Genomic DNA, 61,927 nt, shown 5'->3' with positions numbered 1-61,927 from the left:
TGACCCCATTCCGGGTCTTCATGACCACATTCCAAGTCATTTTTGACCCGGAATTGGATGTGACCCCAACGGACCCGGTTTCGGGTCAGTTCTGAGTTCTGAGTTCTGACCAGGATTTTTTAGAGTGCATATAAAAAACAAAATGCTTAAAAGCTCAGATGAAATTGTAAAATAATTCTTGTTCTATATAAAGCTCGCAATTTCACCCAAAGTTGTACACTGTTCGGTTTCTTTCATGTCTGCCATGTGAAACAACTATTCTTTGACTTTAAAAAAAAAATCGTTTGACTTTGGACGGTTTAGATCCATCGTATCCCCTGCTTCCAGGAATCTGACCATCATGACGAGAATAATATTGTCCAGCACGTATACTGTATAAGATAACCTTCGGAATGCTCCATTGTGCCCTGGTAAGGCCTCAGAACTGATCATGAAATATTCATTGTTCGTTCCTCTCCATTATATCCTATTACACAGCTGCCATCCAACGAGATTGCCTTAGATTACATCTGTGTCAATACGTGTGTGAACGGATGAAACCATTTTCAAGACTATACGAACTTAGAGGTCTCATGAAAATTCATGAAAGTATCAACACTGCATGCAGGAGAAGGTTGTCTATAACTTCAAAGTATGTTGGTGATCACTCTACAACATTGTCTATCAATATCCAATATCTATTTTACTCTCTGTTCCTGTATATCACATTTAAGAGGAGCTAACGAGCGAGCGAGCAAGGAGAAACACACAACAAAAATTTTTTTTAAAACTTTTAGTTTTCACAATCATAATGAAGAGATTTGCTCGAAACTTGTATTACTCTGGTAAACACTTGGAGTAGAAAGTTGATAGCAGACAACTATTTCGACCACCAAATTCATTGGTGTGGTGCGAATCTTATAGCTCCGTGATTATTATTCATCGGTGTGTATCATCTAGTGACACGACATTATATTCTGCTCCTGCGACAAATTATTATTATTGCTCCAGTCCTATATTTTCTCCGAGGACTTCCAACGAGTGTTAGGATTAGGGTTGTGACAGGGTTTCAGGTTTAGTTTGACGTGAGGATTATAGGATAAGGTTTGTTGGTAGAATTAAATTTTATGGTTGGATTAGAGTGCAGAGATTTCATGGGAGCAATAAATTGTTGCAGGAGCAAAAATAATGTCATGGAACCATTATATCTATACAATAATGTACAAGTATAAGATCTTATGACAAGTTATCATAGAGTACATCATGCGGTTTGTCTGGGAAGTGACTAGTAAGTAAAGCATGATTGCATATAACATTGTTAAACATTAAAATGTTTGAATCTTGATTGGTTGCTCCCGAGCTGAAGAAACAAAAGGAATCTTTTCTGAAGTTTGATACCAACGTGCAATGCCAATAGATATCAAATTGAATATAATCGGGCAGGTTCACGACATCGTGTGTTTTATCCTCGTTGGGTCTATAATTTTGAAAATAATGCTAATGAAAAAAAAAGAAGAAGAAGAAGAAGAAGAAGAAGAAAGATTGACAGGAGACAGTTCAGTCAGCTTTTCCTTCTAAATTTTTGGAAACAAACAAAACATAATCAAGTGACATGGTTAACAATACACTTGCAAGACCGGTGTTGGGGTAATCAAGCACAGACACAGACCCGAAATAATTACCATCGCATTTCTGTAAAAGTGGATATCTTCGCGCAACTATTCGCGCTCGGCCCGGTAAGAAGAGTTTCGCGTGTTTTTAATTCCGCGGAATCAAGACAGTAAGTACGGGAACATGTGGCAAGCAAAAATATTCGCGTGCTTTTATTTTAGTGCTAGTTTCTGGTTGCGCGAAATGAGCGAAAATTTCAACACCGCGAAAATTTCCACTTTTACAGAGTAATGCAATGACGCCATCTCGTGGGGAGAGTGTGCACATGAACATTATCTGTTAACAACACATTCACAGGGCCTGAAATCTGGATTTCATTGGGCACAAGTTTAAAAGAAATATCTACGTTGCGTAATTTCAAGAGGCAATTTAAGAATAAACTATCACAAAGATATATCTGTTTGAAATTATCAATCCTCCTGCTTGATATCCTTTCCTCTCTCCATCTCTTCTTTCCCCTCTCATCTCAACTTATCTCATCAACCCCTCTATTTCATATCATCTCCTCTTATAATCTCTCTCTCACTGTGGAGCTTCAGTTTTAGTTATTGTTGTGGTTCTTCATGCCATTCCGGTATACATTCTGTTAATTGTTACATGTATCTCGTAATGATGATATTTTATTTCGTTTTTATTCTATTTATTTATTTATCTATTATTATATATATATATATATATATATATTTTTTTTTTTTTTTGGGGGGGGGGGGGGGTAAATAATGTAAACTATGCTTTTATTCATACCCCCCCCCCCCCAACTTTGGTTCTTACGACTCAAAGTTTTGCAAGTGATGTTATTAGTACATGTACAGTGGATTCCCGTTATAACGAAGTGCTCGGGACCAGCAGATTTCTTTCGTTATATCAAAATTTCGTTAAAACCGAATAAAGAAACAATACAAAAACAGAGAGCCAATAACATCGCGACTTGGATTTTTATTTTGTTGTAACCGGAATTTCATTACAACCGTGTTCGTTATAACGGGAGTGCACTGTATTATTGTTTCAATTATTTTTGTACATAACAGACAAAATATTATTGTATAATAATCATTGTACAACATCTTTGTTCCATGGTTTTGCGAACACAAAGTGGAAATACATTGTAAATTTAAATCAATCAATCAATGACTTCTCCACATCAGCCTGACATGTTGTACACACTGAGTAATGATTTGTCTTGGTATTTATCATTCAAATCACATTATGCTAATTAGTGGCGACAAAACATAACTTTTCAGGCATAAACTGGGATGAAAAAAAGTATGTGTTTTTTTCTCGCTCTGTTTTTATTTCAGCTGATCATGCCATAACTTAAAATGTTACAAATAATATTCTGTAGAAATACAAAAGATATACATGTTTTACCTTTTAAAAAGTCCATGAAAAGTGCACTTTCACCACTTTACAACATTACAAATGTTTTTCATCTTCAAGAAAGTTTTTCCATCATGGCATACAATGTAGCATGAGTCATGTACAAAACTAGTGTGATAAAAGTTCAGTGTTCCAAGATAAAGCACAATGTGCATAACAATATCATGATAATGTAAAATATGACCTGCTTTCCGATCCTGTAACATGAGTAAAACACATTTTGTAGTACTTGTACAATTTTTGCCCTTTTCTCATGAAGCAAACTACCATAGAATATCTGTAAGAGTTCATGCAGCAAAGTTCATACATAAAACATTGATGATAATGTAAAATACAAACACATCATCCCAAATAACATAGCATGGTTGACACATAGGCCCGAATTCACGAAGGTGGTACAAATGAAACCATGGTTTAAACCATGGAGCGCCAAGTGTCGCACGAAATATTTCGCTACGAAATTGGTCATTTCGTCGACAAAATGACCGTTTCGTTAACGAAATTATCATTATGTGGACGAAATGTTCATTTAGTTACAAAATGTTGTAATTTCCTTACAAAATAATCATTTCATCAACAAAATGACTGATTTCGTAACGAAATATTCCTTGCGACACTTGGCGCTCCATGGTTTTTGTCCATGGTTTAAACCATGGTTTCATTTGTACCACCTGCGTGAATTCGGGCCAATGTGTCCTATTACTGATAAATCAGATCAGTTGAACAAACATGTACCTCTCTTCGAATACAGTGTCTGAAATTGATTGTGACCTATAAACGTATTTCAGTCTTTTCATTAGTATTGATATTCTTTATTGTCAGGTAGATTCAATATGGTCATATAAAGGCAACTGATGACAGATTCTTCTCTTATTCTAGAATATTTATTAAACTAAAAAAACAAAACAAACACGTATATGTAGACATGCAAATATGTCACTTCTGTTACATTAACAACAAATAATGAGTTGGCTTATGCACTAATAAACACAGAATAAATTATCTAATATACAGTGCACTCCCTTTATAACAAATATGGTTATAACAAAAATTGGGTTACACTGAAACAAAAAAGCAGGCCCCAACATTATAAGCTCTATATTTTTTATCGTTTATTTGTTTGATTACGATGCAATTTCAATATAACAAAAGAAAATTACCTGTCCTATAAAGGGCTTTGTTTTATTGAGAGGCGACTGTAATTGCCCATGATGACTCCAAAACAGGCAATCCCCAATATGAAGACAGTCCTTCAGACAAACAGCTTTCTTTCTTCATATCAAAATTTTGTTACAGCCGACCAGTTGGTGTCTATATAAGGATATTTAGATGACAATTTTTGGACATGAATATTCACTTCATCTTCACAAGATATACAATACCACTGTGTTCATTATATCAGAAGTGCACTGTATTGTGGACTGTCATTCAGGTGTAGTATGCCTGGGTACTGTGAGACAATGGCAACACAATTAACCCCTTGAGGACGAGTCCCAAGTATACTCATGCAATTGTCTATGGGAAATGTGTGTTGTAGCAAAATCAGCCCGTCCTCAACAGGTTAAGATGTAGTACTGTATAGTGTATTAAACTTTATCTCCTCATGTCTCCAAAGAGAGAGCATACTGCACAAACAAAGATAACAATCTATGTCAGATACTAACTGAAATATATTTGACTGCCCTTCATTGAATCTTGATACATTTTTTTTTTTAATTTACACATATACATACATTGTACATACACAAACATGCATCTGTGTGGGTGTGTATGAATATATTGTACATACTAGTATAATAAATTATATACACATACACATAACCATATTCACAGCTACATATAAACTCCTCAAAAAAAGTTCTGCAATCAAGTTTGAGGGGTAATATATCTCTTGTTGCTTCATCATCATACATGAATGTGGTATCATTAGAAAGCTTGATTCTTCCTCTTTACAATGATGTGCCATCAGCTGTGATTATGTAATCATCGAATGTGCAGTACTATTGAATATAGGGCAGAGTCTGCATTGAAATGTTGCAAAAAGCATTGTTTTCAACACTGAAGTGTCTTGTAATGATGCAATGTGTTTTGAAAAGTACCCAGATGACAGTGCATGCCTTGCATGAATGTGCACCAGAGCTGCAGTTTACTGAGTGGTCGTTCGTGAGATTTTTAAAGATGCCACACTTATCGAATCTCCTAAAGGCCTAGGCAATTGGACAACTCCAAGCAGGTGTACCCCAAAAGGATGTTGCGGCCCGGTTTGGGGCGAGCGCAAGCACCATATAAAGACTGCAGGTGAAATTTCTTGAAACTGGGGAAGTTAAAGACAGATCGAGGAGTGGGCATCCCAAAAAGACAAAGGAACTGAAGGCTATCTGCGAGAAATCTCCGAGACAGATTTGCAAGGCAATTCAGCAGAAGATTGTCTAAATTAGACAATCAGGAACTGGCTCTAAGCAACCAACTTGCATGCTCGCAAAGCTGCAAGAAAACCTGTGTGCTGGTGTTGTGAACAGTTGAGATGGAACCAGGAGATGTGGCAATCTGTTCTCTTTTCCGATGAGTCAAGATTCTGTCTCAGGAAGCTGGACAGGAGGATCAAGGTCTAGCGACATCCTGGCGAATGGTTTGCAGATTGTTGCGTCGACAGATTGACAGCGTTTGGAGGGGGAAGTGTAATGGTATGGGGCGGCATCTAAGCAGTGGGCAAAACGCCGCTTATCATCATCAATGGCAACATGACGGCCCAGCGATACAGAGATGAAGTCATTCAGCCAGTGGCACTTCCGTATTTGCACCGTAACCTTGGACCGAATGACATCTTCCAAGATGACAACGCTCGTCTGCATAGAGCATGGATCATCAACGAGTACCTGCGGGATGAGGGCATTGAGAGGATGGAATGGCCAGCGACCGCCCTGACCTTAATCCTATCGAACACTTGTGGGATCAGCTCGGCCTGTCTGTCAGGCAGAGAGTGACTGATCGCACGACAGTGGCAGACCTGCTGCTGATCCTCGTTGAAGAGTGGAACGCCATCCTACAGCTTCGTGTGACAAGAATGGTGAACAGCATGAGAAGGAGGTGTCAGGCCGTAGTTGCTGTCCTTGGGTCATCTACCCGCTACTGACCTAATGAGATGCAACCGTTTCTCAATAAATGGAGAGGAGACAGACACAGAAAAGATTGTCTGTGTCTTCATTCTTTTGTCACTGAAATTTGGATGAATTCACTTTTTTTTTTACCTTGCTGCATATTCAGAGCTGTGCATTCCATGATTGCATAAGAATCACAAGTGACACATCATTGTAAAGAGGAATAATCAAGCTTTCTAATGATACCACATTCATGTATGATGATGAAGCAACAAGAGATATATTACCCCTCAAACTTGAATTGCAGAACTTTTTTTGACGAATTCAAATGCACAGTTTTGCACATACACACACACACATACACACAGTCAAGATTATATCTTGTAATATACATGCAACGGACACCAGTCAAGAAATTTGTATGCAACCAATGTAATATGTGCACACAACATTCACAGGCACACAGTGAAAATTCATTCCTGCATTGCTTATACCATGGAAAGCTGGTTTGGCAGAAAAAGGCAAAATATCATGTAGAGTTGGGTAATCGAGTGCGTGAACATGAGAGTCAGATAATGCACATACCGAACACAAGCCAAGGTTTAAAAAACATAAATGAAATAAAAAACGCATATAATCCATAAAAATGGAACCCTGATACAGCCTTGGAGACCGCTAATTTTTCAGTCTATACAATATTAATGGCATAGAATTTTCATTTTTTGCTGAAAACATCTGTCCTTCACATCTTCCTACATCATCTAAATTTTCAAGACTTTCTCACTTAAAAAAAAAGGACATATGGAACATAGTTCATAAAGTCCCCTTATCAGAAGTTCTGCTACTATGCCTGACCTCACAATCATAATGATTTCCTGTAATCTGGTAAATTTGGTTGAAAGCGGAGTCAAAAGGGGCCTGATCCAAGTTTCCATCCTATCAGAATGTTCATCAGAGGCAAAATGACAAACATGTGTGGAAAGCAATCATTAAATTATGTCCATGACTACACACAACAAGCATAGTCTAAGTAGGGCTTAGAGACACAGAACAATGAAAACAAAAGGGGTGGGTTAAAAGTCAAAGGCAGGGAGCCAAAAACGTAAGGAAGCTGGGGTTTAAAGCAAAAGGGTGAACAGACAAAAGGCAGAGGTGGGCCAGTGATGATCCCACAGGATCATAGGGGGCAACCTGTGAAGAATAAAGATGAACAGGAAGGCAACATCAAACTAGATAAGGAACAACAGAAGGATAAAGAACAGGCAGGAAAATAATGAATAGCAACAGCCTGAGCAAAGAGGGGGGGGGGGGGTTGGGGAGCGCTGAACAAGCAGCGAGCCCTAAGCTTACTCACCACTATTGGATAAGCAGTTTTCAGCAGCTTTTTTTTTTTTTCTATAACGGTTGAAAGTACATGTATCACATCATTTGGATTAGCATATTTTGGTATCTATACATGATTATGTGCAATGAGAGTAACTTAATACAGCTACTAGTTTACTAACAATAGATAAGAAAGATACTCTTCACATCTTAGAAGTGCCATCTTAGCATTTCATATTGCTGGAGTTCCATAATCTATGAGGCTGGAATGGTTAGTGTGAGTTGTGCCCAAACTTGGGGGTGTGGTATAGAACCATGCTTCTCAACTGTTTTCAATCCGAGACCCACTTTGGCTCTTACACATTTTTGAGGCCCAGTAAGATTGAATACGATTTTTCAAAAAAAAGAAAAAATCTTTTTTGGCAGACATTGCAGCCTGCCTATGAGAGCTTGTAGGTCGCAGCCAACTGGTTGAGAAGTGGGGGTATAGAACATTGGGTGAATGGGCATGTAGTTGATCTTGAACTTTCGCTCAGCAACAAGTCAAACTTCAGAATTTGTACACCTGCAACCACTGGTCACCGCCATCCTAGAATTGCAGAGACAACTGTTCACAGATCTCGTCACATGAGATCTCGTCAGCGCGGTTCTCATCTTTGCAGATGGGCGAGACGCCTCCTCCTTAGCTCCTCATTTGAGGGGCCGCTCCCACCGTTCTGGGGATAAGGGGGAGCAGGGTAGCCCTGCTCTCTGCTTAGGTCAGGATACAGTCTTTCTGCAGGATCGTCATTGTCATCCATGGGAGGGGCAGACGGCTGAGGCTGGTTGCCATGGTGATGATCTGCATCAGCTTGATAAATGTATGAAAGAAGAGAAGAAGACATACATTTACAAGCTTACTGTAAAACGAGAAATGTTCGCGTGAATTAAAATTTCACTAATTTCGCAAGAGCCAAGATTCATGAAATGAAAATGCATGCGAAAATTCTTGTCTACACTGTATGCTTTGAATGCGAGGGGCAGTTCGCGAAGACGGCCGCCGGCTCCAATTCGTGAAAATTCCATGCCATGAAAATATCTTATTTTACCGTAATACTTCAAAGAAGAAGTGAATTCGTATACAGGTGACTCCCAATAAAGTGAAGTCCTCTGGACTGTCAGCTTTCTTTCATTATATCATAATTAAATGTCATTATAGCCAAACAATAAAGTACATGTGTATAATGATATGTGGACAATAATATTCGGACCTGAATGTTTACTTGGGTGTAACAAGAGTTTTTTAATGACCATGTTTGTTCTAATGGGAGTGTACTGCACTGCAAAGGAACCCAAGTGCACCATGAAGACTACACACAATGAATGGATGAAACACTCCTCAAGAACAACTTACAGGCAACATCATGTGGAACAGTGTGGCTGTCCAGTTGTGAAAGATTGAAGCATACAATTGATTTGAGCAAATATGGACAACAGTAAGGGGATATAAGCAGACTTGGTGGTCACAGTCAATGACATTAGTGCAAGCATGTACACCTACAAATTGCGATATTTGTAGATTATACTTGTAAGTAAATACCTAAAAATTAAGATTGCTCATTACTTAAACACAACAACCAGATTAAAAGCAATTTAGGATAAGAGATAGCAAACAAACTAAAATACTGCAAACGGCATACATTTAGCAGGTCTAAGTTTTTGCTAATCAGGACTCATCAACAATTTTTGCGAGTGGTTGAACTAGCAATTGTGGAGTACAGTAAGGAAGTTGGGATCAGAGTTAATTATTTTCAAGTGTTGCTGAATTCGCGAACATAAAAAAACCTGTGAAATACACGGCGTACACAGTAATTCAGAGAGGGTAATGAACAGAACTTACCATCAGACCTGCTTCTCCTCAGCGCAGCTTGCAGCTGGTCTTCCTCGCTCATCCCACCCGTGTAATCGTCAGCCTGATAGCTAGGGAGAGTGGGCGGGGCACCGTTCCAGGAACCACTCCCCGAAGCCATCCATGACTGCCGTGAGGATGACGCCGAAGGGTTCGGTGGGGCTGGCCTTGCGTGATTGGCAGACCCACTCCCTCGCCCCGTGGTGTAACCACGTCCCCAGTTGCTGCCGGTGGGGCCACTCGCGTGCTGGGCTTCCTGGCGGTAGCCTGTTGCGCTGGTCCTGGACTGAATGTTTGCCCTGCTTGTGGGTGGCATACCAGTAAATGCTGTGAAAATACATCAGGACAAGCACAGAAGAGAGACCAATTATTTGAAGCCATAGCCCTGACCACGATAATAGTCACAACAACAAGTTTTTAAAATCATTCAACCAGCTTTGCATTTCTTATCAGGGTTTTTGAAGGAAAAATAATTGCAAATAAGATATGACTGTGACCACAAGTCATAAAATCAAACATACCAGTGGCGATATACACCTCCTGGATTTTTCATATACCCTCTTACAAAAGCATCTGTCAGCAACTAAATACTGTAAAAGCTGTTAATTTTATTTACACATATCTTCAAAAATGTGGAGGTCACAGTGAAATGCTGTTTTTGTGATTTCGTAAATGCACTCAAGCCTGCCCATTCAATCTGCTGGTGCATCAGGTAGCAAATATTTTTGTGTTGTTAAAGTTCATGGCCCAACAGTGATTTGTGAAATTTGTGAAAATCAAATCCTCATGGAAAAACAAAAACAAAAACAACAGTTTTTACAGTATCAACATACGGCCATGTCTCCACAATGTTACTATGCATTTCATTTTGTGGTAAAAGATACCAACAACACACCACCATGACTGTGATATGTGACCTCTCATGACACGTGCCCACAAGGTTCCATAACTTGGACATGATCAAACTTTTTGAGTTGTGGACTGCACTGCTTATATAACTCTCATCAATTGCCATAGGATAGACGACTCACCAGATGACCCAAGATGCCACACAGCATGCATGATGGGTTTTAGGGGTCCCTTAACGTAGGCCAGCCCAACGAGGATTCCCGCCAGGTGCCCAGTGAAGGAGGCCCGGGGAACGATGAGCTGAATGAGGACCAGCTCCACCCAGCAGGCCCAGCGGGAGGGTACGCTGAAGAGCCCCATGATCCTTTGGTTGTGGACTGGGGTGTAGTATGTAGTCAGCACTTTCAGTGCAAACAGAACACCTGTTGATTAGAGGTTCACAGATGGAACTTTATTAGTTGCATTTGTATCTGAGATTCAGTAACATTTATTTTATCAGCCCATAGACATTGTAACTTTATAGCAATTACAATTTCTAGCTCTAGGTGTTTTTCCATGTGAAGACATGAAAACATATACTACACATCTTTAAGTACTCAAAACAGACTTTATGATGCCTTACAATACAATTTTTTTTATGAGGTCGTCAAATTCAACATATTTTCTGTTTTCTAGCATAATGAAAGATTGATCTACCTCTTTCTGAAAGAAGGGAGAATAATATCACCATTGATATTTGTCATTAACAAGGCAAGGGACTGTGTACTCTTCATGTTCTGTTGCAATGACTTACTTGCAATGCTACTAGGGTCAAGAGGTAGTACTTATGGAGTCATTGATTGATTGATTCAAACCGTTATTTTCATTTTCTTGAGCAAAAAGCAATAGGAGGAGTTGAGAGTTGATGCCATCATCACTTCAATTTGCATCATTTGGTTGTAGCCAATGTCACTTCTTGGTAAAAATATGTGAAACTTACAAATTCGAGAATATTCTAATATCACATCAAATTTTTTTGCTACTATTTTGTTTCAATCTGACCTTGAACATGGTATGGAGCTGCACTTTAAACTACATAAAACTAGAAATGTCGCTATGGCGACTGGCATGCCTTCGCCATAATGCATGGTTCTCCTAAAAAGTCTATAGTACAATGTCTTGACAATGTGGGATGAGTTTCATATAATTGGCAAAATATTAAAATGACAGGTTTGTCACAAATGTGTTGAATGTTCACTTTCCTTGAACTAGGTTTAATCGGATGGATGGCTATACTGCCTAAGAGTGCAGGTACTTGGGGATTTGAGGATTTATACTTCCTTTTGACCATTTTGTATGAGTCTACTGTATGCATTGAGTAACTTTCAAGGTATGAAGAAAAAGTGTAATTTCACTATCAAATAGTAAAATGTTTGCATTTTAACCTGGCCTTTGACCCTGGACCTTTGACCCTACGACCCTAAAAAGAGAATCACTGTCAGGTAGAACATGCATAGATCTGTACTAAGTTTCATGATGATACCTTGAGTCACTTTCGAGATATGGAGGAAGAAATGAAATTTAGCACTTTCACGTAATCTTTGGACAAGAAACTTCCCAGAGAAGCTCTGTTGGGTTATTCATGTACAATTGTATATATCAAGTTTCAAGAAAAATCCAGCAAGTACTGCATAAATGAGGGAAAAAGTGAAATTATGAGGAGTTAACCTTGACCTTTGACCCATGACCCCCACATTCCCTAGATAATCACTGCTAGTTAGTACATGCATAGGTATTAAGTTCCATGAAGATACCTTGAACCATTTCCAAGATATGGAGAAAAGAGCGGAATTTCAACATTTTCACTTGACCTCTGACCTTTAACCTTTGACCTCATGATGCAAAACTCTCTCTGGAGAATCTTTATTTGGTATTATATGTAAACACCAAGTTTCAAGAAAAAACCTCTAGACATTGCATAGATATGGGGGAAATAGTGAAATTTTGAGCATTTGACCCTAACCTTTTGACCTTTGACCTTAAGCATGTACACCCCAAAGTTAAAGGTGCATGGTCCCGGTGTTTCAGTCAAATGCGTACGCGGGCGCACGGCGCAAGTTTCCTATAGAGACCTACGCATCGACTCCTCTTTAGCGCTTACGCTTTGGCCCACTTCCCCGAGTCCGAAGAAGTCCGTTTCACTGTAGTCAGTGGTCCGATCACAGTTCGGCTCATGATTCAGCTGAGGGGGATGACAGCTTTAGCAAACTTCTTTTGTGATGTCATAATAAAAAGCACACATGCACGCACCCTGGCATTACTACAGACTGCGCGATGCGCAGAGAAGACAACGAAGGCAACGTTACTTAGCAACACCTACGCACTTTACTCTTGATGACAGCTCAACTTCGGTAATCTTCGTATCAATGCTGACGGTGATCGGCAGTATCATCAGCAGCGCCCTCTACACTACCTGGACTATGCACCTTTAACAGGTACAACTTTGTACACTCATGCATACACATACCAAGTCTCATTAGGATACCTTAAATGTTTTTTTAGTTACGCTGTCCACAAAATTCATTACGGACGGATGGAAGGATGGACAACCAGAAAACATAATGCCTCCAGCGACACTTCGTGGCGGAGGCATAAAAAAGAATATCTGCGAAAGAAATGACAGACTGCTGCGACACTAATGCCAATCCTCGATCCAACTCTTCACCTGAAAAGCCAGCAGCACAACTTGTGATGTACGAAGGGTCCTCCAGCAGTTCGGCAACCCCGATGTTGAGTCCAACCAAGAGGGCGTTGGTGAGTGCCGAGAAGACCAAGATGAGGTAGGCAAAGTAGGGCGTGCCCATTTGCCTCTCTAGGGAGATCCCCTTCCAGATGAAAGAGACCATGTTGTAATAGAGGTGCCACTCGTCGAGGTGGAACCAGGCTGCCAGGAAGAGGCGTGGCCAGTCACCTTTGTACCACACCGACACCGTGCTGATGCAGACATTCTGGATCGATGGTGACCTGATGACCCTCTGTTGGTTGCCAGATTTGAGTGAAAAGTTTAGATTTAAAAAGAACAACATAAAAAAGACACTACTAGCATGACAACATATCTTAGTATCACCTCTTTACATATAAAGTACAAACTTACAATGTATTACAGTATAATGCAGCTACCATTGCAACACTGACCTGTGACCTGGTCACATTGTTCATCACTTACAGTACTGTATAGTATGCACAAAGCAAACAAGCAAACATACGGTCTCCGTCAACTGCTGCCTATTTGTACAAGGCACTCTATGATGCCTCTACTATATCTAAAGGCACAGCAAAATGGTGAATACACATCAAAATTACATGTAGTTAGTGGGGTAGGTGGCTGGCAGATGGAGTCAAAATTGCAAATATCCTTCCCAGTAATGAAAAAGGAGTTTCAATCACAGTGCAAACATCATTGACATGTTCAATACTCTGTACTCGGCCATGTTATACACCCTGGGTAGCTCTATGGAGTTAAGTTGAAATCTAGCGGCGATTGCAGCAAATCGTCACTTCATGTGAATATTCATTGCTCTGTGCATATATACCCCTCCTTCCTACTCCCTCTAAAAAAAGACAAGAGTCCAGGGGGGTGTTTCATCAACGTTTGTCAGCGCTGACAATTTCAGCAAAATCCTTGGCTTTGATTGGATGAGATGTTCTGGTCACTGACTGTTACTATGGTGATTGTAAGTGCTGACAACTTTTTAGCGCTGACAAACGTTGATGAAACACCCCCCTGATTCTCTCTGAAGACAGAGATTGTGTCTGCAGAATGAAAGAAAGAAAACAAAACCTGCCTTGATGTACGGGTTCAGAACACGTAAGTAGATGAGAATGTTGGCTGCCAGAGTGACCAGCGTGGCGGGAGGGATCCTGCTAAATCCGACGCGGTAAAGTTGGTGGAAGAGGAGGAGAAGGCCGAGGCCTTCTCGCCGATGCATTGCTCGTCGTCGGGGTCGGAACATCTCGGATGACCTAAATAAGAGGAGAAACCAAATGATATTCAGTTTACATGCAGAGTGAAGCATGAAAATACAGAGCAAGAAATATGACACACAAAAGCAGATAAAACGGGACGCAATATGCTAGACAAAATGGAAAAGAAAAAGTGTAATGACACACAAAAAAAAACAACCTAAACTTCTCTTTGACTAGTAGAAGTATCTCAGGAAAACACACAAGACAAAAGTAGCGCCTAGCGGCAATACTCGTGCATCATACACATGTTGTACAACTTGTACTTAAGCCGGTGTACCAAAAAAGTATAGCAATTCAGATTTATTACTCACCAGATATTAAAAATGCACAAACAAATTTAAATGTTCTTCCCAATTCATGTCTCCTTCTCAGAGCTACCAAGCCTCACGCATTCTGCGTGAGACTCAAGCATTTAGGGTCCGTCTCACGATCTCATGCATGGTGCCCATTATTCTCACGCATCAGGCGATGTCTGCAACTTGGGCCTATAATAATGAGCAAAGCTCAAAGGATTAAAGTGATAGTTGCAGTTGAAGGTATATTTCCCTTTTGTCTTTCAAAATAAGTGAAAGATATCAACTCACTTAAGTACCGGTATGCACTTGATCACACCATTAAGAGCTAAAAATTGAAAAAGCTCCCTACCGGGCCGTGGGAGGGGGGAAAACCCCTCCCACACCCTCGCTCGCGCACATTCACGCGCCGAGATGCCGAGCCATGAAAATCTCACTCATAAAATTTTTTTGAACTTGGCATCCCTGCCTTAATTCTAACTAGATCTAGTACGACACTAGATCTAAAATAGGCCTATATTAAAGGCTATGCCTATGTATAGCCTATGCCATGGCTATGCTAACAGTAACACTCTGACAACACACAGTCATACCAGTTCGGGAAACCCACTCACAAGGGGGGCCCCTCCTTATAAGTAACCCGTCCCCCTTATAAGTAACCCCGTCCCCCTTATAAGTAACCCCCGGGGCACCCCTTATAAGGAGTCTCCACGCTTTTTTGCAATGCAACGCGAAAATGAAAGGACTGCGGCAATTCGCTTGATTATGTCCATAAAGCTTCACAAGTTTCCTAGTTACTCATGAAATTTGAGCAAAATCGGTTTGAGGCATCATATCTAAAATCATGGATTTAAATGCGATGTCAAACGACCCATGCGAATGCTGAAATGCGAGCGATTACTGCCGTGAGTGTCGCCAGGCGCGGCGGCGCGGCAATGCTTGAGTGCAGACGTGGCGACTGTGTACATGTACTCAGTCGCCACGTCTGCACTCAAGCATTGCCGCGCCGCCGCGCCTGGCGACACTCGCGCCAGTAATCGCTCGCATTTCAGCATTCGCATGGGTCGTTTGACATCGCATTTAAATCCATGATTTTAGATATGATGCCTCAAACCGATTTTGCTCAAATTTCGTGAGTAACTAGGAAACTTGTGAAGCTTTATGGACATAATCAAGCGAATTGCCGCAGTCCTTTCATTTTCGCGTTGCATTGCAAAAAAGCGTGGAGACTCCTTATAAGGGGTGCCCCGGGGGTTACTTATAAGGGGGACGGGGTTACTTATAAGGGGGACGGGTTACTTATAAGGAGGGGCCCCCCTTGTGAGTGGGTTTCCCGAACTGATACAGATGCAGTGTTGTTTTACTCAGCTCAGCTAAAAGCTGACCGCAAGATCAGAATGTTCGGCAATGGAATAAGCAAGTACAGTAACCTTGACGGTGACTTACGCCTAACGCTAGATGCCCTAGTCTAGAACAGCTGAGATCTTGAACCCATGAGAGTCGAGTATGGCCCCGTACGTCCATAATCATGTTGGCATATTAAATAAAAAGTACTCGCACGAGAGTCACATCTAGGCAGCCAGAATATACTTTGGGCCTGTTTAAAACTTCGTACACTGTACGTTTAACAGTAACAACCACACCATATACAACGTTACCTGAATATGATGTAAAATAATTGATTATCGATGAACTACACGCCTGCGCAAGGAACGTATTTATGTGGATAAAGCTGCAGTTTCTCAACGCTTTGACTGAAGTACACTCTCTTGCGGATGATGTGTATGATGTGCGTGTACGTTGTACACACGGACATACGGAGTGCCGAGTTTGTTTACGCTTTTTCCCCCTCCCGTAGTACACGTGTACTTCCGGGTTACGCAATGTGTACTGTTTATTACTGTATTGCTCGGAGACATCTCATGGGCGGCCTTCTAGCGTTAAAGCGTGACTTCATGAGCTATCATCAAAGATCGTACACTTATCTTTGCTATCATTAACAATTTGGACTCGAATTGCTGAAATACCCGTCATTCAAGGCTGAATAGCTACGTCTTTTTAACACCCCCTGCAGAAAAAATAGGACGTGGGGAATAGAGCAATTTCTGGTCAACCCGTCTCGATGCTGAGCAGACTTCTCGGTGGCGCAACAATGACCTTATAGGCCATCCATAATAAGCCAGTTCGGAGTTAGCTCATGGGCACATTGGTCCGAATGACCTTTCTTTTTTTTTTTCTCAGTCGGTTAAGGGGCTCTTCACTCGTTTTCAGAGCGACATAATGCATAAGCTTTACGCAACGATTTATGGTATTCATCAATCCTGCTTAAACAAAGAATGAACTCGCATAGACCAGATGGCCAGAATGATCCGTCAATCAATACTTGGGAAAGCATCCATGCATTTCATTATCTTACATTCAATGTAAGAACAACCTCTTTCTATCGATATTGCCAAATACCACTTTTGCTGTCAGGTGGATGTGCTGGCAAGCAGCATTTATAAGGATTACATGAATAATCATTCTTACATAATAATACATCACAGACGCTTATCCCAGTGACTTTAAAAACCAACGTGCCTGTTGATCCGAATGACCTTTTTTCTGCTCATGCGCAGAGTGGAACTCCGAACTGGCTTATTCGTGCACGACAGCTAATGACTTTCTGTTTGCTATTGCTTGAAGGGCAGAGAGTGAGTTAGAGACTTTGACACCAGCATATTTTATATTCTTGAAGATTCAACCTATTCAAGAGCAATTTTAATAGCGGTCAATTCGGCTATAAAAAAAAAATAAGCAGGAATACGAGGGTTAATTCCTTCCGTGCTTACATCTAGGCCTACAGCTTGCACGTTTTTCACTTTGGAATAATAACCATCTGAATAACAATAAGTGATTTTCATTGATTCTTCAACTCGTGCACAAAAATATTGGTCTTGCATAATAGGGGATATAGTTTTTATAAGATAAGAAATTATTGGCGATTTAAGATGCCAGAAAGGCGTTACCGTAGAAGGCATCGTGCAACTTCGTCTTTTGAATAATCACACATACATTATGCTGACTGTCATTGGATATCTCAAACGGTTCGTGAGTTACGCTGTCCACAAAATCGATTACGGACGGACGGACGGCCTACCCGAAAACATAGTGGCTCCGGTGACACTATACTGGAATGCTTTTTCATTATTATTATTATTATTTTCGAAAGTTTCACAGAAAACAGTGCATATGGCCTAATCTTTCTGAGTACGTATATACTCTCAAGTTTGCATTTATTGGGAATGCTTGACCAGAGACTTCTGCTATCATAATTATTCCATCATGAAAGAATCATCTATTTTCCCTTCTTCTTTTAATTACAAAATGATCATTATTGTGATTGTCATCGGTGACGTGCCTATCGGGGTCAAAGTTAATCGATGCCAGCGATAAATCATGGCAAGACGTACTTCCATTTATGGGATTTAAACGTGTTAGTGAACCATTATCTAACATAAATTATACCATCCATAGGCCCCTATCATTTTCTAAAATAAGATTTTCTACAATTTCATCGTTCATATCAGGTGCTGTGCTATTCCAGAGTGTGTTGCGGCTATCAAAATTACCATATACAATAATACTGTACCAGAGAGTTCCTCTTACATTTGGACACTAATAATTCAACTTATCTCGTTCAAGACATTTGCATGAATAAGTTATATAGCGATTTATCAAAGGATTTTCTTTTTGTTTTCAAATCTATACCAATTTACTGACTTTCTTGTTCTGAATCAAGTTCAACGTACAACCTTAAAAAGATGGTTTCATGCACATTTTATATCGCGCAGTCACTACCGGTTGCTTTCTTGTTTTTTATCACACAATGAGAGTTAGGGATATAGTTTGCAATAATTATTGTAATCATGAAACAATGTTTCTTGGATACATCGATAATGACTGAGCTAATTTTCCATACTTATCATTTTCAAAGACATCATGCAAGATAATAATATCTGCGTGCATTAATAGGTAGTTCTAATGCAGTATATTAAGCGTCATCACGGTAAGAGGTATACATAGCAAACCACCGATTAATGGTGAGTTCATGTTCTCATTTTCTTCTCTCTTTTTTTTTGTTTTTTTTTTGGCAACACCACGTGATGCGCCCCTCCGCAGCGCAGTATGCGAATTTAGAGTCTTTCTAGATACATAAATAAGGTTTATTGTGTGCTGGATGTGGCCAAATCGCTGGTATTTGAATCATGACGGGTGGCGAATAGCGTATGATAGCCTAGATTAATTGTCTGTGGTATATATTTATACTCTGTATGTCTTGCAACACTCCGTAGGCCTACGTCTTCTTTTTAATCTCCAATGTTTGTGCTTTCTTAATGTTTTTTTTCTTCAAATTCTCAAGCAATTCCTCCTGTATAGCATTGACCTCATAATGAGGTCAATGCTAACTCTGTGGATAACGCCTCTTACTGTATATTCTTCAGGGGGTTCGTAGGTTGTGATCTTGACGACCATTGTATACCCGCGAAGTCTGTTATTATGTTTCCAACATTTTTTTTTACAACTTGGTGGGCATGCATGTTTACATTTAACTACGAGCATGGCATGGGACTTGTTTTGTTTTCTTTTATTAACTGACATCACTTCTCCAACGTACGTGTTCAGTTCTTTCGCAATTGAGATTGGGTTTGTTTTCCAGGCCCGCAATAACGACATCAAGGCTGTTTCATGTTTTGACACCTCTTGTTGGTATGGGCAGGCAATCCCACTCTCAGAAGTGAACAAAAATAGAGAGGACGACCACCGTCTTGCCCTCTTTTGTCCGCTTTTCTGGTCGTGGATACAATGTTTCATTGCTGTATTTTTTTCTTGCTCCCACTCTTATTTCTCACCACTTCCCTTGCACTCACTCTCCTCTCAATCAGTAATAAACGTATATTCTGTCTCCTCCACCGCCATTATTCTTTTCCCGTGTACATTTTCCGCGTTTTCATTTGTTAATTTGGGCTATTATACATGGGCGATCTTTTCAATTATTTTCAATTATATACAGGTATGATTTCGGGTAATTTGCAATGGGCAGTTCTTTTTGTTCATCATTCTGACATCGAAGCTCTTTAGCACTCGTCGCAATTTCAAGCTACCCACAGAAGCAGTCCCCCCACCCCCAGCAAATGAACTGGCGTTAATGTTTGGAATAGTTTTCCAGAGTTTTTAGTCCCTGCTTCAAGTTATCCATTTTCAAAAAATGGTGTGGATAAGTTTTGGGCGCATAAACATGACATTAATTAACACACAACACTGTGAGTTTGTAGAAAGGGGTCTAGGGCAATTACCCCCTGGGCAATTACCCCGGACCGTTCTCCTGGCCCTAATCGTAATCCTAATCCTGAACCTAATCCTATGCCTAACCTAAACTCCTAACCCTAAACCTAACCCTAACCCTAATCTTAACTCTTACCTTACCACTAACCAGTATTTAGCCGGGGGGTAATTGCCCTCTGGGGGTAATTGCCCGGATACGCAAGAAAGTCTTTAGCATCGCAGACTCGACCTGGAAGATCCACAGAAATATTTTTTTTTTCCCCGCGGGGAAAGAGGGGACATGATCTGGGTCTTCAAAATATTGCATGTGATATAGATATATAGACTCAATCCACAATCCTATACTTTATGCAAATCTCGGTATTAAGGAACAATTAAGAGGCCACCCCTTCAAATTATTCACCATTGCACTCGCATACGATCGCTGTCGATTGAACGTCCGGAGCAACTTTTTCAGCGAAAGGGTCATTCAGTCATGGAAAAGTTTGCCCACGATATCACTTGAAACATCCACCATGTTTTAACTCTTTCAAACACGGCTTTCGACACTTTTTGGTCAGATCAACATATTATTTGAATTGTCCGACATCCACGCCCTCTCTGCTAGTGCACCAAGCGCTGGCGTAACTGACAGGACCCATGCACCTATCATAACACTCCAGTAGAGATGATGATGATGATGATGATGATAATGATGATGATTTCCCTTCCGTACAGATGATGATAATGAAGATAATGACATACTATTTACCTCCATAGGTCCTACATTGCGACACCTCCCGAGTTCATTTCCGGTCTGGCAGATGGGATAAATGAGGTACTAAGTATACCTTCTCTTCTGATTATTATCATATCACTTTTACATATCAGACATGTCTAACGGTCACTATTACATAAGTTCAAACATAGGAACGGGAGAGGGAGAGGGAAGGGGAGAGAAAACAAAACTTCCGGCGAAGAATGAGGCTTACCTGACTAATGACCTCTGTCTGGTTTTGATTCAAGACGGCTGTCGATGATCAGAACTCTGTGTGCCAAGTAATTATAATAAATCCATGCAATACATAAATTTAGGCCCTATATCCCAAAATGTCAGACTCGCGTAACAATTGACAAGTATTGTACATCAAAGCAGTTTCTAAGCACTTCAAAGCAGTTTCAGACAGCAGCTCTCCGCAATTCGCAATCGAGACACACGTTTTTGTAGCAAACAGGGCCCAATCAGGGAGATGGGATTCCCACCTCCCTGGTCCAATGCACCTGTTGCGCTTGCGCTACATACAGGTGTCCCGAACAAGGAGAATCAATTACTGCTATTTTGTATTATGACATAGGCCTATAAGAATCGCGGTACCTTTGGATAATGCAATTTTTTAATCAAATAGAAAGTAGAAAAATGACCAAAATATCTCTTTCTATCTGCTATCCAATATAGAAAATAGAAATTACAAAATTGGACCCTTCTCCAATTTTGTATTTTATATTTTCTACCATTAATTGGTAGTAGAACAAAGCAATTTTCCATCTTTGTATCTTAATAGAAAGAGCAAAATACAAAATTGACGCCAATTTTCTATTTTTCCATTTCGCATGTCGAAAGCAAAATAGAAAATTGACGCACCCAATTTTCTATTTTCTATTTGGAATACAAAATAGAAAATGGAAGAGCGCCCTCAAAGTCTACTTTCTATTTTCTATTTGGAATACAAAATAGAAAATTGAAGACCGCCCTCATCGTTGAAAAGTGCGTGGGAATTTTGTAGTCTACCGTACTGAAACTGAGCGCAGAGAATATAAGATTATTATGTTCTGGGAAAAGTAAAAAGACAAAAACAAATGGCTGGCCGGGTGCACGTGCGCTTAATCCAGCCATTCATCGTATCTGACCCAAGCATAATTATGCTTGCGATGCATGTGTAACAGTAACACACAAGTTTTTTCAATGAAAGCCTTGTGTGGCCTTGTATATACATGTATGTGTCGATATATATTCCACATCGCGTGTCTTATTCGAGACGCTATATGCCTATCCACCATTTTGGTACAAGAATATGCCGCCGGTATATAGTCGTAATGTTTTGTTAACTTATCCTTATTTTGTATTGATGAAATCTATGTATTCAATTTCTGTAATATAGTTATACGTTTCTGTTGGAAATGAAAAAAAAAAATAAATGAATGAAATGAATGAATGGGATTGTTCATACACGTAACTATTTTGGAGTCAAAAGGGGCCTGAGCTTTCGATCCTAGCAGAATCTTCGTCAGAGGCAAAATATCATCTTTATTATTATCATTATTGTTATTATCATTATTATTATTATTATTTCATATACATTTTAATATATTTGATTTCTTGCATTTGTTGGTTGACTCTTACCTTTTTTTTTTTTTGCTTTTTTTTTTTTTGTTGCCTCCTCTTGGTACACCAGCTTAGGGCTCGCTGTTTGCTCAGCCCCCCCCCCCCCCCCACTCTTGCTGTTGTTATTTCACTCTTTTCCTTTCTTTACCCCTCTGTTGTTCATCATCTTGTTTGATGTTGCCTCCCTGTTCATCTTTATCCTTCAAAGGTTGCCCCCATGGTCCTCGCGATCATCACTGACCCTCTGCCTTTTGTCTGTCCACCCTCCTGCCCTAATCCCCTTCCCTTTACCTGTATGGGCTCCTTGCCCATGTCCTCCAACCCTCCCGTTTTGTTTTCTTTGTTCTGTGTCCCTAGCCCTCCCCTGACTGTTCTTGTTGTGTGTAGTCCTTATATGTGATTGCTGTCCCTGCCTGTTTGTCATTTTGCCTCTGACGAAAATTCTGCTAGGATCGAAAGCTCAGGCCCCTTTTGACTCCATTTTACTTCATTGGCTAGCCACTATTGGATAAGCAATTTTCAGCAGCCTTTTTTGCTACGTAACTTCATTTATGAATTTTATAGCACCCACACAGTCTTACCGCAGCTATGCACAGTGTCGCAGTGTGACCATGGCATTCACACACACGCACACACACACACACACACAAACATGCAACAAAACAAACAACACACAGATAGAGAGAAACAGAAGAGAGAGGTGCAATATACTCCAAAACGAATGCAGCCAGTTAACACCAACACAGCAGACAAAACCCACAATTTCCCTTTCAATGCACAAGTTGCTGTATTGCTTGGTCCTCCCCCCCCCCCCTCTCTCTCTCACACACGTACCCACTTTTACAGGGGAAATCCAGTCCAAATATAAATTAGTCTGATAAAAAAGAGTCCAAAGGCAAAAATTTGCCTGAAAATGGATGAAAAATAAGGAAGTTATGGCATTCTGAAGTTTTGCTAATTTCTGCAAAACAGTTCTTGTACAGTGGATATGAATAAAATTATGTAAATGAGTGAGCTAACCCATGTCATAACCTCACAATTTTCCATTGATCGTGTACAGAAGAATGACGAAAATCCAATGTTTCTGTCATTGAAGTCTGAAACATGATGTGTTTCCTCGTTGGATAACTTTAGAATAGTGATCAGTTAGATATACCAGGATTTAAACCTCGGGCATAATTGCGTTTGAATGAAAAACTGGAAATGTCAAAACTTTATGCACAAACTATATGGCAAGTTGTGATGGGATGACATGCTCACTTTGCCATTTGCATATTTATATTGACCGTTCAAAAACTGTTTCCTCAAAAATTAGCAAAACTTCAAAATGTCATAACTTCCTTATTTTTCACCTGATTTCGATCAAAATTATACCATTGAACTTGTAATATTTCAGTCTTTCTTATCAGACTAATTTATATCTGGACTGGATTCCCCTTTAAAGGGATGGCATAGTAATGGGGGAGAAAAGAATTGGACTGTGAACTATTTGTGAGATGCCAAGAAACAATTTATGAAATAGTATAAAGCATACCATTTTAAGAGGAATTCAAAGTTTATTTGATAAAAATCAGTTTTGGAAAGACTGAGACATCCAAAAACAAAGTAAAACAAAGTGATCGTAATAAATGGTGGGTCCCACCTTTTATAAGCATCATTCTGTTTTGGATATCTCGGCCATTTCAAAACCAATTTTTATCAAATGAACATAGAATTCCTTTTGGAATTACATGCTCTTTCACTTTTCATAAGATGTTTCTCATTATCTAAAAAAGAAATGTTAGAAACGTTAAGTTAGATCTTAAAGAAATTTATATGAATCCTTTAAGTGTTAACACCTCACAATAATCGCCAGATACAATAATTGAAACCACTATTAATGTGCAACTAAAAAATGGAGTACACATAAAAAAACACTGCTGCACATTGTTGCTTCAGTTGTAACAAACAATCAGCACATCATCAATCAGCCCCTGTTGTAAGCATACTATCTCTCTCTCTCTCCCTTCATCATGCTCTTGTAATTATCACAAAACAAAAACCACAAACAGACCAAAAGCATTTGATAGTCAGATGTCTTACAAAATATATTCAACAATTTTCGGTTCATGCAGAGAGCTGCAACCTGAATACTTTCCCTTGTATACAAATCATCTTTGCACCAATAACTCAAGGTTTCATTCACCAGGTAATTCTTTCCGTAAAAATAGTACTACGTGTACTTACAAAGTCAATTTAGACATAAAATGTATTTTGCACATACATTTATTTGTCCTACATTTCACGAGGTCAACAGCCCCGCTTCTCAACCAGTGGGCTGCAAAGCTATTGCATGTGGGCCGCAATGTCGGCCAAAAATGAAATAGAAAAGATTCATATTCAATCTTAATACTAGGCCTCCAAGAATTTTATGGTAGACAAAGTGGGCCTCAGTTTGAATAAGGTTAAGAAGCACATGTCTACAGGGTTCACATATTGATAAATGCATGAAGCCAGCTCACTTTTAGAATGCATGCACAACCTTAAACTTGTATGCGAAGTATCTATGCTTACTATGGTGCAATTCTGATTGGCCAGTCATAACACCTTCAAACACTGATGTCTTGGATTTTACAATTTATAAACATACTGAAAGTGGATGAGAATAGTGATGGAATGTTGTTTACCCCTGCATACATACCCTTGTGCAATTACGGCAGAAAGTGGAAATACAAGTTTTGTTACAGTGGGTATCGTTTTCATGCCTGTAGTTTGGTGCTGTTGGCCGACTACTGGCCTACAGGCATCTCAAGAAGTTAAAAAACAAACAGATGAGAGAGAATGGCACCATAAGGTGATTCATGGTTTTCATATTCTGGAGTAACTACAAGTCTGATTTGTCTGTTGAGAATGATAAGGGCGTTAAGTTGCCACTAAAGCCATAGTGTTCGAGGCAACCTAACGCCCTTCTCATTCTCAACTGACAAATTCATCTATCTTTTCATCATCTGTACATCATCAGTTGCATACAAAAATAACTTTCACCGCAAACTGCTTGAAATTAAGCCTTTATCAGTCAAGGAGATATATCATTGCGCAAAATGACAGGATAATGATGAAGACTCTCAATTGATATGACCTACACTTAAAAGATCAAAATATATCATGTGAGCACATAAAATGAGGCACTAGTTATTCATACAGGGAAATCCTGTTATAATGAGCTCGCTTAAAATGAGAAACCGCATTTAAAGAGGTGAATTCGGTGGTCCCAATTTTCCATTACAGCTGTACTGTACTTAGCGGTTTATTGGCAATAATACTAGTATCAGATGGTCTACTTCCCAGTTCGTCTAACACCACTAATGCTTAACTCATTTGGTCTACTATATTAATTTCGTCTAATGTCCATTTGGTCTAATTCTGACTTGGTCTAATGTCCAGTTTGGCAAATTATCATTTCGTCTAATAACCAGATGGTCTAACTGCAATTTTGATTCCTTGGATTTGTTCCATTTTGTCTAATAAACTGTAGGTATTAGACGAAATGAGCATAGCCCATCTGGAAGTAGGCCAACTGGCAATGAGGCTAAGTGGCAATTGGACTAAATGGTCATTAGCCGAACTGGTTGTAGACAAAACAGGATTAGACCGTGTGGGTTGAGACTAAATGGTTATTAGATGAAGTGGGAGTAGACCAAGTGATAGATCACCTAAGTAGCTGGTCTCTTGTTTTTAGTATCACATCAAGGTACCTTCTTTAAGGAGATAAAATCTGAGGTCCCGGCAACCTCACTATATAAGGATTTCCCTGTTTTAATATACTATATGCACACATAAAGATACATTCATTGGTAAATTTTATTGCACTACTGCCATGTAACAAAAGAGTATAAAAGAAACAATATCACTGATTTTAGCAATTATAAATTCATGAACATAGAAATACTGTATACAGAAATATTGATATGCTCTATTCTTTTCTTTTGGAAGTCAACAAAAAAGAACAAAAACTGCTGGTCCCGAGGACTTATCTATATCAGAAGTCACCTATACTTAGATGTGAATAAAATCTTGCAAAGTTATAGCATAATCAACAAAAAATTCAGATTTTTTCTCCACACACTACCTCAAGTTTGACATTTGATAAAAGCAGCTTCTAATGAGTGTCTTAACAAACTATTTTGCAGATCTATGCTTACACAAAATATGGCTTATTCCTGGTATCTCATCAAAGAAAAAAAAAATGAAAACATTCTACTTATTTGTTTGCATCTTGTGTGTGAATGCAGTTGATGCTAAAGAGCTACGAAAGCTCCCTCCCGTCCTAGAGACTTGCAAACGATGGCTTCTGAACCGACAATCTCATCCCTCGAGCAATATGCTTCCTCGGAGTAGTTTACAGTGCTAGAGACAGCCATCCCGCCATGAGGAGGACGCCACCAACAGGCATGAGCTTGACCGGAGTGGGGTCACTGGTCAAGGAATAGAAGTACCCCACCCCACAGAAGCCAATGATTCCAGCCGTCATCAGACTTCCAGTCTGGGGGGCAAACAACAGTAAATGCAAGAGATACAGAAAACATGTTGTGAAAGGATCTTTCTTGATTAACAAAGAGCATGCAATATATGTATTTCATATTCATTTATAAACATCTCAAATGAAATCAATTAAATCAAATTAAACAAAGTCAAATCAAATCAAATAGAACAGAATGGCCTGAAATAAAAGTTACAGTTACCAATTCCTCTTCCATGAATATGACCGAATTTTCTTCAGTTGATGCAAATTGGATTTTAATACTGTATTTCTACAATTTCCATCAAAGCCTTGAAGTATGATATTGTGATATTTTTATTGGTAATCAAGATAAGTTAATTCTTGCTGCAGGAAACTTTTGGAACTCGCAGAGGAATAAAAAAGAAACCAACACCAGCAACCAACATTAAAGGACAAGTTCACCTTCATAAACATAAGGATTGAGAGAATGCAACAATATTAGTAGAACACATCAGTGAAAGTTTGAGGAAAATTGGACAATCGATGCAAAAGTTATGAATTTTTAAAATTTTTGTTTTGGAACCGCTGGATGAGGAGACTACTACAGCTTGTGAGTCATATGCGTACAACAGTATAAAGAAAATATAAAGAAAATTCAACATATTTTCACTTTTTTCGCATAATAAAAGAGCACCTGACTTGCCTCTTTCTAAAGGCAGGGGTAATAATATTACCCATAACATTTGTCGGTAACGAGTCGAGGGAATGTGTACTTTTTTCATAAGATGAAATTTTGTGAAATTCTCTTTATATTTTCCTTATATTGTTGTACGCATGTGACATCTAAGTTTTTCACACACTGCAGTAGTCTTCTCAACCAGCGGTTACTGTACAAAAACTTCAAAAATTCATAACTTTTGAACGGATTGTCCGATTTTCCTCAAACTTTCAATGATGTGTTCTACTAATATTGCTACATTCTCTCAATCCTTATGTTTATGAAGGTGAACTTGTCCTTTAATCCCTTGGTAATCTTTACGGATGCCAAATGTTCCTCTGACATAACAAGAAGGCTATTGAGCAATGAAACTCAATTTTAGTCTTCATTTCAGTATTCACCGTGGCACAGAATAGACTTCTGGGCTGCCAGCATTCACACATTAAAATTTGGGAGGTTCTAAATAGTAATTGGGAAGATACTTCTGCGCTTAATACAAGACATCAGACTCTACGGTATTAGTGTAGGATGATTAGTCGTGTCCTAACAACCTACTACTAGGTTATTATTTTATGAAACAACTGGTTTACAAAGTGAAGAGTTTACATGGTCCTTAAAGGACAAGTTCACCTTCATAGACATGTGGGTTGAGTGAATGCAGCAATAGTAGTAGAACACATCAGTGAGAGTTTGAGGAAAATCCGACAATCCATTCAAAAGTTATGAATTTTTAAAGTTTCTGCTCAATCATGGCTGGATGAGAAGACTACTGTAGCTTGTGATGTCACATGAGTACAACGGTATTAAGAAAGTATAAAGAAAATTCATCTTATTTTCACTTTTCTCGCATAACAAAAGAACACTCGACTTCTCTCTTTCAGAAGGGAAGGGGAATAATTTTATCCTTAACATACATCAGTAACAAGTCCAAGAAATGTGCACTTTATTCAAAAAGTAAAATTTTGTGAAATTCTCTTTTTATTTTCATTATATCGTTGTACGCATGTGACATCACACACTGTAGTAGTCTTCTCATCCAGCAGTAATTGCGCAGATACTTAAAAAATGCAGAACTTTTGAACGGATTGTCGGATTTTCCTCAAACTTTCACTGATGCGTTCTACTAATATTGTTGCATTCACTCAATCCACATGTACATGAAGGTGAACTTGTCCTTTAACCCATTGCAGACACATGATTTTCCTATAACATGCAGTTCCCATTTACCGTAGCCAGAGAGTACTCAGGAATAGTCGTCAACAGGTTAACATGCAACCGTTTGGTATTCTGACTTTTAATTGACTGACATCTTGCTCATGATTGTACAATGTAGATCTTGATTCTCTTCACATTTGGTATCTCGCCACAAGAGGGCAGCATGCAACAGCTGGTGACAGAACACTTTCGGGTTACTACACGTTGTATCGTCCCTTCTGTTTCATAGCCAATCTGCTTTTAGAATTGGTATTTGCTACACATGGTATTGTAATTTCATGTAGTGTTTGTTTTTCCAGCTTTACCTAAATAAGAAGAATTTTATTGCAAAACAAGCTAATTTTAGTGTAAAAAAACAGAGAAAATAATAAGAAAATATGGGATATCTTAATCAAACCTTCAAGAATATTCCTTGTTATGTTACAAGTGAGGTAACACTGGATAAGTTTGATTTTGCTCCATCTGATGATGATGGACTAACTCTAAAATGTTTAAGAATGGCACTTACAATTGTAGTCCATTATGCAGTGAAACTCTTCATGTGCCTCCTTGTAGAAATTGGTACAATGTCATATGTCCAAACTTACCAAAAGTGGATTTTTACTCATGGGAACTGCCAGTAGAGCCAGTGAATGAATGAGATGGTACTTGTTGGCCGAATCAAATGTCTACAGAAGACACGAATGGAAAGTAAATGACAGACGATGAAATGTACAAAAAGACATCTTTACTATGCCCTTTATTGACGAAAAGGGTCAGAGGCATTTGAAAGAAACAGACTATCTGTATGAGAAGAGAAAAGGCTTCTGAGGCACATGTCTGCTGACGTTGATATCTAGACCTGCAACATCTGCAATCTTTGCTGCATATCCCACATTGGCTTCCTCAGCCAGAGAAAAACCCTTGACACATGACACGCAATTAACTTACCAGTGAGCATCTAATACCTGAATTAGCTGACTGGGCTGAGTGGTGCTGGTCATAGTCTAGTATGCTTAAATTACATACTGGCAAAAAGTAATCTTAAAACATGCAAAGTCCCTGCTGCGGATTACAAAAAACAAATTGTGGTGTAGAATGCCTTTACTCACTGTAATCTCATGCTCAATTCCACTCCTTAGCTTCAGAACTGTAAGAGAGTAAGAATAACCAACAAGCATGTTTATGATGAGCCAAAAAAAAAAAAAAAAAAAAAGGAAGACAAAAGGAAACATTATTCATAAAATGGACTACTGGTACTGTATCGCAGTGAATGACGCAACATACAGAATCTCCTGCAAAGCATTTCTTGTATTTTGTGACATTCATTAGCAGTGAAAGAATGAAATCTAAATGGCAAACTACCTCCCAAGATCAAAACAAAACAAAACAAAAGAAGCAAAGCTCAATGACCACTTCGATAATAAAGGCATTTGATGAAAAGTGTGTGACTGTATGAATGCTGGAAAAACATCCTAAAAAGCATTCTACTCTATCAGCACACCAGAATGGCCATCTGGGGCTCTTACCTGGAGTAGCGCTCATATTCAGTTGGTTCCAACTTGGAACAGTGACTAATTTTACACAACCTTCAAAAACAGCTTTTCTTTAGAACCACCGAGGATGTCTTTTGGTAAGATATCAACCCTTTATGTGCCCAGAGAATAGCAAGGAAATAACGCAGATGTCTTATCTACCAGCTAGTACTCTCAAGTGCTTCTCTTATATTTAAAAGCAGCATGCAATCAATTATCTACTCACAAACACAACAACTTTTTCCTCTCCAATTTCTACCTATACTCTGTAGACTGTAATCTACACTGAACAAGAGGGATTAAAAAACTTTACTGAATGTATTATAGACAGGTTTGTGTCTCTCTTATGAAAGCTACTGGCACTGTGGTACATGAATGTGCCATTTTTAACCCGTCGAGGATGAGTTCCGAGTACTGTAAAACAAGGAATTTTCGCGTGCACTTTAATTTCGCGAATTTCGCGAGCGCCAAGATTCGCGAAATTAAAATGCACGCGAAAGTCCTTGTTTACACTATATGCATTGAACGCCAGTGGCACTTCGCGAAAATTTCATGCCGCGAAAAAGGCTGTCGGCTCCAATTCGCAAAAAATTCATGACGCGAATATATCATGTTTTACAGTATACTCAGGCACATCACATCTACGAGAAATGCGTGTTGTAGCAAAATAAGCCCATCCTCAATGCGTTTAAGGGTTAATTCAACACTTCACTCTTCAAACAAAGAAAGGAGGTTGAGTTGAGGTCAGTTTGGTTGGTTTGTTTGCTAAAAAAATGGCAGACAGAAAGGAATGCAACTGAGTAGATATAGTGAACCTAATTAGTAGGCTTACATGAAACAGTACTATGATGTTTCCTTCTTACTGAGCTGAGTGTGATACACGTGTACTTAATTTTGTATCCAATTGATTGTTTTAAGGCATTGACCATTGTTATTATGGTTCGTCTCACCTCCCTGTTTTACATGCAGACATTCATATATGTGTGGAAATGTTGGGGTTGTGACTGCTTGGATTTCTTTTGGAATTTACAGTTTGTAGTTGTACAAGCAGGTTGTCTTGTACATTATACATGTCATATAAGCAGTATACAAATAATGACTGCTATGAGGGGCACAGTTAAAATTATGGGCCCAAGGTGATGTGAAAACCATAACTATGCCCGAAGCGAAGCTGAGGGCAGAGTTATGCTTATGGTTTTCACATCACTGAGGGCCTAGTACTACATAATTTTAACTGTGCCCCGAATATCAACCTGTCATTATTTGTTTTATATACCAAAAATATAGATTCCGAAATATAGATATCGAAAATATAGATTCTAGTCTCTTTTACAGCACTCGTAATCAACGCTGATCGACAGCGCGGCCGTCGTATCATTGGTGCGTATATATGAGTGATTTATGTGTACGGGGTTGCGACTGTCTCCAAACCTATTAACAGGGCACAGTTGATTCTATGGCCCGGGCACAGTAAATCATGACGTCATTTCGATCAAAAATGGGGCACAGCTATTTTCACGACTCCACTTTTCACCGATCAGATGAGAGGAATCTATATATGAGGTATATAATAGATTCTATGTCCCTTTCTACTCAAGCTATAACATATGTCTTGCGAAACGAGAAGCTGATAATTACCTATATCAATCATATAACCTCAAAACAGCTGGTATTCTGCAGTTAGGCCTGTTTCTTTAGTAATTTAATTAAACAGCCATTGGACTTACGCCACACACACTGACCAACTCCTTGCAGAGACTCCAACTCTCCCGTTTTCGACGGGAGATATCCCGCCGAAAGCCCATTTTTGCACATTCTCCCGTTCTCCCGTTTGAGATTTGATTTCTCCCGCCCTGGCTCTGTGTCTCCCGGTGGAAAGGATTTCTTACTTATTTCTATTGTATGTTGAAAAAATAAGCCTTAGATAGCACCAGAGAACATCTGGAATCCTAGGAACTTCGTGCTTCGCACACATCAACTTGGAGTCTCCCGTTTGCTAGGGGTTTCGGGCGGGAGAATCTCCAGATCAGAAGGTGCTTGGGGTTGGAGTCTCTGCTCCTTGTGTGATACTGTTGTGGACGTGGAGTCCCGGTAAATAAAACCGCACATCCACAATGAATAGTTACCTCTTTCCGTGGTATTGTCCTTCGTCTGTCTTGTATAGTTGAGTTGGTACTGGTTATAATCTGTAGTTATCACTTCACATACTGTATCCAACGAAATCCCGAGCACCAACTGGCGATGCTAGAAAATGTGCCCCCTTATATATGGGTAGGCTCCCATAAGGGGTCTATGGGAAGCCATAGCGGGTTTGTGATGTGCCCCGCTATAGCCATAGCGGGTGTATGGTACGCCCCGCTATTCCCCACAGGGGTGCTCCTACTACACTCCCCCCCGTTTTGAAAAACTGGGGGCATAATAGAAATAAATGGCCCCAGACCAAAAGAAAACTAATGATAGGAACTCCCAAATCCCTCACAACCGGGGATCTCGCAGAGCCCCACCCGTCTGAATGCACAATCTGACCCGTCCCTGGGGGTCTGCCAGGGACGATTCAGCGGACCACCGCCTAGGTCACTCATGTACCGAATGGGGGTGCGAGGGACCGTCGATATTGGGAGGGAAAAAAACCCTACGACCCTCAACCCCCCTGCTGGGATTAACCAAAAATGAAGGACCATAGGACGGGAAAGCGCCCATCCTACAAAACCCAAATAAATCACCCCAAATCACCCAATCACATGTAAATTGTACACCTCTCTTGGCATCAGAACAAAAGCCAAGCAAGATGAATAATAACTACTCATATAAACGCACTATGACCACAATGGTCCTATAAACTACTACGCACCTATTGTGCAACTCTTTGGCAACTGTTATGAATACAAAAAACCTGAAAAGCTTTGGCAAGTGACTTTGGTAATACAGGCAAGCCTGGGCAAGTGCCAAAAATCAGCAAAACAGCCGCCTGAACACACACAAAACCTGAGAAAAACAGTGTACTTCCGGCACACTGAACACAAGGTACAAACAACCAAATGGCAAGAAGCACTTCCAAATGGAAAAAATGACTTACGTATAACTATAAAAATAGAACTTCTTTATATCAAAACATATACTCACTAATATGTACAGCAGGCACAAAAGGTCCCTGAGCATAATAAAATACCCCTGCCTACCTGTAATAAATGGGTGATTAGGGTGCCAATAATAATAAAAATATAATTGGCTGCCACGCGGGTATACACATAAATAAAACCCCGCGAAGACATATAATGGAGTTACCCTCCATACCATTTGAGGGCGTTTCCCCTCTTCACCACCAGGAGGTGAATTACTTTACTGATGGAGCTTAACCTCCATACAATTCGAGGGCATTCTCCCTCGTCACCTCCAGGAGGCGAGTCACGCTGATCTCCTTCCCCAAGATCTCAGCTACCAGGGCAGCTACCTCCCCAATATATGCTGGGGTCATGTAGGGCAAATCCCTACTAGGAGGAAGGTGTGGAGCATCCGTCTCCAACAGCAGACGGGCAAGTGGTACCCTCCGCAATGCCTCCTTTTGGCCTGCGCCAAAAAATCTTACTCGGGAAGTAAACCCGAAGTAGGCATTGCGGAATCCACGTTGCCAGGCTTCAATTTCCCCAACTCCCAGCGAACAACAATGAATGTGTATCCGCTGAAAGCGGTGGACGTGAGCCTTCACCAACTCCCGGCACACCCGGGAGGGTTCATCCGCATCGCGCGATTCCTTTCGCCCCCGGAGATGAAGCACGAGGACTTTACCGCCCGCTCCCAGCTTGAGGCAAGCCTCCAGCAGGGCTCTTTGCCCCTGCCACGTGCTGGGGTCCGCAGAGTAATCCAACCCCACCTCACCCATTGCACGGATGCGTGGATTACACAGCAATCCTCCCAGGGCATCAACTTCCCGCTCCCCAGCAGCCTTTGCGTGCTTGGGGTGAATCCCTACAGACACGACCCATTTTCGGTCCGCTGGGACTTTAACCTCCTTGAAACGAGCGGGGTCACAATAATTAATGACCCCACCCGTAAGGCGAACGGGTACTCTGGGAGGGCGGCCCGCCTCTGCAAAGGCTAACTCCCGCCCTCGCTTGTGAGCAGCCTCCTCCAGCCGATCCAAATGGAAATGGCTGTCGAAGGCCAGGGGCACGTAGGGTGTTTTAGCAGCCCCTGCGTACGATCCTGCACTCAACGAGGGGGTAGCCCCTAACGCAGATGATGGTCCGGCACGGGGTGTGGGCCGAATTTCTGGAGGTGCAACCCCTCCAGATGTTCCCGAGGAGACTGCTCCTCGGCTACTGGGTGTAGCCACCCTTTTACCTCCACTAGGGGAACTCCCCACAGTGGAACGGGGTGTTGCCACACTGGCAGCAGCAGCCTGGGCTGGTTGAGCTGAGGTGCCCACAGACCCAAGTGAAAGGAACTCCTCCCACTGCTCATGGGTGAGCTGATTGGTGAGCCAGGCCAGTGCTCTCCAATGTAGCAAAGCTGCCACAGTGGAGCTTGGCCTGACTCTTAGCTCAGCCGGACGCCTCCAGCCCATAGTGCGAATAAGGCACTCCATCTCCCTCGCCAGGTGATCCGGCACCTCCCAGCTATACTCATTGGGGGCCTCCTCATCCAAAAGGGTGAGGAGTTGCTCCAAATCATCGCTGGATGTGAGAGTGCGGGCGAGGAAGCGCAGACAGCCTACCTGCTGCAAACAATACCTCCCCGAAATAGTATCTCCGCCATCCTCAAAACGGAAGCATGGCGGCATATGGGAGTATAAATGCCACTTTATCTTACCCAGGGTAACCCCTGGGCAGCCTGGGTACGGACATTGCCGCCTCCGTACCTTAGCCCTAGGCTGGGCTGGGGTGGAATCTGCCCCTCGCTTATACAAGCGAGGAACCCCCTTTTTCCCAGCCTTGGACTGGTCTCTCCATTGCACCTTCTTACGCGGTTGGGAGGGCTCCTGCATTTTAGGAGGTTCCCTCGCCTTCCGCTCCCGTGGTGCACGCTGTGGGAGAGGGGATAAGGGACGTGGAGGTGTTGGTGGTGGTACCTCCACTGCAATGGGAGGCTCCCCATTGTCCACCGTAGTTGTCTCCCCAACAGAGGGTGTCTGCCCCTCTGCTCGGGATTCCTCCTCCATTGGGAGTTCCCTCTCCTCAACGGAAATGTCTGACAGGTCCCCTAACCCATCAGCTGCTTCATTCCCCTCAGGAGGAGTAGGGGCCTCCTCCTTAACCCTCGCTTTGGGTTGCCCCTCAGTTTGGGTAAACATCTCATGGACCACAACTGGAGTTTGCTGGGTCCTCCGAGATGCACGCCAAGAAAATGAGGGGTGCAGTGCTAATACTCCTGGGAGACGTGGAGCCGAGGCTGCATCCCACCAAGGGGTTGGTGGATCGAGATACAACCTCTCCGGGATAGATTCTCCCGGAGCCTCCACATTCCCTACTCCCTCAGGGGCAGGAAACCTGAGGATGATCTCCTCATAGCCCATGTGGTCCAGGAGGTACTCCTGCAGACAAACAATCCACCCGGAGTCCTCCGTGGCGGTTGCTCTCCGGAACTGCACCTCCAGAGCCTCTAACACCCGGGGAATTCCCCAGGTGGGTACCAATCGCACCCACACGCTTGGGTGGAGGAGGCGTCCCTCCTCCTCGGATGCCCTCAGCATTCCCCGGAACCCATCCTCCGCGGACACTCCTCCCCCTGGCCAAGGATGGATATGCTCTCCTTCCTGCGGCATCCTGCAGAAAATGATAAGAACAGAAAGAACAGTTAATACCCCCTTACATGGAATCCTACTTACCTTAATTCCTTGCCTGACAAGGGGGACACTTGTACTTGTTCATGGCTTCCCCTTCCTGTGGGGTCACTCCCACACAGGAGCCATGGTACCACTCATCACAATAATCACATTGTATCATGAAGGCACCATCGTCCGGTCCATGACAAATACAATAGAGAGCATCCTCTCTAGGGTGACTGTCCTTCCGGCACCATGCAGGGATATCCCTGTCTCTACAGGGCTTCAACCTGTCATGGTGTCTAGTGGAAACAATATTCCTGAATTCCACACGATAGAGGTCAGGGGAAAGCCGTTGCCTAATGCGGGCTGGTCCCTTCCAAGGGGAGCTTAATTTCTTGCACACCCCCTTGGTCTTGGCACTATCCAAGATATACACCAAATCCCCTTCTGAGAATTGTCTACGATGTGAACGCACATCGTAATCTCGCTTCATCCTCCTTTGTGTGGAACGCAAGGTCTCACGGGCAGCTTCATGGGCCTTGCTCATGGAATCCACCAGACCAGTAGAATACTCCCCTAAATCAAGAGGGGGTTGCTTCCTCGGTGCAGGATACATCAAATCAGAGGGGAGATTAACCTCCCTTCCTAGCATCAGCATATTTGCTGTGAAGCCAGTACTCCTGTTCACCGTGGCTCGGAGTGCCCCAGCAATCTGGGATAAAAACTCATCCCATTTATTGTGGGTCTTCCCTACATAGCACCTAACAGCGTTCATTAAGGTGCGATTATATCTCTCCACCTGGCCATTGGCAGAGGGGCGGTAAGGCGTGGTCTTAGCTTTATGAATGGTCAACACCTTACATAACTCTTTAAAGAGTTGGCTTTCAAAATTCCTTCCTTGATCAGTAAAGATCTCAAGGGGATAGCCAAATCTACTAAAGAATTCCCCCACTGCTGCGCGGGCAGTCTGCTCCGCTGTCTGGGAGGGGAGTGGAATGCACTCCACCCATTTGGTGAATTGATCCACCATCATCAAAATGTACTCATTGCCCCTCGTAGATTTTGGTAATGGACCCAAAAAATCGAGGTGTACTCTCTCCATTGGAGAGCCTGCATGGTACATTTTCATGGGACTATGTCCATACCTGCTAGACTTCTTACTCTGATTGCAGGTTTTACAGGAAGCCACGTACTCCGCGACATCATGTCCCAAACCGTACCAAAAGTAACGCTCCTTTACTAAGGCTTTGGTACGGTCCCTCCCAGCATGGCCTGCGGATGGGAGGTCGTGGGTAGACTGCAGGACATCCTGCACTAACGAGCGTGGCACTACCAGCCGATCCCTTCCATCTTTATGGAAGTACAAGAGTCCATCGATCTTGCGGAAGACCTCCCTGTTAATCCACAGGTATTTCTCCGCTGGACTCCACAGCATGGTGGTGGCCTCATTAGGGGTTGTCCCCTCTTTCAGCCATTCTAGCAAATGTGCTAAATGAGGGTCGCCTTCTTGCTCCACCCTAATGCGCTCATGGGGAACATCCCCTGCCCCTCCATCACCTACCCTAGCCACAGCTATCTCCTCCAAGTGACCTTGGGAACACCACAGAGTTCTCCCAAAGTCGTCGACGACAGCGTGCACTACATTTGCATGTATGCTGTCGTCTGCTGTTGCCTTGACTAGCTGTGCCTTAGGCTTCACAGTGAGAGGGACTACATAGTCTACCTCGTCCTCGAATTGTGCCCAATTACTATGGGCCTTGGTGCAATATTTGCACCCTTTGCACGGTAAGTCTTCCAAATCGACTCCGTGCCTATACCCCTCACAGTATTGAGAGTCGATACCTCTCCGCGATAATGCGTCTGCATTACCGTGGCGCCTACCTGGACGATGCTGAATGTCCATATCGTATTGGCTCAGCTCTTCCAGCCAGCGGGCCAACTGCCCTTGCGGATAACGGAAATTCAATAGCCATCGCAGACTACTATGGTCTGTTCTGACCGTGAACTTCCTGCCAAGTAGGTAATGGCGGTATTGCCGTGTGAATTTCACAACGGCTAGCAACTCCCGCCTTGTGACGCAATATCGCCTCTGCTCAGGGGAGAGTGCGCTACTTCCGTATGCGATCACCTTTTCCTCCCCATCTTGCAACTGTAGGAGTTCTGCCCCCACGGCATCATTGGATGCATCTGTATCCAAGATGAACAAATCATGGGAATTTGGCATAGCCAGAACAGGAGCTTCCACCAAGCGCTGCTTGAGGACCTCAAATGCCTCCTCCTGTTCTGCATTCCACTGGAATTCGCGCTTCCCAGTGATACGATACAGTGGAACTGCGATTGCAGCAAAGTTCTTGATAAAGGAGCGGTGATAATTCACCAGTCCCAAGAACTGCTCCACCTGCTTGGTACTGCGTGGTACTGGCCAGGATTGAACTGCCTTAATGTGTTCTTCGCGGAGTTCGATCCGATTTGCACTTACATCTCTACCCAGGAATTCAACTTTCTCCTGGAAGAGAACACACTTTTTGGGTTTCAGTTTCAACCCATAGCTTGCAAATCGACTTAGAACCTGCTCTAAGTTCTGCAAGTGATCCTCAACAGAACGCCCTAGGACTACAATATCGTCTAAGAAGGCTAATACTGTGTCCCAGGTTAAGCCGCGCAACACCAAATTCATGGCCCTAGAAAAGGTAGCAGGCGCATTACACAGCCCGAATCCCATTCTCACAAACTCATAAAGGCCATACTTGGTCGTAAAAGCAGTCTTCTTCCTATCGCTTTCACAGATCTTCACTTGATAATAGGCGGAATTAGCATCCAATTTGGCGAACCACCTATTTCCTTCAAGTGTATCTAAGCACTCCTCAATATTGGGAAGAGGATATACATCCTTCCTTGTGACGGAGTTTAACGCACGATAATCAATGCACCATCGCACTCCCCCATCCCTCTTCCTCACTAGCACTGGAGCGGATGCCCACTCTGATTGCGAGGATTGTATAATACCTGCCTCCAGCATGCGCTCAAGATGGGCTTTCTCCTCCCCTGCAAAACTCAAAGGAGTACGCCGCATCTTTTGCTTAACCGGATTAGCAGTCCCAGTGTCAATGGGATGTTCAAGGGCCTGAAAATTCCCTAGATCAAACTCATCCCTAGCGAAGACATGAGCATACTTTGCTAACAGCTGCTTTAGCTGGGCTTGTTCCTCACTTGATAGCAAGGATGCGGAGCGCTCATACAGGCTTTGCAAGTGCGCTGGAAAATCCAGCTCCCCTGTTTGGAGTTGACACACTTGTGGGTCTCCACAAGATTCCTGTATGATGATCCCAGCATCATTCAACTCCTGGGCTTCTCCCAGGACAACCATATTTGTCAATCCCACTGACCTGTCAGTGGGGTTAATGGCATACAGCTCCACCCTTTGTCCTGCGGGGTGGATAGAATGTGGTATCATCACACACACATCAAGGGCAGGTTCAAACAAAAAATCCCCTAACCGTTGATCTAAAATGCCGGTGATCCTCTTCACCATGTTGGGAGGAATAACAGTACGTTTCGACACGTACACCCGTGAAACCCTCCCATATGGTGATGGCTCACTATGATCCATGGGAATGAAATCGTCCCCGATCTGTAATCGGGCTTGTTGAAGGTGCAAGGTCACCTTTTGTTGACGAAGGAGATCTAACCCTAACAACATTTCATCTTCGATGGCAGCCACATACAATTGCACTGTAAATTCTGAATTCCCTAACTTAATTACAACAGGGCCTACAACCATACCTGGCATTCGCATATTGCGGCCTGCCGCATGTAAAATTACATCCCTGATCTTTTCAGGGCGAGGCTCTAATTTCTCGTACAGCTTATCGGAAATAATGGACACTTCAGCAGCAGTATCCACTACTGCCTTCACAGACTGATCACCTATCTGTACCGATACAATGAACATAGAAGTCGACCTCAACTTACACACAATGACTCCATCTTTGTCAGTAGAGCTATTTTCTCCTAATGGGTTCACGTCAACAGGCGCGTCCCCACCCCTGGTAATGTCATCTCCCTGAGGGGGGAGGGTGTCTCCCTCTTGGGTTCTTTCCTCAATATATTGCCCCAAAAGGGAAATAACCGGATCAAATTCAGGGTGGTCACTGTCCTTGCCCCCATGGCTACCTAAATTGCTCGTTGAAGATGGGCCCGCAGTTGTGTGGGTCGGGGTAGGGCCTAATCCTCCGACCCCGAGGAGTTTGACTCCTCTTCTGCCCCCAGGAAGGACACCCTCTTCTCCCGGGGAGGTGTTTGCAACTGCGGACAATTCTTCTTGAAATGACCGAGCTGCCCACAGTGATAGCAAGTTACTGCAGGGAGAGTGACAGGCGCCTCCTTTTGCATAAAGGATGTCACTTGCTGTGCCAACCTACTCACCTTATCTCCCACAGTATTCATACTATGGGTGAGCTTGGTCATTTGGCCTTCCAGGTCAGCGACTCGTCGCTCCAACCTGGAGAAATTTGACTCCCCTGGACGACCCAGGGAGCGAGGTGTTACATCCACCTTGCATACATGTGACTCCTCAACCGTCTCAGGGGAAACAGTGAGGGTCTTTGCGTGCTTTGGTTTCCCATACACGACTTGACGAGAGTGCTTATGCCAGCGGATAGCTTCGACAGCCTCCTCAATGGTAGATGGACGTTTGTCTAAGGCAAAGCATCCCGCATCCCTGTCCAGGCATCCCTGGCACAGACGCAGTACTACCTGCCTAGATAGACACCTATCCTGTACCCCAGGAAACGCCCTTGCAGATAGGTCGCGCATCCTATCTGCCCAATCATCAAGGGACTCATCCGCACCCTGCTTAGCACTCATAAACTCCACTTGTACTGCCTCTGGCGGTTCACTTTGGCCAAAGCGTTCAGCAAGGCGTGAAATTACTTGAACATAGGTCAGCCTAGGCTCCCTATCCAAAAGCGAATCAAAGTACTCGCTTGCCTTGCCTTCCAGGCACCAGCACAAGTGGTTCAGACACTGCGGAAGGGTCCAGCTCCTATCCGCAGCAAATGCTTCAAATTTGCGGTAAAATGCCCGCCAACTACCCATACCATTAAATGTGATGGACTTGGGTGGGTTCTGGTGCTTTGGAGGATTTTGTCGTTCCACACCTGAGGAGTAGGATTCACTATCTTCCTCCCTATACTGCCTCTGTGCGGCCTGGTATCGGAAAGGAGGGTATTCTTCCCTCACATCCCGCTGAGGGATATTGTACTCCCTCGCTCCTCCATTCCTCCTGAACCACCCACTGTTCTGGTTCCCCGTATACGGGGCATTGTACCGTGAAGGTTCTGCATCCCCTCCACTGTGGGAATTCCACGGCCTGTTATACGCAGGAGGTTCCATGTCACCTCGACTGCGATTACTCCGCGGTCTATGACTAGATGGAGTATCCCTCCGTCCCTGTCTTCTCCCACCCCTTGTCTCTGTTCTTCCCTGCCCTGGTGGGGGATAAGAGTCATGTGGGTATGCAGACAAACCTGAGTTTGCCAATCCCTCATCCCCTCTGCTAGAGGGGTTCATGACTGTAGCTCCCACCTCAGAGCGGGTGCGATAGGTTTCGTCACGCCTACCGTGACCAGTTACTCCCTCTTCAACTATGGAACGAGAGGGGTGAGTAACTACATGGGATGACTCGAGGGGTGTTTCGGGTATCAGAAGGGGCGATTCAGCATCTGCTAACCTTTCCCTTGACTCTACCCTCGGGCTGAAATCCAGCCTCTCTAATAAGTCCCCACTCACGTACTCCCCCTCTGCTTCCACCATGTTGGGAGTAACCCTCCCGTACTCCCTCCTCAATTCGAGGAGATGGTGCGCCTGGGCAGGGGTTGCTCCCACTGCTAACAAATCCGTATAACTACAAGTGTTAATGGGGACCTTCCCCTGTGCTTCACCTGTAGCCATACTGTACACTCTCCCTCTCTAAGGAGGGTAGTTACCTTTAATACACTCAAGAGGTATAGACTCTGATATACCTCGTATACAAAAACTATACCGTCGCACTATTAACCTACGGTAGCAACACTACACAAAAACTATACAATCACGCTATTAACCTAACAGTGACAACACTGCACAAGAAAAACTATACAGTCACACTGCTAACCTAACAATGACAACACTGCACAGGAACTATACAGTCACACTGTTAGCCCAACAGCGTCAATCACCGTACAGAAAAACTATACAGTCACACTATTACCCTAACACTAACAGTGGTAACACTGTACCCCACCCCCTATTGCTTAAAAATGCGGGGAGGTGAGAAAAAAAAAAATAACCTACAATTCCTGGTATAAAAAATCTACCAAGAATTGAACCAGCTCCAAGTGGGTAATAATTCCCTGCTTGTACGCCTCGATAAAAAACAACAGTAACTGGAGGCGACCCTGAATGGCAATCCAGAAATCCTCCTGGTCATCCACGTCAGGCATACCCTCCAGTAACACACACACTAAAAGTAGGACTCACCTAGGAAAACCCCAAGGCAGCCCTTGCTAACCTAAAAAACAATCTATATGTTACCACTTAACTAATCAATAATAATAATACCTGCACGCAAACCAATCGCACTACATAAAACAATGTGAGACGCACCACAAACACGAACACCTCACACACAATACCACCACTATTTAACACTAACCTATCAATATAACCAATACACACCCTACTTTACCAAAATATTAATCACAACATTAAATCCCCATTTATAACCTAAACTGATATCTGGCCAGTTAAGGCAAAACTAAATAAAACCCTAGTAATAGTATCCGAGCAATGAAGAAACCTTCAGAGTGAACGGACTACTAATACACTATGACACGGCAAGTATAAAAATAAGGCAATAATGGTACTTACCACAAGTCCCTGTACGTCAGCACTAAGGCAACAATAATACGCAAAACTGCTACCTACATTCAAAAACAGAACACTGACCATACAAAAATGGTTATACACAATAACGAACCCCTTACTTGATAAGGGAAACGCTCACTATTCTCCCCTCTCTTTAATAAAAGAAGGGAAAGGTCCCCTCACACAGAGGGAAATGTAGTACATCGGCTATACGTACCTCCTTACGAGAAGGAAAAATTCCCCCGCTGGGAGAATGCTTGCAATCCCGCTATCGCGAAATGATCACGGCGAAAACTTCCACGATCAATGTCCCACTAATTCTCCACGGGAAAATACCGAAAGAGCGGATGAAAAATGAACAGAAAAAACAAGCCGACGGTAGAAAAACAACTCAGCGAACCAGTGCAATCGCAATGTGAAACGCGAGTATGACAGGACGTATGTGAACGGCAACACAGAGAACCGCGAGACCGAGCACAACACGTGAAGAGAGACAGCGAGAGAAAACACGAAGAGACGTGGAGAGAAAAACACGATGCCGGACAATTCCAACAGGCGTGCAGCGTACCGCAGGGGAATCCCCTTGCACACGCTAAACGAAGGTAGAGTAGCGAGCAGTGCTAATGCACACACGGAGCACAGGACGACCAGACGACCACGGTCGAAGGCAGTGAGTACACACGCAACAGCCGCGTACTACGAAATCGCGTGAAGCGAAGCACGATACACACCGTAATACACGATTAACACAGATTAATGGGGCGAGGGGAGTAAATCCACCAAAATCAACGGCGCAAAACACGTGGAACGAAACTTTGCAAGGAGAAACGCGAAAAGTCACGATGCCATGCAAAGCAAGCCAAAACGTAGCTGCAACGTTGCACCACCACCCCACGTAGTACATACACTAAATCACACAGCACGGCGGGTAGGACCGAGTCCTAGACCAAAACGGTACAAATCAAAAACGAAATATAGCGACGCACACTAAAATACGACTAAGGACCACAAAATACAGGAACAACGTATTCCAAAAAGCACACTATAGCAGACGCTACAGACCACACTCACTCAAATTCGAACAATTAGAACTTGGACCAAAACGCACACCACACGCATGCAATTAAACAACAGACCACAGTCAACCAGGTCCAAGACTAGATACACCAAATGCGGAAAAAAACACACACCCCTGCGACTAGACTATAATCAAAAATACCAAAACCGAGACTGTTTGTTCTTTGTTTTCCTTTTCTACTTGTAGTCTTTTACGTTCCGTAATTTGGGGCTCCCTGAAAAGATCAGGTGGGCCAGGTCTAGTGCAGGGTCTGACAGTTACAAAATCACACGCCAACAACAAACACGCGGTACACAGACAAAACACGAAAAACGACGTTACAAGAACAGAGTTAAGGACAAAAACTCACGAACAGTGAATTCAAAACCGTTCAAAAGCTCACTCGACGCTGCCAAAAGCCTCTCACTAGGCCTGCTTTCACCTGGGCTCCGTCGCTATTACTCCTCCCTTCGCGTATCGGTGCGGAATCGGAGCGCAACGCCTGTTGGCAAAAACCTCGCGGCAGCGGAGTAAGCACACGAACGGTGGAAAAGTCCACTGAAATATCTCCCGAAACCCAACGGGGAGCACGGAAATAAGTAGATGTCCGTGACGCCAATGTTGTGGACGTGGAGTCCCGGTAAATAAAACCGCACATCCACAATGAATAGTTACCTCTTTCCGTGGTATTGTCCTTCGTCTGTCTTGTATAGTTGAGTTGGTACTGGTTATAATCTGTAGTTATCACTTCACATACTGTATCCAACGAAATCCCGAGCACCAACTGGCGATGCTAGAAAATGTGCCCCCTTATATATGGGTAGGCTCCCATAAGGGGTCTATGGGAAGCCATAGCGGGTTTGTGATGTGCCCCGCTATAGCCATAGCGGGTGTATGGTACGCCCCGCTATTCCCCACAGGGGTGCTCCTACTACAATACCATTTTGAAATGTCTGAGGCCGACCTTTGCCATGTTATGCATGTACATTGTATAGTGCCAAAAGTAGAAGGATATTAAGCTTACTGATCTTTGGCTTTCATAACATACAATTACAAGTTATTACAACTCTTACCATGCGCCCCGTAGGCACCGAGAACTATGGCTGCGAAGCCCGAGACCCCGCCGATGCGAACGAACATGCGACTGTGTCGGGCCATCCTGGCTTGCTGGCTGCTGCTGGCCATTTCAGCAGGTAGTCTCTCTCTCAACTCTCTCCCTTGTTTGTTTTGAAGTGGCAGATTTTGTGTTCGGGCGAATATATGCCCCAACGTGCTCTCAATTTCAAGACCAATTTGCTACGGTACGTCCAGAGTCCAAGTTTGTTTTTCTTCCTTATTTGTTCGCACACATACAGTGTACACCACACTCTACTTGTACCAGTCTACTACGTGTATAATGTACACTACTACTGTAGCGTGCACGCACGTGAGCGAGCAGGGTCTGGGAACTCTGCATAACATCCATGCAACCGTCGCCTTTCTCTTGCGCAATGCATGCAGTGCGGAAGGCGGAAGGGGGTGGGGGGGGGGGGGGGGGAGGGAGGGAGGTGTGGAGGGGAGGAGGTCGAGGGAGCAGGAGCGGTTATTGTTTAGTTATGATTAGCGCATGCGCGTCCCATTCAGTTGTAAACATTCTTCTTCTTCTTCTTCTTCTGATTAAGTCTGCCTCCTTCAATAGACTGAAGATTCTTGCAGACTGGTGCTATTTACATTATAATACAATTTATTTACAGATATTTACAAGCACATAGAAAATTTGACGAAAATACTAGCCACTGTGATCAACCGTTAGACGGTTTCGAAATGATCCCACAGATGGCGCTGAAACAATTTCTGACGACAGGGAATTCCAGTTCCTTACAGTTCTTGGGAAGAACGAATGGCGATGCGATTCAGTTCTCGAATATGGTACCTGATAGGAGTGAGGTTGCGAGGCTCTCGTTAACTGAGTAGCCTGTTTGATGATATAGTCCTGTACTGAAAGAGGAGTGAGATTATTGTGTATTTTGTACATTAACGCCCAGCATAGATCTATACAATTTTGTTGAAATTAAGAAGAAAAAATTAATATTCAAATGAAAAGCCCATACTGCATTATTACCGCTAGAGATGTTGGGGGTTCTGAATAGACCGTTATCACACATATTTTCTGGCCATCCCGATTCGGTATTAATCAGTGAATTCAGGTTTCTCTGATTTGCGGGGCCTAGGCCTTGACCACTTCAATAACCGACCAAGTCTGTGTCGTGTCTGTCAATGAGTGTCTCCGGTAAGAACTACTTAACAAAAATAATTATGATAATTAAAGGAATTACAGCACAGATTATGGCAGACACGCAGGGCTTCGTTGAAGTGCAGTTAATCATGCATAAACTGATACATGATCATACACACAGCTTATAATCATTCAGTTGCTCTAATATTGTTATCTAACCCATCTGCATCTATAGGCCCTAATCTCAGTTCATAGCATGAAAACGTCCCAAGTGCGAATTTTCAACTCCATGTGCAAATCGACACAGTAAAATAAAGTAAAACGGAACAGAGTGGCAGGAGTTTGGATATGACACGGGGAAGCGTAGAAAGCTTAGTAACAATGTTTTCCCTTAAAGTTGATATTGGTCACCAGCCCCTGTGAAGTGATATCATGATTAGCTCATCTTGTGGTATAAAATGTAAATATCTCCTTTTCATGAAAACACTATGTGAACATTTTTAAAGTCCCATAATTTTCTACTTTGTTCATTTTTTATATCAAAGTGCAATTATGGTTGTTTTGAATTTACTCTATGCATTTAAGTCAATTTAAACATGGAATGCAACTGCACTTCAGCATTTGAAGCACTAGATCCAGGAATTGAGAAAGAATCTCGTATGATCAAGGAGCTACTATAGCTCCTTGGTATAATATAGAACATCGTATTACATGGAATCATGGAAAAACACACGAGCAATCCATGCACTACGAAGTACTCAAACAGCGCCATCTCACGTCACTTTCACCTTGGCTTCGCGCTCTCGCTCTCCTTGAGACAAGTACAGTATTGTATATAAAAACAACGTAATGGATAAACGATTTTTAAAAAAACTATATAGAATGAATGAATGATTCGATGTGTTTCGTGTTTGTTACCCAGGCAAACTCATCTTTTTAGAATCAAATCCTAAATTTGAAAGGGGGTTTCTGTTCAAATCTGCTCGTATGAACGAATGAATGAATGATGAAGTGTCCCTAAACTCAAAAAGATTTAGCAAATTCAAAGAGGTCGATGGAACGCTCAGTTTACGTTGAGAAAATCGGACCATCCGTTCAAACGTTATGAATCTGGAAAGTTTTGGACCATTCTGTATGTTGCCCTGTCTGTAGACGGGAACTATATTATTATTTTTTTGTGTGATTTCAAATAGTATTGTTGAACGAACCGAACACAGAAAACTGAGACGTTATCGTATTATGTTCAGCACGATCACGACAATGGAAAGAATAATATAGATCAGTTGTCATATAATTTTTTATTTCTTCATATGAGGAATGAACAAGCTCGGGGGAAAAATACAGACCCCCACTAAAAAGCAATGTTTGTAAAATGTAGCTCCCCCAAATAAAAATAATGTCACCACGAAAATTACATGCACGGAATAAAACAAACAATAATAACAACAAACAAACAAACAAACAAACAAACATACGAACGAACAAACAAACAAAAAATGATAAGCAAACAAACACTGAGCGAAATGCATAAGTTTCTTTCCAATCTGGTGAAAGGCAACGGTAATATCATTATGAGAGCTGCCGACCATGCACTATACGACAGCGTAAGCCATGAATGGACGGTCTAACATGCAAGTCCACAATAATATGTTCAAATCGACTGAAACAGAGTTGTATAAAATCAAATAAATAGAATGGGAGTGGTTTTTATCAAAATCAGACCAAAGATAAGAAATTTATGAAATGTCATGTTTCACATGGGTGTATCTGTGATATCAAACAGCCACATTTCTCATGCAACTTAGGTGGGGGAGTTATGACGTGGTGGCATCATCCCCTTCAGCTATAATGTGCATTCTTTGGGTGCGACCAACATCTCTATTCGATGAAAGCTCTTGAAAATTTAAAATTCTGTGACTTTGTTATTTTTGGTTAGATCCGGGTAAAGATTTGTCCCATTCGTTAGCCTGATTTTACTCTATTTAGGAGGATTCACTCGCTCAAGCGTGATCTTGCACTTTGAGCGCTGATCCTTTGGGGTCGACATCGTGCCTGCATGGTATTGTTATTGCAGCATCACCCTCATCAGTTCAAGGCTGAAGGTGATCAGAACAAAAACAAAAACAAAAATAAAAATAGTCTAAACAGAGGAGGAAAATATATCATTCTAATCTAACTTCAGTAGATTCGTTATCAGTCAGAAACTCATCCGTCTTGTTACTGTTTTAGAACATCGCAAACGAGAACGCCCAAGTCTGAACGAAGAGATGTCGGAGCAAAAGATGATGATGATAATAATAGTCATCATACCAATCCTGGATGATATTTATGATGATAATGACTATGATAATAGTAATGATAATGATAATAAGAACAATAATGACAATAAGAGATTATAATGGTACGGAAGATATTAATCATCGTGGTAAGTGGTTAAAATGAGTAAGGTTAATGATATAATATTACATGATGATTGTACTACTACTACTAATACTACTACTACTACTTTTACTACTACCACTAGTACTACTAATGATAATGATAATAATTATGTTGATAATGATTGTAATGATAATGATGATGATAATAATAATAATAGTAGTAATAGTACTAATAGTATGATAATTATGATAATAATAAAAATAATAGTAATAACAATATGAATTATGGCATAATTAAGATGATAACAGCTTAAAATCAATATCATGTCAAGAGAGACAAATATAAGGATAGAAGATAATGAAACACAACAACACATAAAAGAGGAGGAAACCTTTGTGAAGTTAACATACAATAGATGGAGTGAATGGGAGAGAGGTGGAAAGAGATAGGGATGGACAGAAAGTGAAATAGACAGATAGATAGAGAGAAGTGCATGGAGGAGGAGAGGGATATAAAGAGAGGAAGAGAGAGAAAGAGAAAGAGAGGGAGAGAAGAGCAGAGGAAGGGAAGTTTGGAATTCTACATCATGGATATAATTTAGACCTAGCTGGAGATCAATTTATTTTGGTTTGTGTCAGGTCTCTTTTTATTACTGGCCCTTCCACGCCCTAACAGTGTACTTTTCTCTCACTCCTAAAGTCACCTGCACTTTTCTCTTCTCTTTGCTGTTCCCCCAAAGACGAAACGTCCATGCAGTGAGGAATACTATGGATATCACTCGACGGAAGCAGCACAACTGAATGTGTGGTTGGGTTAGTATGACATTGAGAAAAGGCCAAGGAGTTTGCCTTTGCCCTTGACGGTATCCCATCGTGTGGTCTAGCAACCCAAATGACGCGAAGTGTTAACGACCATTATACTAGCTCTGTGTAAGAAGTGTATCTTTTTCATGTCATAACCAATGTTATGTTATTGCAAATGGCGATCTTTGGTCAGTATTTCTACACAATGAGTAATAATCATATCACGATATCTGACAAGTCGTTTATATACATTGTGTAGGCCTATAATGTCATATCATATTCATGATAAGTTTATATACTTTTATTGGTATAACAAGCTATAGATTATAACATTTATTGATGCCCATTATTCTCATGTTTTTATAGTACAAGAGGATCATGGGCTTAACATCGTCGTCGAAAATGTATAATGCGACAGATCTGGAGCCTCTTGCATAAAACGCTTGACCTGTGCAACACTCTGGCAAGAACTCAAAACTCAGTTCAGTATAATTCCGCCATTGACAAAATCAACCTGAGTTTTTCTCAGGTAAAAAGTTTAATGCAACAGGCCCCTGAAGTTCAACACTGTACATTGCCGACACTTACATTTCAAGCCTTTGCGGACTATAGCGATATCATCGAAGAGGTCGTTTAACAGTAAGAATATTTCGACGGACTACAGCAATCAGAGCGAGAGAGCGCGTTAACCATTGTCAACAAAGACGTTGAGAGATTTATTCAGACGCATAATGTGACTTGTATGTCTGAAAAGGAAACTATGCACATCTATTTAGACGATGACAAAATTTCTAATGTGTCAATCAGTGTCAAAATTCGTAATTTTTCTTTGCTAAAAATAGTAAGTATTTCTATCAGCATGCAAAGAGAGTAACACAAAAAATGTCCTTATATTCTTTCGCTCCGCCACTACAGTATATAGAGCAAAAGACTATAGAAATATTAAATACACATATACATGTATTATACAATCCTCTCTTGCTAAGCGTGACAAATAGGGGTTTCACTAAATGTTTAGTCTATAACGTACATTATATGGCATATACTATAGTAAATCATTAAATGGGCATCGATAAAATGTTATAATCTAAAATGTATTATATCAATATGCTTAACAGTTACTGTTTACGAGCATATGGCGTCTCTCAGTTTATCCGAGAAAGCTTATAGTAAGTTGGTTAGTATAGTAAATGTTTTCTGAAAGCTGCACCGAAAAAGGGGGCCTTTTGCACTCTCACTTTCTTACCACGCCTATATACAGTCAGCTGACAGTATATCTGATGAAGCATCACAATATACACTGCAAAAAGTCCGGTGTTAAATAATGAACACCGAGCTGGTGTTAAATTTTCGGTGCTCATTTATGGTGTTAAATTAACACCTACGGGTGTCATTTCCAAATTTTAAACTGTTTTTTTGAAGAGTTTCTTATATAGTAACTGCACTTCTTGTTGATTTTTAATTTAAACAAGACGATCAACAATTTTACATTAAAATACTAGATTTTTGAAAAAATGTGAAAATAAATTTACACCAAAGTAACACCAGCTGGTGTGGTCTCTTATTGAAGCTGGACGGGTGTTAAACCATTGATATTAACACCAACAAATATCAAATCAACACCATGTGGTGTCATTTTTGAATTAACACCAGTACAGTGTCAAAATAACACCAGGTAAAGTGTCAATTTAACACCACGAAGTGTCAGGTGAACACTTTTCAACACCATCACAGTGCATTTTTAACACCTGTGGGTGTGGTCCTCTATTGAAGTTTGATCGGTTTTAGATTTAACACCCGTGGTGTTAAACCTAACACCGATGTTTTTACAGTGTACGCACACCGGAGAGGATGAGAGGCAAGTGGAATACACGATGTTTTATTTGTGATCCCTCTGTTCTCCATCAATGGCAAAAATGCTGTGCAACTGCAAAATGCAATTTCCAACCGTGGAAAGTAACTCAAAGTTTATCATAGTTCCTCGTAAAGAGTTCAAAAGAAGACGGGGGTTGAGCGTTAAAAAGGACAAGGAAAAATATTCGTTTAAAGAGTGCGAACAAGATATTGCAGAAAAGAAAAAACCAGAGGCACTATGCTCCTTACACCCAATTATACAGCTTCGATTATGACGTCGTACTTTTTTTTAGTAGCTTTGAAACGCAAAAATAAGTATTTTTACGGACAGAAAACAAAAACAAAAACAAAAACAAAATCAAAAACAAAAACAAAAACAAAATCACAGCTTGGCGGCGACCATTAAAATATGTCAAAAGAAGAAGATGAAGAACAAGTATAGTTGGCGAAGGAACAGAAGATATGGAAGGGGAAAAAAGTATTTCCTGTAATTGCAGGTAATTTTCCTGGCTTGCAGGTCACAGTTTCCGGTCGTTTCGAAACGATTTCCTGTCCATTTTGTCCCCCGCTTCAACGTCGGAATGAATTCATTTCGCGACCGTCAGAAAGAGAAACACATTATATACCCCAACACACGCAGACACATAAAAAGGTTATCTGAGAGAATTCATTGTTCATCGCCACGTGCTGTGTGGTGATTTCACCGCTGAAGGCATCAGATGCCATATCTACCATTTTTTGTTGTTGTTATTTTATTTGTCCCTATTTTTTTCCCGTTTGAAGGTGTCACCACCGTTATTACTTTCCTGAGCACACGCGAATCTTACCGCGGCCACTCGACATTCGTAGCGGGTAGCAGCTAAGCGATTCGGCCGTCACGATGGGGCTGGCTGTTTGTGAACAATTGTCCTACTGACAGCCGCAGGCGCATATTTGTTACCGGCTATGATTTCTCTCTTTTTTTCCGTCTTCATTTGCCTGTGTCCTCCAAAAGCCAATGATAACAGCCTCTATCAACATTGTCATTTTTTTTTTGATGTCTCACTTTGTATTTCTTTGTATACACAAAGATGTAAAATTAGGAAAGAATTAGCACGTAAATGGAGAAATTGCAATTACTTTTGAGTGGGAAGCTGTGACAAAATGTTCACGTGTTATTCTCACTTTTTCCATTTTCTTTCTCATTTCATCAGCATTCATTTTTTCAGTTTACTTCTCAAACAATGCTGAAATAGAACATAAGATAATGTTTCAAACTACACCCTAAGTTAAGCATAAAATATATACATGCCATATACTCTCTGTGAATCAGGCTTTGTTTGTTTGTTTGCTTGCTTGTTTGTTTGTGCATGTATTTGTTTGTTCTTAGATCCTGGAACATTTACTGACAGACCAAGAGAAAACTTCAGTGAAGTTCATTTAATTTCCACAAATAAAACGCGTACAGTGATATAATAATATACCACATTTGATTGTTAAAATATGAGTTGGCTTGTATAATGTCTACAAAAAGTGAAAATCAGAGGGTAAATCGTGGATGGAGAGAAAATAAAGGAAAATATGATTTTTTTTTTTAAAGTCATAAACCGTTTATATAAACTCAAACATTACATAAGAATATCAATGGTAGGTAATGACTATATAAGAACACACACAAAACAACAATATATATATCACTTTTGTCAATCAATACGAGAACCAAAAATACAAACCTATATCCCTGCTAAGCCACGACAACACAAACGCAGAAAATCAGCACAAGTATACATGCAAGTACCGTACAGCACACCCACACACATAAAAAACACAGCGCAGAATAAACTCCGTCAAACTGCGGCATACGTTGCGATGTTATCGCATATTTCTTTTTCTTTTTTAATTTCGTGTCAGGAACTCAAACGTAAAACACCCCTCACCTGTAATATTGAGCGCAGCGTGTGTGGGAAGGGCGTATGTTACATCCTCCCCATGATTTTCCTGTCGCTCGCTGCTGAAAGCCTCATGATCTGGTACACTTTTATCCATTTGATGCCGTAAGTTATGTTCCGTAGATGTCTGCGACAAGAAAATCATCCCTTTCCGTCACTACTTTTGTACTTCCTTTTGTCGATTAGACCTAAATGAATGAAAAATGGCAATATAAAAGCACATTGTTCTGAGAATGCCATTGCACTTTATAAAAAAAAAACACACAAAAACCAAACCAAAACCAAACAAACACACAAAGACAAACAAAACAGAAGAGAAGAAAACGACGGATAACCTTGAGAATATTGATTTTTGAAAGTTTTTGGGATACAAAACGATAGTCTTGTAATGTATGACGACTTGATTGAAAGTCTATGTCGGCTGAGAGCCAGATGGGCGTTATCACAATTCTAAGTGTATTGAATCATTGGTATCAGGTTGTAGAGCTTGATCTCCTGCACATGATAATAATAGTGACAATCTTAAATTCTTGTCATTTTGACTAAAATTTTAAAAATCAAAACCACAAGGATGCTACTTTACCCGATATTTCTAACAATGCATATAAATCTACTCACTTTGTTGGAATGTAAAATGCATGGAATGTGCTGGTAACTGAATTTTTCTCTTGACCTGTCATTAAATGTTTCGACAATATTCAAATGATGCCTTTAAGATCGTAATGATTATGTCAGAAATACTTATTTTTATACTGTGTGCATGAAGATGTAATAAGATAATCTGGACCTTCAATTTCCTCTTCTTTTTCAATATTTGCTGTAATTTCTATTCAATTCAATTATAACTTCCAACTATTTATTCAATTCATTTCCATCCAACAAAAGAGTGGAACAAAGTTAAAAAGCATACATTACACCAATCATAAAATGGCTATATCAATTTGTAAGAAATGCATGATATCCAAATATCCATATCATTTTTTATACATAATTTTGAAAATTAGGAATGAAATGAAATGAAATGAAATGACATGAGATAATGCAGTTTATATCATAGAAACCCTCCCTGGTGGCAGCGCTGACGTAACGATTGATTTTTCCCCTGTCGGTGGCAGACATGATGGTTAAGCTGTTTTTGTTTTTGTTTTTGTTTTTTGAGGAAAAAAAACCATCTTTACCAAACGACAAACTACACGTCACACGTTACCTAAATGAATGGACAAAACTTTGATCCACGAGTGACCTACGAGTGATCCACGAGTGATCCACGTTTTACAAGCTCCACTTTTCAGCAGATCACTCTTTTTCCCGTCGCTATATCTTCTTTTTGTCACCATTGCAAAGCATGCATTGTTTTCTCATAGTATAATCATTCATACATCCTATTTTATATGATACTTTTTGACTTGTATTTTGGGTGCTCTTGAAAATACGACCCCTTTCAGAGAAGAAGGTATCATAGTTGTGACACTGCAACACAAACAGTAATTTGATACGAAAGATACTTTTCGTATATCACGTTTATTCGTATATATGTGCACTACTGCATGTTTGTTCATAATGATGATTTATTACACTGTTTCACTATTACTTGTATAAATTTTTGCTGTTGTTGTATACGCCGTTCTTTTCACAATGCATATTATTCATACTACTAGTATTCCTCTTTAACAAAAAAGTTTAATGTTTATTACTCTGTTTTGTCGAAAAGTGAAGATAAAATTCGATTTGATTGAATTTGAATTGATTCTTGTTGAAATATAATGATTATATGGAGTTGAATATACTTGTGCTCCTGTCATAACATCGAATTTATTTCGGAAGTGAAGGCAAGCCGATGGGTGCTATATGAGTCGAAGGTATGATTACCAATTCTCCACGTCTGATTATGTGGTTGCAACTATCATTAGAGGCTAATGGTCCCTGGAAAATTATAAGAATATAAAATCCCCTTAAATTTCTTTATTTTACACCTTAACTTCATGAAACTTCTTCTTCTCTGCCCCACTTTTTTGTTGTTGATTGAGTTAATTTTCCTGTATTCACTACAGCTTAATTGATCATGGAATAAAATTTCACTTTGGTAGTTTCTTCACACCATCATGTCGGAGAATCAAGACATTTCAGTATTGTCTGTCAGAACACAATCATAATGCTTTCCTGTCAGTCGACATGGGGCTACTACTTATCTTTCGGAATGCTTTAGAACTTTTACTATATATATGCGTTTTAGTTACCGGTGAAGTTAAAAAGTTGTCATGAATAACATCTCTCATGATGCGCCAGGGGAAAAAAAGAGACCTCTGCGAAGAAGAAGTCATATAATGGTCCTTACTCAAGCATTTTCTCTGCATTGAAGGTAAACATTGATATGGCGTCTATTTTATAAACATTTGCGAACAGAAACGATACGATAAGAAACGATAAAAATATTGCATCATAAATATTTGAAGCAGGTGAAACTATGATGGGAAGCTGGATAGACTTGTCCATGGGAACATAATATGCACGATTAAAACAATAACTGAGTTGTTTGCTGAAAACAGGGTACATAATGTGATTGAATATTCTAACGCCTTTGTTATCGTAAACAGCACTATGAATATTCATAAACTTATTTATAACTGCCAATTAATAAAAAAGTGAGATGAGAGCAAAAGATTGCACTAATTCCTACATCATTTTCAAAACCACAGACAATAATATGTTACCATGCAAACCTGTAAGATACGCATACTTGGCATTTCATTACTTTTTTTCGATTTCAAATCGAATTTTACTTCCAACATCCCATTTCCGATACAAATTCCCTCGCAAAAATAATCAATACAATACATAAATGCACAAACATACATAAATAAGACTATTTGTTCAAAATAGTTGTATATTGGAAAAGAGAAGCCCACAAAAAAAAGAACAAACCATGTAGGCCTGTTGTATATTCCTTAACTTAACCGTCTCTGCCAAAAAATGATATAAGCATTTTTTTTTTAATATGATGGCTCATACTCAGATCTGCTCTCACTAATCAGCCAAAAGCGCAATTATACAACATTGATTTATCGCTATCAACAACCAACTTCCACACAGACGAACATCTTAAACACTATCCCTATAATGAAGAATGCTTATAATGATGCAAATGCACAATACCTTTGTAATACCTTTATTTCTTCTTTTTTTGTGTGTGTGTGTTGAAAGTTTGTCGCAGGCTTATTGGCTCTCAAAACAAGAAACTACATTCACGGTAAACCGTTGTGAACGATAAAGAGAACCAGTTATCACACAAAATAAGAATAAAGTAAAAGTAGGGATAGAACCAAATTTACCCAAATCCATCACCCCCCCCCCCCCCCCCATGGCGTATGGCGTATCTTGCGGATGTGATATCAAACACGCGCCTTGGTGTCAAAATTACATGATGAAACGGCAGTCGTTATGTTAACTTTTGATCATATTTCATTTCATTTCATACCATTTCATTTCATTTCATTTCCGAAGTTCCGACAAAAGTAAGGAGTACAATATGACATTTGCATAAACAAACATTTGAAGAGTTTGTTTGCAAAAACCGATAAGTCCATATTTGCCAATGGAGATATTTGCGATTAAAGGTCAAGAAAAATAAGGAGATCAATAGGAAAATTGTTGCTTCTTTTGACCATAACTTCAAAAATGTACCTTTATATGTAGTGATCAATATATCATTTAAAAGGTGTTATTTAGTACTTTATGACAGACACCGTACTTTAAAATCTTCAAAAATGGACTTATCGGTTTTTGCAAACAAACTCTTCATTTAGAGTACAATATGATTTTTATATACTCAAGCGAAATCAATACAGCTCTTTCTCTTTTTTTTACAGTAAAATCTCATCCTGCTTTGTCTAACTGGTTGGAGCATTGTCGATTGTTCAAACTGTTTTTTCATGTTTCTTTCATACTCTTTGCAAATTTTCGTTTTGATTGTCATCGTGCTTAAAGTGTAACTGTGATTGAAACAGGGAGGAATTATAAAAAGTACAAAGATATAGATGGAGAGAGAGAGAGAGAAAGTACAAAGATAGAAGGAAGCAGAAGGAAGGAGAGAGAGAAAGAAAGAGATAGATAAATGGATAAAGGATTCCACTTTCTCTTTATCATGTCCATTTAACTGTCACTGTCGCAGCGGTCTAGATGCAATTAGCGTGGCTTTTATCTCAGCCCAAATTAGCCAGTCCACGTAATTGCCCCTGCACGAAATGACACGGAGGAGCGAGACCACTGGATGCGAGGACGTGGTTCCCTGAGAATCGCGGTAGGGTCCCGTCTACCCTTTCGCCATTAGGCGCGTGAAAGTGGCCGAAATCGCGCTGGGACTCGTGGTGTTCCGTGTGCGAAATATGCGACCAACTAGCTCGATGCACCGCCGCGCATCCCGCAGCAATTAGAGCGCTGACGCCGGGTGCCCAAGCGGGCGCAGTCGGGCACTCTCTGCTAGCTCTCTCCTTGCACGCTGCGCCAGTAAGGCCTAAACATGAGCGAATGCATGCAGCGAGACATGAGAAATAAAAAAGAAAAGAAAGAGAAAAAAGTAAAAGAAAAACAGGTCTCCAAAAGAGAGATGTAAATGCTAAGCTTTGCCATTTACTTCGTTCGCTTAGTTACTTGCACTTCGCACTCATGTCTTACGACAGCGATCGAAAAGGGCTGGATTCCACCGTCAATAATCTATGGAACACAAATCGTATCGTAGAACACCAGTGGGATTTAATACGCGCCAAACGGCTTCTTTTTGCGGATGATATAATGGTTACAAATCCAAGATGGCGGTCACAACTCAGTCGCTTCCGGCCAGGCACTACCAGGTATGATATTTATGTAAATATGCAGAGATCGCGTAATTTCACGAAGTATTCCTTATCCAGGGTGCTGTAGGTCTTGGTTTAACCTTCGAATTAGGCGATACCATCCAGCACCATCAGGTAATATCGCCTGGAATAGATGGTAAGTGAACAGCGGCACAAGAGATCATTATTAGATTGAAAAATTCTCCTCAAGGAAAGAAAAAGAAAATGGAAGAAAAAGCAAGGGAGGAGAACGAAGGCACCTCAGGGTACATCATTATTACATTGTCAGGGAGAAGGGTGAAACCTCTGGTTTGATTAGATTTAGCAATTGTTGGCATTTTCATCCGGCATCCTCCAGCAGCAGTCGGCAGCACCGATGCCTTGTCACGCCCGACGCCGCTAATCGCAGCTGACACGCGTGATTATTCTGTCTTGGCGTTGCAGAGCCGACAGTTGACAAGCAATCGAGAAGGTCTCCAATAAACGCTCGTTTGTGCCCATCGTTTTCCGCCTTTGCAAGGCGTTCCAACCCCCCTAATTCGATCGGCTGAAGGTCAGGGCATGCTGACGTGGAACTGGCGAGATTGACACGCTAGGTGTACTCTACCTTCCTCCTAGCGAGCTCAAGGAGCACCGAGACACCTTTTGGTCCCACCACCTTTATTTTTATCAGGCTATCAGTTTGTCCCTCTAAGAACTTTTTAGGTCATACGACTAGTGGCAACAACATCCTTTTGCACGCTTCATTCTTTGAATATTCGTCAAGCCTGTTTGTTTGTTACATGTTCACTTGTTTGTTTATTTTTCAGTTTAACTGCCCGAGGTTTCAAAGATATCACCAGGGTGAATGTACATATCTACTGAGGAAGTCTCACCTTTAAAGGGAAGATAAACCCCAAGAACAATGTGGATTGAGTAAAAGCAGCAACATTAGTAGAACACATCAGTGAAAGTTTGAAGAAAATCGGACAATCGATGCAAAAGTTATGAATTTTTAAAGTTTTGGTGTTGGAACCGCTGGATGAGGAGACTACTAGAGGTTATGACGTATGAGTGGACAACAATACCAAGAAAATATAAAGAAAATACTACAAAAATCCATTTTTCATGAAAATTACAAATTCCATCAACTTGATATTGACATATGTTAAGGGTAGCAATTATTCCCCCTGCTTTCTGAAAGCCGTTGGTCCACTGCTCTTTCATAATTCTAGAAAAGTTAATTTTTGTTGAATTTCCTTTATATTTTCTTTGTATTGTTGTCCACTCATACGTCATATCCTCTAGTAGTCTCCTCATCCAGCGGTTCCAACACCAAAACTTTAAAAATTCATAACTTTTCCATCGATTGTCCGATTTTCCTCAAACTTTCACTGATGTGTTCTACAAATGTTGCTGCTTTCACTCAATCCACATTGCTCTTTGGGTTTACCTTCCCTTTAAGAGCTTCTACCCCCCTTTTCCTTTTGTTACTATCTTTGCTTATCATAATCATATTTGTCCGTGTGCAACTTTTCATTTCTTGTTTATCACATCAGTGCGAAGGAGAGACTGATAAGCCTCGCAATGGCTGACATTTTATTGCGTCATAGTCCTCTACAATGATACGGAAACCGTCATCCCCGTAGACCAGGGAGGTTTCATCTCCCCGCCTAGACCTAGTACCCCCTTGCTTAGACCTAGACTTGATCTGAAGGCTTTTAGGTTTCATGGACCATCGGTTCTAAAGTTGCTGATTCTGTGTGCCAAGTCTCTTCTCTCCCTCAACCATCACTGAAATAGAAGACAAAGAAAGAAAGAAAGAAAGAAAGAAAGAAAGAGAGAGAGAGAGAGAGAGAGAGAGAGAGAGAGAGAGAGAGAGGGGAGGTGAGAAAAAGCGGTCCCTCTTAGCTTAATCTCAAGAAGAAGCTCTGACTTAAAAAGCCAGGGGACGCACCAGAGAAAAGATAGGAACAACAAAAGTCATGTGAACAGCTAGATCAACCATACTGCTTTCGGAAGACGATCGCAACATAATTATGATGGGTGCATTCATAATCTGCACCAAGACCTTTTACCTCCGAGAGACCATTTGGGACCTCCAATACCATTTGCAAAGCACTAAGTAAAAGAAAAATAGTCATCTCTTTCATTGTTTCATGGGCTCTAAATCGAGAATTCTGTATGCTCTATAATTTATACACATCTATCTGTGAAACATCATTCTTCATTTCGTTGATTTTGGTCAGGTTTCTCTTTTTCTTGATGCTGCATTCAAGACCATAATGAATCCTGCTTTCTTCAGGATTATATCTATATAATTTTTACAAATGACCGCGTCAGAATTACGAAAAGGGCAAAATTGGGCTGGTAATGCATCTAAGGCATTACGTCATTTCTCAGACTGATGGCGAAGAAGTTGAATATTCGTCTTTCTTTATTAGTCATTACGAAATGTCAATCTCAACCGTAGAGATAAAGGTATATAGCAGCTTCTATCTCTAGCCTTAAAGCGTCTGTAAATAACACACAAAAAGATACTTATTGCAGAACGCTGAACCTGTCACCTTTAAAAGAGTAAGAAACAGATCAATCATATAGATGTATGTATTTTGTGTTTTTTATAGTGTCAGCATGAAATTTCAAAATAAGTTTAAACTATAAATAGAAGTGCAATAGATGAACAAAGGCAAAATAAGTAACGATGTTTATATTGATTAAACGGTGACCGATCGGCTTGACTCCAGAATTTTATGCACTGTTGCACGAGTGGCTACTTTGCAGATAACATTTCCATATCCGTTAACCATTCAAACAGCTGATTAGATAGTGTGCCCAAGTAACATAAAGTTGAAACATTGTTAAGAATTCTAACAATTTCCACCATCATGAAATGACAGAAAATGAACGAATAATCAGGTTCTTATATGCAATTTTGAAGGATATCAGTTCCAACTTGTAATATAACCTAGTGATGATAATGATGATAATAAAAACAAGATTTAATGGTAATAATAACAAAAGTGATAATGATAATGATGATAATGATGATGATGATAATAAAAATAATCATAATAGTAATAACAATTACACTAATAACAAAAATAAAAGTAATCAATGTCCGTAAAAGCACTCGTGCCCATTCCATTTATATGAACATTCCGTATAAAGCTGCTGCCTATTGATCTAAAATATTGTGCACCGATACCGATACATGATTATGATTATTACTTCTGTACAGTTATGGGGACGCCTAGCTCGCAAATTCCCTTCTTCTCTCCCCTTATTTATCCCTTGTATTCCTTCAGGGATTCATGCGTCTTTATCTCATTTCGTTAATTGCTCATCTCCAAATTACGACTTTACAACCATGCTCTCCAATGAGATAAAATCTATTCCCACTAATCGAGGAAAGACCCTCAAATCATACCAAAGCTAAAGTTTTCTTTTCAGTTTCAAAGTTGAATGCTTTACCTCTTCATTGTTTTTTTTTAACGTTTTTCTCCAAAATGATACTGATATGTTGTTACTTTCAACACGGTTGTCATCTTATTCTCTCATACTTACGTTAAAATCATTATTATCATCATCATTATCATAATTAAAGAATGAGTCAGATTCGATCTCCAGTGATTTTTTTTTTTGTTTTTGTTTCTGGATCTATTTGTTTCTCTGTTGATTCATACAGCGGCCAAAAACCAACTGCATTTTTTAGTTCCCTGTTTTTGTTTTTTAGTCAAATATTAAAAAATGAAATTAAAGGCATATGCAGTAAGAATGCCAAGCTTCATATACTGTAAATTTTCTTAATGGTAACTTAAACTCTCTCAGAAACTAATAGCAGACATTATGTTTTTGTGTAGTCAAAATAGTACTGATAAAAACTGCTGTCTATCAACTTCTTTGTGATTGCGGTCATTTTGTGATAATACCAGACAGTGCTAGAGAATGGAGTTATCATTATCATGGTTATCTTGTCTCACATGATAGGTAGAGAGTGGTGTTTTTGGTAGAACATGATTATGATGATAATGACGTGGAAATAGAAGATACTATAGGAGGAGTAACAAAATCAGTGAGACGCATAATGAAGATCGAAATATAGAAAGAAAA

At 40.9% G+C, this 61,927-nt stretch overlaps 2 protein-coding genes across 2 annotated transcripts; both read right to left on the bottom strand.

Moving 5' to 3' along the window:
* Nucleotides 1–8,033: 8,033 nt before the first annotated feature.
* On the bottom strand, nt 8,034–14,189 carry LOC139727555 (rhomboid-related protein 4-like). The gene is made up of 6 exons (XM_071638537.1): nt 14,010–14,189; nt 12,890–13,199; nt 10,368–10,607; nt 9,324–9,663; nt 8,699–8,709; nt 8,034–8,289 (listed from the first exon to the last, which is right to left on the bottom strand). Exons 1-6 carry the CDS (start codon nt 14,175–14,177, stop codon nt 8,099–8,101), a joined length of 1,260 nt encoding a protein of 419 aa, XP_071494638.1. The 5' UTR covers nt 14,178–14,189; the 3' UTR covers nt 8,034–8,098.
* An 11,694-nt stretch (nt 14,190–25,883) lies between these two features.
* Nucleotides 25,884–45,147, bottom strand: LOC139727554 (transmembrane protein 256 homolog). The gene is made up of 4 exons (XM_071638535.1): nt 44,898–45,147; nt 29,675–29,712; nt 29,171–29,251; nt 25,884–26,692 (listed from the first exon to the last, which is right to left on the bottom strand). The coding sequence occupies exons 1-4, from the start codon at nt 45,007–45,009 to the stop codon at nt 26,549–26,551; spliced, it is 375 nt and encodes a 124-aa protein (XP_071494636.1). The 5' UTR covers nt 45,010–45,147; the 3' UTR covers nt 25,884–26,548.
* Nucleotides 45,148–61,927: the final 16,780 nt, after the last annotated feature.

Source organism: Diadema antillarum, unplaced genomic scaffold, assembly GCF_040938485.1.
Source record: "Diadema antillarum isolate AM-2024a unplaced genomic scaffold, OU_Dant_1.0 seq00000136_RagTag, whole genome shotgun sequence".
Taxonomy (NCBI): Eukaryota; Metazoa; Echinodermata; class Echinoidea; order Diadematoida; family Diadematidae; genus Diadema; species Diadema antillarum.
This window is presented reverse-complemented; position numbering and strand designations above follow the sequence as displayed.

Bases quoted from the DNA above. Each gene is read 5' to 3' on its own strand.
- LOC139727555 (XM_071638537.1), bottom strand. From the start codon at position 14,177: ATGTTCCGACCCCGACGACGAGCAATGCATCGGCGAGAAGGCCTCGGC. The intron at 13,200-14,009 runs GCAGGTTTTGTT...GGCAACCAACAG, and splicing joins TTCTGAACCCGTACATCAAG to AGGGTCATCAGGTCACCATC. The intron at 10,608-12,889 runs GTGAAGAGTTGG...TCTAATCAACAG, and splicing joins TTGTGCTGCTGGCTTTTCAG to GTGTTCTGTTTGCACTGAAA.
- LOC139727554 (XM_071638535.1), bottom strand. From the start codon at position 45,009: ATGGCCAGCAGCAGCCAGCAAGCCAGGATGGCCCGACACAGTCGCATG. The intron at 29,713-44,897 runs GTAAGAGTTGTA...ACTCTCTTACAG, and splicing joins CGGTGCCTACGGGGCGCATG to TTCTGAAGCTAAGGAGTGGA. The intron at 29,252-29,674 runs GTGAGTAAAGGC...TGTCTTCTGTAG, and splicing joins GAATTGAGCATGAGATTACA to ACATTTGATTCGGCCAACAA.